This window comes from Diabrotica undecimpunctata, chromosome 10 (assembly GCF_040954645.1).
Source record: "Diabrotica undecimpunctata isolate CICGRU chromosome 10, icDiaUnde3, whole genome shotgun sequence".
In the NCBI taxonomy this organism is placed as follows: Eukaryota; Metazoa; Arthropoda; class Insecta; order Coleoptera; family Chrysomelidae; genus Diabrotica; species Diabrotica undecimpunctata.
Genome location: NC_092812.1, coordinates 25149151 through 25221239, shown reverse-complemented (window position 1 = coordinate 25221239; position 72089 = coordinate 25149151). Strand labels below are relative to the sequence as shown.

Sequence of the window (72089 nt, the reverse complement as noted above, 5' to 3'; positions counted from 1 at the left end):
AAGAGATGCAGGTAAATACAAACGTGTTGTGTTTTTTCTGCAATAGTGACTTTCAATTGTCTGAAAGGAATTTATATGTTCTCGAACGGATTCTTTGACAGATTCGTTGAGTAAGGAGTTTTTGCAGGCCTTTCCTCTTCTGTCTTCGGAAATCGTACCAATGGAACAAGTTTTATTAAGTACAGTTTTAACAACCTGGGCACTTATACAAAGAGTATTTAAAAAGAAAATCTTACACACAGGTACTTTGATGTTGTCCTTTATGAAATAATAATCAAACGTGAATGTTCTTCTACTATGTTGGTTTGGAGAAGGCGATTCTTCATTTTTCTCTGCAGCAATATTTATCTTCTTTCGGCTAATTCTTGTTCTTTCTTTATTTTTTCTTTGCACTAATTTTGAAATGAAATCTCGTTGTCTGTTGATGTCTCCAAGATTCCAGTAACGACCAAATATAGATTGCCTTTCTTCTTCAGGAATCTTTTCGCTACATTTTATTCTACAATGACATGGATCTTTCATTTTCCGGGATGGTTGAAGTTTATTTTTCCAAGAGTTGTATTCCTTTCCGCTATTTCGAGATGTCTTTATTATATTTCTTCTCCAGGAAATCGGGTTTCTTTTTCTTTTGCGTGACTTTCTTATTGATACTTCTTCTTGATCAGGTTCCTGATCCAACAAAACAAATTCTGAATCATTTTCATCGTTATCGGAAGCATAAGGATCAGACTCAGAGGATGACATGTCCAAATAATTTTCCAACACATTCGTGTTAACCAATTTGACAGATCTGCTAGCTTTGGAATGACAAGATTGGTTGAACAGTTTTTTGGCGATGCTTTGTGATGCTCACTGGGTCTGAAACTATTAGCTTCTTCAGTGTGGTTTGGTTCGTTAAAAAATATTTCTCGGAACGGTTTTGTCGGTGTCTGATTAAATGAATTGGAATTAAAGTATGTTGAAGTTTCCCAAAACTGTTGTAGAACAGGCGATGGTTCTAAATTTATAGAATCCATTAACTTAATGGCATATTTTGGAATGGAAACGTCATCGTTGGACTCTGAAGTTAACATTTTATCTGAAACAGCAATAATTTGTTTATTGCCATAATAGTTACTATTATCTAAAACATTTTTATTGAGAAACAATCTTTAGGCCTACTCACTATAGGGTAATTAATAATAATAAATAAAATAGCATTTTTTAAATAATTTCTCACTTTTATCAGTAATATAATTTAATTAGAAAAAAAATGATAATTTTTGTCGTAGTCTCAGGTTCATGCATATAATCTAATCAAAAAATAATTTATTCAAAAAGGCCATTTAAATAAAATATTATAGCCAAATCCAATATGACATTTGTCTAGGGTAGTATATAATAATGAGTGACTTTACCCTAATATTTGGTTGATATTAACAGTGCCACTGAATAAACAGCTACTATTTGACATAATAAAATAAAAATAGGAAATCACATAAACAATCAATTTTTGTCTTACCTGCACACTGGTTCTTCTTCACTTCAAGCAACTGAAGTATTTTTGTACTTCGTGAGTTCAGCTCCAATGATTTTTGATGAAACATAATTTAAATTCTTATTGAGCTATCTTAAATCGCGAATAAGTTTATGTCCTCAATATATAATACGTAAATTTATGCAGAACTAGTCTATGTCCGGCTAAGCGACGGAGATACGATCGGTTTGCTGCGGCGCTCTTACATAGACTGATTCTAGTGATTCTGCATGAAAACTGACAACGGTACGGAACATAGGCTAGTTCAAGTTTTGATCGATATGAGCGTTAGTGGTAAAGATGGACATACAATACTTCTGCATCCAATGTAATGATGCTTTTACTTTCAAATGGACCTAAAATATCAAATTAGGCAAAAATGGACATAGGCTACTTCTGCATCCAAGCGACGGTATATCTTTGTTCGTTATAACATAATCTATTATAGATCTTTGTATATGAGTGCTAATGAATGTTTATTTGTGATGGTCTTTGTGGTCAAATAATGTGTTGTTTATATTAAGTTCGTTATTCGTGCAGAAGTTTATCATCAGTTCTACATTTTGCTTTTATTCTAAATGTCCATGTGTTAATTGCATATTTTATAGTTTAAACAGGAATGAAACAAATATTCCCATTGCACAATTTATCCTGCATAAAATTACACTTACTTACTTACTTACTTAGTCCTAAGCCTTTCTACCGTTAGGTGTAAGGCTGGTGGGGTTAAGATTTGCACTGTTGTCTCCATGCTATCCGGTCTTGTGTTAGATTTCGTGCACTTTCCCATGTCAATCCTTTCTTCTCAACTTCTTTTCTGATTTCGTCTACCCACCTAACTCTTGGTCTTCCTCGTTTGTTTTTCCCTTGCATTCTCGTTTCAAACACTCGTTTTGTTAATCTTTCATTCGACATTCTACACACGTGTCCGAACCATCTTAGTTGCCCCTCTACTATTTTTTCGTTTATTGGTTCTAGTTTTAGGTTTTGTCTGATTGTTTCGTTTCGTATTTTGTCTGTCCTCTTTCTGTTTGCTATTTTCCTCAGGAACCTCATTTCCATAGCATTGACTCGAGATTTTTGTCTCCCAGTCAATGTCCATGACTCGCTATTATACATGATTGTAGGTCTAACTACTGATTTAACGACTGCCGTTTTTACCTTCTCCGGTATTTCTTTTTTTCCCAAAAATGTTGTTTTCATAGTGTTAAATAAGCTTCCTGTTCGTCCCATTCTCTCATTTATTTCCATGTCTTGTTTACCGTTTGATTCAATTATTGCTCCTAGGTATTTAAAATGTTCCACTTGTTCTAGTTGTTTTCCGTTTAATTGTATTGCGTGTGTCTTTCTCTTATTTGAAATTATCATTGTTTTTGTTTTCTCTGTATTTATTTTCATATTTATGTTTGACAGTTCTTCTTCTAGGATTTCAAGGTTGTTCTGAAGGTCTTCTCTGTTTTCTGCTATCAAAACCATGTCGTCTGCGAATAGAAGCTCTGATAGTTGAGTCTGTTTCATTTGCCAGTATCCTAATATTAGTTTTCTCATTCTTCTCTTGGCTTTCTTTATTGCTGTATCCAGTACCACTGAGAACAGCAGTGGGCTCAACACGCATCCCTGTTTGAGGCCTTGACTTGTAGTAAATTCTTCGGATTCCTCGTTGTTGGTTCTCACCGTATTTGTATTATTATTGTACATATCCTTTATTACATCAATTGTTATCCTGTCAACTCCTCTTTCCTTTAATGTCCTCCATACGTCCTTTCTTTGTATTCTGTCAAACGCCTTTTCCAGATCAATAAAGCATATATGTATTTCTCTATTTTTATTGATTACTTTCTCACTTATTTGTCTTATTGTGAATATGTGGTCTTGCGTGCTTCTGTCCTTCCTGAATCCACATTGTGTATCTTCCATAGTTGGTTCTATTTGGGTTTTTATTCTTGTTTCTATTATTCTTGCGAATACCTTCCCAGGAATACTTGATATAGTAATACCTCGGTAATTATTACAGTTTCTCTTGTCGCCCTTTTTGTGTATTGGTAGTATAATGTCTTTCTTCCAGTCCTGTGGTTATACATACATACAATATACATACATACAATAAAATTACACAATAAGTTGATAAGTTGAAACTGCATCGAAAAGTTGTGATATCAAACAATTATAAACCAGTAAGGGAGACCTTTCAAAATATTTACTTAAGTTATACATTATATTTTAAAACGTCTAATAGAAAAGAAGTAATATTTACCTAATTCGCTGTTTCTTTTTTAGGTAGGTGAGCTTTTATTACAACTTTACTGTAAAATAAATATGGTAAGTGTTAAGTTTAATACAATATTTTATAAAAAGCAAAAAATAAACCCTCAATTAAAACTTTTAACTTTGACTTACTTTGTTATATTCAATAACTATTTATAGGTTTTATAGTTATTATTATTTTATATGATAGACTGATTTATTTAACAATTAAATTCCAGCTAATATAGTAGCACAAAGGGTGTTCTCAACCTTTCTGGAAATTTCCGTACAGGCCCAGTAAGTAGTGAGTCACTAGAAGTTTGGCGATTCCTCTCGGTAAAAAATTCCCAGCATCTTTCTTTTGTACAAAAATTTTCTCGATTATGCCATTTTACGAATCCATAGAGGAGTATTGATTCTATCTTTAAAAATTTTGGCATAAGGGCTACTGGTGCCCTAAGGGTGTTAATTATGACCTAAATGGGTAATGTTAATAGATCAATATCCGTGATTTTCTTCTTCATGTCACGTAATTGTTAGTTTTCATGATGAGGAACCTGCAAAAAAGGCATAATGACAGGTCTTAAAAACGAAAAATTTTATCTTGGAAAAGTTGCGAATAATTCGATCTTCAGATAACGCATCTTGGTTAAACTATTTTCTTGTTTTTTGTGCTTATCTTATATGACATTTTTAAAACACAAAATGACTTTTGTAGATCTTGAGAAGGCATATGACACAGTCCCGCTAAATAAACTATGGGAAGTCCTGGGCACATCAAACATACATCAAACATTGGTTAGTGCTCTCAAAGATCTATATTATGGTTCAAACTCCCAAATGAAATTCGGAAACCTCTTAGCTGAAAAATTTGCAGTTACTAAGGGTCTCAGACAAGGATGTTGTATCTCTCCGACTCTATTTAAGATTTATATCTCTGCAGCTCTGAAACAATGGAAAAGGAAAGTCAAAGGAATGGGTATACAATTGAACGATCAGGATTACATATATACTTTACAGTTTGCAGATGATCAGGTGGTGATCTCAAATGACAAAGATGACATGGAATACATGCTTAGAAAACTAATTGAAGAATACCAGAAATGGGGATTAAATATCAATTTAGAAAAGACAAAATACCTCTCAATTGGAGCTGAAGCTCGAACAACTCGATATCGATGACAATCAAAAAATAAATCCATGCAACGAATATAAATACCTGGGCGTCATCTTCGACCGTAGTGGAAAAGACGAACGAGAAATAGAACATCGAATTGTACAAGCACGAAGAGCTATAGCATGTTTGAACGGAATTCTATGGAGTAAAGAAATATCAAAGAAAAGAAAATGGAACATCTATGAGACAATGGTTAAAACTAGCCTACTTTATGGAGCTGAGACATGGAGAATAACCGAAAAATATAAGAAAAAGGTCGAAGCCACGGAAATGGATGCCATCAGAAGATCGATGAGAATATCAAGAGCCGACAGAATACGGAATGAAGTGATAAAACAACAAATGGGTATAGAGGGCACTATAGTTGAGGATATTGAGAGAAAACAGCTCATATGGTATGGGCATGTGAGCCGAATGGGGGACGAAAGATTGCCTAAAAAAACGATGATGTGGCAACCCCCAGAGAAGAGGAAACGAGGAAGACCACCACAGAGCTGGAACCTGGGAGTTAGGAAAGCGATTAGCGCTCGAAATCTGGACGAAAACCTAACTCAAGACAGAATACAGTGGCGTTTGGGAGTCGGACAACGTCGTAAGACGTTATAAAAAAACCGAATATATATATATATATATATATATATATATATATATATATATATATATATATATATTTAATTCTCCATATATCTGTCACATTCTTTCAGACATCTGTCAAGGGTGAATAAATCTTCTTCTTTTTGTTACTAAACAAAAAAGAATGTTTAAACGAAGTTTTACTTTTGGCAATATAATTGTCAAAAGTAAAAATTTTATGTTGGCATTTATGACATTGAGGCTATTTGTAATTGGTTGCTATTTGAACTTATTTATAAATTCAATTATTTTTATATTAAAAAAAATGTTTTCAAAATTATAAAAATTTTCGGAGAAACATTTGTTAGATCAAAACATTTTTATAATTAATATTTTGAACATGTAAGCAGTGATTTTTACTTACCAAACTAATTTTTATTTGGTAAGTTAACAAAAATTGTTTTTTCTTTTTAGTTCAACCTTGTAAGTATTTTGTCTTTTTTAGCTCTTGATAATAATTGTAAACACAATTGAAAGCTCGAGAATAAAAAAATAGTTAACCAATAGCCCTAATCCAACCCATCCAAAACAGTTATATATTTGTTCCAAACGAGTCACAAGTACTTCTTTTTTCTTATTCTTATATATATATATATATATATATATATATATATATATATATATATATATATATATATATATATATATATATTATATAAAAAGACATAAGAGATTAAATCGTGGTTGAATTTCATATTAAAATCCAACGGTCTAATATCAACGTTTATGAAACATTGAAAAACTGATGTATTTTTACAAAATCAGTAAAAACTAATATTTTTTGAGGAGCTTCTAACAATCAACTATAACTAAGACAGTTATGTGACAATTCTGACCTGAACAACATGTTCTTTCTTCTAATTACTTAGAATCTGTGAATCTTTAAAACCAAGTAGATTTTCCATTGCCGAAAGTTTTCTTAGTCGGTGTCACGTTTTTATTGGATTAACGTTTGTAATACTCCGTCATCTGCAAAATTGGATAGGATCGTAAAAAATCTCCGGCGACAAACTCAGTTATTCCTTAATATTTTACTGGTATTTCGCAGAGATACGAATAATTCCTTGAGTAAATGATCGAAAAGAATAGGAGGACGATGAAATATGAGAGTTGATGCTTAGTGAACGAAAAAACTTACATTGATACCTGCTATTGTACAAGTGAGGCTAATATTAAAGAGTTAAATCGTCCAGAAGGAGTGTAGGGCACACACAAACTCTAAGAATTTAGCGAGACTAATCGATAAAGTCGAGTCCGTTTGTCGTTACACCGTAAAAATAATTCGCTCCCCTTATTTTTCAAGATAAAGCTTGTTTTACTTTGGAATAAATTTAAGTTCAGATCTAAAAAATTGTGTTTAATATAATTGATAAATAAAATAAATATATTTAAGCAGAAGTATTAGAAGTAACCGGAACCATCCCAGATATTGATATCATAGAGATAATACTTTTTTAATGAATAGAAGATCCTATTAACATTTTTAAATAAATTTTAAACAATTTAATTTCATAATTGATGTTGTGTTGTTACTAAAACAATATAGTACTGAAAAGTACCGCTAGGATAAATTCAGAGTGAAAAAAAATATTAAGGCATATAGTAACTATATATTTCAATTATTTATCTCATGATATTCTATGAAACAGGTTTTATTTTGATTAATACATAAAAAAACTTTACATAAAGATCAAACTAACATTGGTTTAGATTGTATTTTGTTCATATTACAAACTTCACATCTTCCCCTTCGATCAACAAATTTTGGTCAGTGATTTCCTCTAGTTGACAATCTTATTTCCGAAGAAACGCTAAAATTATTTCGTCGTTTTTTACCTCTTGGAGTCTTGTTTGTTCTGTGGGGGAAAGTAAAACAGAAGTCTATGAAAATCCAACAAAATTTTTGGAGGTGGCTCTAATAGTTTTTTAGTACAACGAAACTGGTTACAAAGTTTATTTCTAGGTATGCCCAAAAAAGTCGATACCACCATTTATTAGATCTTCTGTCCAAACCGTAACATTGCCTTAGTTGGTCGTGATGGTCTACACCGCTCATAGATTCGTTATAATCTTTTATTATTTGGGGTGCTGGGATGTTGATATTTTTGCCATCACGTTGTTTTCGTTTCAATGTGGTTGATTCACGCTCATGAAAGTTGAAAGCAGTGGTGCTAAACGATTATCCTTCCACTTAAAAAAGGAAATCCCTGTATTAGAAATAAGCCTAATTTATCCTTAAGTAGATTCAGCTTTCAGTTTCTCCAGTAGTTTTATAGTGGTATACATTTTTCCCCAGTCTGTTTCTGTCAAAGATAGAACAACTCGTTCACATGAATTATATTTGCAGTATTTCTCTTGAATTTTTTCGTTTTTGCCTTGATATACTTGAATTTTTTTTACAAAGCCATTCACGTCAGAGTAATACCAGAGGTTATACTCTCTTTTCATCGGTTTCATCGAATTATATTGTTTAGTAGATGATCGGCGTTTAAATTTTACAATTGACTGTCGGCACACATTTTCTGTCCACCACAATAATTACTCAATTGAGAATTTAGATAATCCGGCAAAGGTTTAATTTTATATAACCGATCGGTATTATTTTTTGGTATTAGTGAGTTGTCGTTTACATGCAAAAATCTTAAAATGGTCTGAAACCTATTCCTTGGCATAGTTTCTGCAATAAATAAAACAGATAGATCTTATTGATTTGACCAATAATTTCAGACTCCAGAAACTATAAGGACATTAAAGAGTTTATCCCGATAAATGCTAAGAGTTCTTACTTGGACATGTTCAGTTATTTTCCCTTTTGATTAGTTATATCTTCTATTCTTTTATCTAAAAGCTTAACAAAAATTCCTAAAGAGGTCTCACATTCTTCCCTAATACTGGCAGCTTTTGTATATTGAAGAATTTGTGGTTTTTTCTAATTTACTCCATTTTCTTTCTGGACATTCAGGCTTTTGATCTTAAAGTTCATTGGGTTTCTGAGTTTGTCGTTCGTTAGATTGCTCATCAGGAACTAATTTAGGGTCTTCATTATTTGCCTATTTTCGATTTATTTGTAAATCTACTCCAGCAGTAGAAATATCCAGCTCATCATCGACATCTGATTCAACATTAGTATCTTCTTCATTATCTAATGAAGGCAAAAAATCATCAAAATCATCATTTTCTATAAGTTCTTACCTTACAATTCGGCACAGTTAAACCCTTTTTTTCCGCCACTGTGCACAATGTCTGAATTGAAAAAAATATATTACAATTATGCCCAACGGTACTCTCAAGTATACCAATGAAATAAATGACATTTTTAGTGACTAACCATTTAAAACCATTTAACAACATTATGTAGTTAAACAAAAAACTTACTTACCCTGCCATTTTTTATAAACAAAACACTGTAGACGTTATTTCAACAATAAAAAATACACTTTGAAGGAAGCACTTATTAACAGCCCTGACTACCATAATAATGATAAAACCAAATGAAGAATTCTCACTGCATGACAGTAATTACAATCCCATGATATTAATTACAACCAATAAAATCACGTTGGTTAAGGCTAGACTTAGATGTACCGCTGGAAAATAATCGCCCAAAGCTAGTCAGAATAGTTTTAAATGTAAAATAAATGAAGTGGTACTCACGTGTATCGACATTGAAAGGGTTTTTTGGTTCTCTAATGAACCAGTACGATATCCGGAGAATTCACAAGACATTGACAAGAATTAATGAAAATAATTTGTTTTGATGTTAGCTATCACCCTTTTACTAAAACTGAATTAATTATGTGACACCCTGTATAGCATTGAATGTAATAAACTGGCTTATGTCTGAGAAAAATAATCTACGTTGATTTCGTAAAATCCTAGAAAATCTCTCGTTTTCTGACAGCTTTCATTTATCTTATTTCTTTCACATGATTGAGTTAATCAGAAAAATACATCGTATTGTTTGAAAAATGTTTGTACGATTACCATTACTTTTTCTCTTACATTTCTCAAAAATTTCGTGGTGCAGCTCAGTTTAAATTGAAATCAATACACGAGGTCAGCAATATACGCAAGGCATGGACCATTTCTTTTGTGTAATATTTTAATAATATAGGAGTAAAAGACCCGCAAATTTATTGGAACAGAGTTATTTTTTTATGAAATGAAAGGAATATATTTTATTTGATGCATATGTAAATTATGAGTATTATGAGTAAATTAAGGCAGTTATAAAAAAATTACTACCATTTTTGTTTCATTTGGACATTTTAATTAAGTTATTTGGTGTTAGACTTAAATGTATAAACAGTTACGGTAAATCACTTGGTTATTTTAATCGCTTGTATGTATAAAAAAACTGATACAATTGATTCCCTTTATTTTTTACTTAAACTCGAAATCAATTGTACAAAAACAAATCTACATCTTAAACTTCTCATCGCCATCATTGTTCGTGTCTCTGCAGCTGCGCGTCTGCTGTCAGCGCTGTCCATGGACATATAAACACAGATATGTGTTTATACGTCCATATAAACATATAAACACAGATATATGTTTATACGTCTATGGCGCTGTCCGTTAAGCCATTAGAAATGTATATGGACAACTGCACCCACTTCAACCACAACTGCACTCATGTTTTATTTCTTCTCAACACACCTGCCGCCTTAAAACGTGTTAACACTTTCAACCATGTCCTGGGATTCAATCGGTAATACACAAAATTTCGATACGGGTCGTTTAAACATTTTATTGTTCACTACTCAATCAGTTCCTGGATGAACTTCTTCGACTTTGGCCATTGGCCAACTTAGAGTTAAAGTCTGTTCAACCTGGCCTCCCAAATTCCTCCAAAATTTGATGCTTTGGGGGGTATGATATGCCAATCTATGCCTTGCTCGGTAAAGTAATTAATAAACTCTTCCGAAATCGCTTGATATGAAAGTTATTAAGACTTAGTAACCCTTTCTTCGCACCTACATATGTTTTTCCATTATTAGAAAATATTATTACGACTACAAAAATAAGAAGTCAAGCATCATAATGAAGAAACTTTAGCAAAAACTATAGAAACAAGAGATAGAATCAAATATTTTTTTCTGTCCTATGAGATAAACTACTTCCAGGTGTGAACATTGTTCAAAGCCTATTTGAGGTAAACACATAATTAAATTACCTATGTCAAGTATGTCACAGCGGATGCAGTGAAAGTGTATATTTGTATATAATGTTTGTATTTTTTATGTTATTATTATTATTTTATTTTTATGTTATTATTATTAGTAATTATTACTACTTTTAGTGTATGCATTGATACAATCATAAAAGTTACATATATACATATTATTTACCACTAATAATCATTCCTTACTATCGCTGTCATCTTCACTAGAATCGTCATCATCTAATGTTATAACTATTGGTTTAATATGTGAGGTCAATGTTCTGTAATGATCTTCCTTTTCTGTAACATGTGAAACACAATTTTGCCACAGTGTTGGAGAAATCTTTTTCATTTCTTCTACAACATGTGGCACCGATTGGCTACTAAATTAGGGACAGTAGTTATTTCGCCGTAAACTTCCTTTAAGTTGACTCCAGATTAATTCAATAGGGTTGAAAACACAGAATAGGGAGGTAATTGCAATATAATATGACCATTACTTTTGGCTAATTCTTCTATACCAAATTGTTTCTCACACTTTTTTCTGAAGAGTTTTCAAAATTTCTTTGTTTGTATGTGTTTCCTACGTGGACTTCTCGAAAAGATAACACCAACAATATAATCAGAAACCAAATAGATTTTATAAATATTAACAAAAGGTTTCGTAATAGAGTACAAAGTGCAAAAACCTATCCAAGCGCAGATGCAGATACGGACCATAATCTATTACTAGCAAACGTCAACATTAAACTCAGAAAACCGGAGAAAAAAGTTAAAACCATCAAAAACCTAAAAGACATCTGCCAACAGCAACTAAACGCAGAGATAAATAAATTAACTGAAGGAAGGGTGGAATGGGCAGATGTGAAAAAAGCTATACTAAAAGAGGAAAAAGAGGTCCTAGGCGAAGAAGAGAAAACCACTAAAAAAGACTGGATGACACCGGAAATAGTTGAGGTAATAACTGAAAAAAGAAAATACAAAAATAAAGATGAAAATAAATATAAAACCATCAAGAATAAAATCAAATATGAAATCAGAAAGGCTAAAGAGGAATGGATAAACAAGGAATGCCAGGAACTGGAAGAACTCAGCAACAAACATGACACGTCAAACTTACATAAAAAAAGAAAGAACTTACAGGCAACACTAGACAGAGAAGAACACTCATAACAAGAGATAATAATGGAGGAATACTTACTGAACAGAGCAAAATAAAGGAAGTATGGGAACAATATATAATCCATCTGTTCCATGACGAGAGGGAAAATGAACAAGATATAGGTGAAGAAGAACAATACATACAAATTTTACCCTCAAAAGTATGCAAAAAAAACCTACAGAATGCAAAACAAGGAAAAGCACCGGGTCCTGATCAAATACCAGTTGAACTGTTAAAAGCCTTAGATGACGGTAATATAAAGAGACTCACCCGAATTCTCAACCACATATATATAGAGGGCAACATCCCCTACATATATGTAGAGGAGTGGCTTAAATCGATATTTTTACCTCTACCAAAAAACAACAATCTCAAATCATGTAATGACTATAGATTGATAAGCCTAATGTGCCACCCTTTAAAGATTCTCTTGAAAATTGTTCAAAACCGAATTCATAAGAAATATGAGGAGCAGATAGATCAAACGCAGTTTGGCTTCACAGAAGGCATGGGTACAAGAGAGGCATTATTTGCGTTGACGATACTCTTACAAAAATGTCGGGAATATAACAAGAGTGCGTATGCATGCTTCAAATACTTTAGGAAGGGGCCTTTGACTGAGTGCAGCATATGAAGTTAATAGATGAATTAAAAAACATCAATTTAGACAATAAGACATTGAGTTTATTAAGGATATATAGTGGAATCAGAAAGCAGTAGTAAAGGTGAACGATATAGAAACAAATAATATACCGATTGTCTTCGAACAATAATTCTTAACGTAACTACACTAAAATTCAAAGAATCCCTGTTGAAATTAGCTAAAGATCGATCTGATGATGTTTCGAAGGCTGTTCTTGAACGTATTAATTTTGAGTATGATTTAGTCGCTGCTGATGCAAAATACCATGACAGTTGTTACAAATCTTTCTTAAAACCTAATACTGGTCGTAAAATTGGCCGTCCACAAGATAAAACTGTAAACTCTGCGATGGAGAAAATATTTCAATTCATAGAAAAGAGTGATGATTGCCAGTTTTCGTTGGATGAATCAAGAAATGTTTGTCAAGATGTAGTTTTAGATGACAGAACTATAAAAACACGATTGTAATTGAAGTATGGTAGTAGAATTATTATTACAGAAACGTCTGGAAAATTAACATTTAATTTTTTTATTGACAATTACCAAGATATTTTAAGTCAAGTCTGGTCTGATAAAAAAGACTTGGATGAAAAGTCAAGCGGTTAAAAACTTTGAAAGCCACAGCAGCAATTGTTCGTGAAGATATGCAATCTTGTGTTTTCGATAATACTTTGTATCCCCCACCAGGTAGAATGTTGCAGGATATAAATAACGATATTCCCGAATCATTGTCATATGCTTTGGAACAAGTCGTTTTAAAAAACAAGCGTCATAATTTAGATCATCTAAAATTAGTTTGTACGAATATTAGCCACTGCATCATGACAGCTGTTTGGCCTAGAATCTTTAAATCTAAACTACACCTGGGTCTATCAGTTTTTTTGACTCAGACCAGTGACTCAGTCACATTTGAACAATTTTTGAACATCCAGCAAGAGAAAGAGGAAGAAGATGAAATCGAAGACGACTTGACTGTTGAAGTAGACTTTCAAGAATATGAATCTGATTAAAATATCTAAAGAAATCAAAACAATAGTTAACCTAATAATCAATAGCAATATCAATAATAAGGTAATATCTAGAACTTGACCGGTATTGTTTCCTTAACTTATCCTAAAATTGTCAAAACAGTTAGTGGAGTAGGCCTACAGGGGAAACTATGGAAAAAAACGCGCCGAGTACACTACCTCACAGGGGGTGTGGAAACGTGTGCATATTATCATGTATAATGTGACTCTTAGAATCGCGATATATCATCACGAATGGCCACTCTTAGGAAAAAAATAGTAAGGACTATTTTTGTAGAGAATTTTAAGATCTACAATTTCGGTTTAAGGTTTTTTTTTGATAAAACTCACCGTTTTCTAAATAAATCCAAAAAATCTCAAATTTTGACCTTTGACCCCGAATAACTTTTGTTACACACATGGGATCGATGGGGACTTTTAAAAATTTATTTGTTATGGTATACCCTAGATCTCCACCAAAATTTGGCTTTCCGGCAGTTTTTGTTATTTCAAATGTCTATATACACCGGGTTATAATGTCTCGTTAGTTATTAAATGTTCTAAAAAAACTCAAATGAGACGATAACCCTACAATGCGCAATTTTTTATTATCAAATAAAAAAAATATAGGAGGATAGATTAACTGATTATAAGTAAGGGAAAAATAGTAAAAACAAATCAAACATCAAAATTTTGTGTATAATTTCATATTTTATTGGCGATGCATATACAGGGTGGCGCACCGAAAACGAAACAGATGCATTTACTGGCAGATGATTCCTTTTTAAAAAAAACGCTTGGGCCCGTCGATTTTGTTATCGAGGGGGAAACAAATTTGGCATAAAATCACATTAACATTTGCAGCCCCCTAAGCGGGGGTGGCACCATCCCTAAAATCTAAAATGGAAAGGGGGATCGAATGATCCATCATTTAAAAGGTCTTTCAACTCCCTTTACAATGATGTAAAATTCATGTACTTCAATTCAGTAGTCTTGTAGATTTATTGATTTAAAGTTTAAATACATCATCGTAAGAGGAGATCAATACATAGCAGCAAAGTTGTTAAAAAATAAAGAATGAAATGACCTGTCAGCCTAGTAAATGTTGAAAATGACCACCATTACTTTCCATGCAATAATAAAGATTTTGCTGAAAACGTTGCCGGACATTTTGCAATATTTGAGGAGTAATTTGATGGCACTTATTCACAATTCTTTGTCGTAAATCTTCTAAGGATGTTGGCTGAGTAGCATAGATTTTGCTTTTTAAGTAACCCCACAAAAAGAAATCCAAAGGTGATAAATCTGGCGATCTTGGGGGCCATTCAACGGCACCTCTTCTACCAATCCATTGACCTGGAAAGGTCTGATCTAAATAATGCCGAACTCTTAATGCGTAATGTGGTGGGGCACCATCCTGTTGGAACATCAACATATTCTCAACGTATCGACCATCATTCTGATTTTCAATTATATCTGTTAGCGCAGGATCTATGGCATTTTGCAGTAATTCCAAATACATTTCACCAGTCAAATTTCCAGGTAAGAAAAAAGGACCAACCAAATGATCGCCAAAAATGCCAGCCCAAACATTTAATTTTTGTGGCTGCTGTGTGTGTACCTCATGGTAAATTCTGGGATTAGAGTCCGACCAATATCGACAATTATGACGATTTACTTCGCCATTTAAAAAAAAGGAACATTCGTCGGAAAAGCAAATGTTAAATAAAAATTGTTCATCGTTTGTAATTCGTTCACTCATAACTTCACAAAATTCTAATCGCTTATCAAAATCGTCTTCATTAAGTTCTTGTACAAGGTGAATTTTATACGGATGAAAATTATGGGCCTTTAGAATCCGTTGGATAGTACGTCGACTAACACCACACGAAGTTTGCAATTTGCGGGTACTTAATGTAGGATCTACAATAACTTGCCCTAAAACCCCCACTTCTGTTGCTTCGTTCCTTATAGGATTTTCAATATTACGTTTTTTATTGGCGACTGATCCAGTTTCCCGAAATTTAGCTACAAGTTCTAGAACATATTTTCGGTGCACATTATTGTTCTCATGTTGCTCATTAAAAATTTGTGCTGTTCTATTAGCGCACTGATTATTTCCGAAAAATATTTTAATAATTTCAACCCCTTCTGCCGTGGAATATACCATGGTTAATTTATGTATAAATCAATAAATGATATTTTAACAACAAATATTGGTCAAATCAATCGCAAACTAATGTACTATTTCCTATTTAAAATAAGTACGTGGCATTCTCTAATTATCTTTCTTCAAGAAACAACTTTTTTTGTCACAAAGGACACTTCAATTGCTATTTTTATTATTAATAAATCATGGGCGTAGTAAATAAAAGCATTTACTTATCAAGAAAATGCTTTTACTCAAATTTCTTCTGAAAGAAGTACAAACTAATTTGATGTACCTATTAAAGTCTACTTTAAACTTTAAATCAATAAATCTCCAAAACTACTGAATTGAATACATGAATTTTCCATCATTATAAAGGGAGTTGAAAGACCTTTCAAATAATGGATCATTCGACCCCCCTTTTCATTTAAGATTTTAGGGATGATGCCACCCCCGCTTAAGGGGCTGCAAATGTTAAAGTGATTTTATGTCAATTTTGTGTCCCCTTCGAAAACAAAATCGACGGGTCCGAGCGTTTTTTCAAAAAAGGAATCATCTGCCAGTAAATGCCTCTGTTTCGTTTTCGGTGCGCCACACTGTATGCATCATTGCGCACAAAGGAGCACAGCATAAAGTAGTAAGGTGAAAGTAACTAAGATTTATGAATGGTTTTGAAACAGTTGTTTTTTTTTTTGTTTAAACACAAAGCTGTATTACACTTTTCACACACTACAAAAGTTTGATTCTCGCACGGAGGATCCTTACAACGTAGCTGTGTATTGTTCCAAATGGGAGGATGATTTTGTTTGTCCAATCTGACATCCTGATGTGGCAAGGGAGCAAAATTAGCTTTTTTTCTTTTAAAATCGATTTGTTGTTGCAAGTCAGATGGTCGTCCACTTTTCGTCGCATTTTGTGAGCCAATAGTAGATAGTGTACATGCTAAGTCAACTATAAATTGTGCATGATTTCAAAGGTTTGGCTTGCCTTCATTACATCGTCGATAAAGAAGCCAAGCATTTATTACAGTTACGTCAATGAGGTGATAAAATAACCTCATGTCATAGAAAAACCATTAGCAGAAGTCTTGTTGGATTTGATAGCAGCTTCTTCCACTTTATCTCCACTGTCATCTGAGTTATCCACGTTACAGTATCCGTTTGATTGATTATGTTCGACATCAGATACCATAATCTTCATTTCATTGGTGCCTCGCTGATTTATATATTTATCCAACAGATCCGCAGAAATAGATACAGGCATATTTGTAGATTGTTCAGTTTCATCTTCGTCGTCAGTAAAATCATCTAATTCATCTTCACTGCCACTGGGTATGTTTACTAGTAAATCAAGTAAACCGAATTGTTTTATGTCCATCTTTATATAAAAGAGACATCTGCAACAAAAAATGATAATATCAATGAAACTATCACTTTTGCGAACGTATTATAGAATGTTACAACTCTTATATTTTTAGGTGCAATTATGTATCCGAAAGCGCAGTAATTCAAATATGAATCGACTGTTATTTTTCCAATTACAAAATAACTAAATATATTCTTCAATTGTTACATCAACTAACATTATTTTATTAAAGTTACAAATAGCTCAGTAGTTTTTTTGTACTCACTCTGGTAATAATTAACAAGTTATTATCAAAATAAAACACCCCAAAAGCACAAATAATAGTGCAACCACGTGAACGAATCCGTTTACACTCAATAACTAAGATTATTGTGCAGTCCACGATATTCTAGGTTTGTTTGCCAGATGGACGGGTAGTACATAATTGAATCAAATCGTTTTCTAAGCTTAAAATTTATTAGAGGGTACCGTGAAAGCGAAAAACCAGGGTGATGCAAATATGCATCGTTGCGCATTGTAGGGATAACTTTTCAAACGCGACTCATTGCTAGTTAAAAAAAGCATGTAATCAAATGAACGATCTGATCTTACAAGAAAGTTGTCTTAGAAACGTACCTAGACAATTATGTCACAGAATATTTTCTATTTCCAAGTAACGAAAAATTTGTATTTTTAGAACGATCTCCGATATGGAAATCGAAACGTCAAATACGTAAAGTATTGTTACCTACATTTGTGATTTATTCCTATTAAATCCTGTTTTTTACTTTTACTTTTATTATGGAAATAATGTTTTGTTCCGAATAAATCAATACCGCAAATACCTTTTTTACAAAATAGTTGAATATATACTTACTATAAAAGAGATTTCGGTTTAATTTAGATTTATGTCGTAAATAAACCGAGAAACCCAAGATAACTGGTTTTCTAGTTATTTATCTTTGTGGCGGCTACAATTTGGCGGCGCTGGCACTCCTGAAGAATATTTGCGGTGGTGGTCAGCATTTCAGTGAAAGCCGTTTGAGTTATAAAACACCTAGAGCAATAAAGTAGGATTATGCACAGAAATTATGTTATTTTTGTTATCTTTCTTAATATCCTTATAAATGTCATAGTTTGCAAATCTGTTTTAGAAATAAATAAAAAATTTCGAGATAAAAAATTGTACCATATTAATAATTCAGACATATTATATACATTATAATACAATGCCTGACTTTATTTAACCCTGTTAACGAAAATGAAAAACCATTGTAGACAATTGTCTACGTCATTAGTCGATGGTAAAATGAAAATGTCACATAATTAGATCTTTTATTTAAAAATATTCACAACAAAACGCGATGAGTTTGGATAATTGTCCAGTGTGGTGAAAGTCTTCTTTCTTGGTACTGTCTTTTTAGCCAAAATAAAAGGTTCTGCAATATAAATATGGAAGTGTAATTTATCGACTCCATGGATTTAGATAAAAGCACTCCACAGAGCCACAAATACTCAGATTAAGAGTAGATAGCAGCTTGATTCAATGATAACCGTACACAAGAGCAGCCTTCCTGGACGTAAGCAAAGCTTTCGATAGAGTCTGGCATAAAGGGCTAGTTTACAAAATGAGACGCTAAGAATGCAGTGGGGGACTGAACGAGACTAATTTGGCTTCGGCCGAAAAAATACTGACAAACAACCGGCACAAGAAACCAAAAGAATCAAAAATACATAAAAACCCGTGCACGTAGGGCCCAAGCACTTGGGCACCAAGTATCCGAACTAGGCGCAGCCCAGAGCAGAGGCTTAAGGCCCCACGCCTTAATCACGTTAGGGAATCACGTTGGAGTTCTATTTCCCAGGAATCCCACATGATGAGCATTTGACCGATAGTTGTGGCCCTATCGCGCATCAGAGAGTAATATTGGGAGGAAAGGAATAGTCTGGAGTATTGGAACGCGATGGAGTGATTCCTGTTTACACACGAATTAATACACCTCGCTCCAATGAATTGGTACATCCAAACGTAACCTCAAGAGGTGAACAAGTCTCAGGCTGGGATCAATTAAATTGCTTGTTTGCTCGACTCTTCTCATATGTGCGTTGTAGAGCCGAATTACATCAGGTCTTGAAATTTCTATATATTTTTTATTTATTATGTCTCACCTTTTTCACAAATCTTTATTTACAATGCTTGAAAAATTTGAAGCCTTCACAACAGCTTTATTATCATACCATTTGGCTATTATGCCAAATCCTCCATCATTGTTTAACAAGATTTCAAAAGGTAGATTTCGAAAACGATTAATTATTCGAACTGTACCAGCATCTAGCAGTAGATATACTTGTGCCGCAAATACTGTCATAAATTATAGTTGGAAAAATAATTATTATAGAATAATTGACAGTTTATAAGATTTATTCTTTTAGTCAGTTTTATCACGATCAATGCTCATCTAAATGCTCTTTTGGTAGTTCAGTAGAGGATCATTGACATATTATGAAATTATACATACATAATACCACTTCTGTCACATAAACAGAAAAGTTTTATGACTCATGGTGTGGGCCTATTTTCAACAGACTGTTTTATATTCAGGCTTCTCTTGAATGGCTCAAATGGATTCATGTATCTGGCTCTAACTCAGTCGTAGATCGAACGTATTTTCCAAAGTATGTTCTTTTGTTTGGCTTTTGGGTGGCATCAGCTAAATGTACATTATTTCGTAATTTGAAAATTCTATTTACTGGCATATTCTTTGCGACTAACGGTATTTACAATATTTGCTCCCAATAATTTCTTACTCTTGAAAAATAGGTATTTCCCACCATGATAATCGATAGTATTTCTATTGTTGATTCAGATAAACAGAAAATACCAAATTAGAATAGAGAAATCGGAGTAAAAATTAAAGATAAACTTTACTACGTTTTAAATAAAAATCAAGATTTCACTTTATTAATATGCGTTCAATAAATATTATAATCAATATTGGAAACTTTGATACCCCGTCTCTAACAGAAAAGTTTCAGTATGCCCCATTTACGTCTTGGGACGTAGAGAGATATTTTTCTTTCTCTAAACTAATATGAACAGATAGGAGATATAATATTACTTAAAAAAATATGATTATTTGATGTTTTGAATAGATATTTATTGCAGTAACAAAAACGTTTAAAGAAGAGGTACACAAGCTTATGGAAAATATGTAATGTCATTTAAATGCAATAAAATGTACATGAATAGATTCGCCTCGAAATTACAATCATTTTATATTATTGCGACAATCCTAAATTTTTATTAATAACGGCGTAAATTGTAATCAAACTTTATGGAAATCATATTTTTGAAGTCCACAAAACTGTAGTTCATAAATACAGTCGTTATTGAAAACAGCTTACTTAGCGTGAGCTAAGTGGCTTAGAGCAACTATGTACTTTGGTAATAGTACTTTGGACTCACAGATTTTTTTTCTCCCGCAAAATTTCTTCATACCAGGCTAATATTTTTTTTATCCCTTGTTTGGGAAAAGAAATGCGCTCTTCTATATCTTCTAAAATTTTTAATCCCTTTTAATTAAACTGAGGCCTTCAGTTAAGTTTTCAATCGTCATTTGATCCTCAGATTGAACTGGATCCAAACACTCAAGCTCTTCAATGTCTTGTTCTTCCTCGTGCATTTCTATGCGGTCATCTATTATAAGCTCCTGATTGTGGGAATTCAACAGTTCTTCAACGTCATCACTATCAACTTTATTTAATTTTTTTATTTTATAGTGCTCTTGGATTTTCTGAGCGATAAACTAAGAGTGGTTTTAACTTGCAATCATCAGCTGCATTTAACCCCATCATCACTGTCAATCGATCTTTGGCAGCCTTAAAACCTGGAAAGGTTTTCTATTCACGTGCGATGAAAGGTCTCTTATGCATCTTCTTCCAAAACAGGCCAGACTCATCTACATTGAATATGGTTTGTTTGGTGTAGCCACATTCATCTATTATGGCTGATTAGAGACGCAGCCTCTTTATCAGCACTTGCCGCTTCTCCGCTTTCTGCAATGCTATGCCAATTACAGCGACTTTTTAATCGGCTGAACCAACCGTTACTACCTCTAAACTGTTCATCCTTAGCGATTTCTCCAGCGTCCTCTTTCAATCTCAAAAAAATTAGCTTAGCTTGGGAGCACACTGTATTCTGGACAATAGGACAATTGTTCACATTTACCTCATTATCAGACCATAACTTTAACATTATCTCCATTTCGGCGATAATACCATGACGTTTACGTACGATGGTGGAATTTAAAGATTGTGCACTTTTCACAGCTTCGAGAATTTTTTCCTTGCCCGTTATAATTATTGTTCTGACCATTGATTCAGATAAATCAAACTTCTTTGATAGTTCACAGAATTTCATTTTTGATTCAAAATCTGTAATTACAAGTTTACATTCCAAAGATAACGTTTTTCTTTTCTTATTTGCTACAGAAGGATCAGTTTTACCTCGTTTAGATGACACCATTGCTCTTTCAGTAGATCTAAAATAAAAATCCCACTGCGTAAAAGTACCCACTCCGTAGACAAAACTGTAGATAAGAAATAACTGTAGATAAGAATCGATAAAATTTTAATCGATAATCGGACGATTGTTTGGCACTCAGATGACGAATCGAGAAGAAAAATCGTGTAACTCTGGATTCGCGTAGTCAGGGTATTGTAAGTCGAGGTATTACTGTATATCAATGAATTTTAAATTTCAAATTCAAACCACACTGTATATAATCTAAGCTTTAAATCCAATTATTTTTATAGAAATAAGTGCATAGGTATATCTAAATTTTAAAAGCATATTTGTATATTAATTGTGCATATTCAGCTTGTTTTAAAATGCATATTGCATGCATATTTTAGAAATTTTTTAGTGCATATTTTTAAATCTCTATTTATGTCAGTTTTACCCTAAAAACGTTGAAAATATGAGTTTTGGAGGAAACGTTATTTTAAATTAAATGCCTCCAAAAGCCTAGATCTTAAGTAATAGGACCAGAATAAGATCTCATAATAACTTGCAAATATGTCCAGAAAATCTAAATAACATTTCGTGACTTTCCCGAATATTTAATTTGAAAACTGCTCACTTATGAAGCTCATCCACTGTGCTGTCCATGCCCAATTAATAATACTATTACCAAATAAGTTCGTAAGTATTCACCAAACTGATTATAAGATTTATTTAGCATAGAAAGTTATATACTTTTACAAAGTTTTCAAAAGTAAACTTCTATAAGACGATTATAATTAAGTTTCAGTTGGCCGCATTTATGTAGCCGAATAGTTACTTTAAGAATTTTTTTTCCTGTTAAATATACTAATGAGATTCTGAGGTTTATGAATGAATTACTGTAATGTCATTTTTAATTTTCATATATTTTGTAATTGGTAATGTGTTTGGTAAAGTTAGGAAATAGAATCGGACAAGATACTAAATTAGCAAAACTACAATACAATAAAAACATAAATTAAGAAGGCCTTGAATCCGTTATTTCTACAGGTGGATAGTCAGGGCTGTTCCTGCCGGGTATTCAATGAATGCCCCGCACGCAGGCGCTAAATTTTAGGGGCGCCAAATATTTGGTTACCATTACAAAAATATTCTCACTTCTAAAACAAAAAAAGTCAGTGTTCAGTACTTGAATATACATATACATATACATATATATACATACAAAGAATGTACTATTGATAAAGAGCAACAAAAATATTATGAAATTGAAAAACAGCGATGGCGTGGAATCATTAAAAGAATGATTTGTATTATGCAGTATTTACCTGGCCAAAATTTAGCTTTTAGGGGTGACAGTACGAATCTTTATGAGACTAATAATGGCAATTTTTTGAAATTAGTTGAAATGATTGCTAAATTCGATCCAATTATGATGGAACACCTAAGCAATATTCGAAGGTCTAAAGGGTTGTGCCGAAATATGCCTCATTACCTGAGCAATCACTTCCAAAATGAATTAATTCATTTATTTTCAAGAAATATTCAGAAAGAAATTCTGACGGTCATAATTCGCTTCGTTTATTGTTCTCCATATGAAGTCGAAATTAGAGAACACTTTCTGGGTTTTTTCAAAGTTTTAAATACTAGAGGAGAAGGGCTCTTCAATTTTTTAAAAGAAGAAATATTATCAAAATTTGAAATAAACCTTGACGACATGAGAGGTCAGGGTTACGACAATGGGGCAAATATGTCTGGCAAGCATGTGGGCCTTCAAGCTCAAATTCTAAAAATTAATCCCAGGGCAATGTTTTTGCCTTGTTCAGCTCACACTTTTAATTTAAGTGTCAACGATGCAGCTAAAATTTCATATGAGACTAGTTTTTTTTTTCAATTATTCAGGAGTTATTCAATTTTTTTTCTGCTTCACCCTACAGATGGGACATTTTAAAAAGGAATGTACCAAACTCAACTTTAAAATCAGTAAGTGAAACACGATGGGAAAGTAGAGTCAAAGCCATTCGCCCTCTTAGGTTTCAATTCCTGGAAATTTGTAAAAGTTTACATGATTTGGTGGAAGATAATTCAAGAGATATGAACACGAAACATTCAGCAAGGTCACTATTAGACAAAATTAAAACGTTCAAATTTATTTTTTCTATTATAATTTGGCATGCTGTGTTAACAAAAGTTAATATAGTAAGTAAAAAATGGTCCAGAATTCAAATACAACTTTAAATGAATGCCATACAGAAATAAAACATCTTATTATTTATTTCACTGAAAAAAGGTCAGACAAACATTTCGAGATTTTCAGGAATGAGGCTGTAGCAGAAGCAGAAAAAAGTAATGTAGAGCAAACATTTCCATTATTAAGACAGAGAAAGACGAAGCTTCAATTTTCGTAGTAAGGTACAGATGAAACAGTATTCGATCCAAAACAAAAATTTAAGATCAGTTTTTATTTTCAAATTTTGGACACAACAATTCAATCCCTACAAAGATGCTTTGGGGGAATAGATAAGTGCCACGATTTATTTGGATTTTTGGGTAATTTTCAAAATCTAGATTCTGATGTGATTAAAAGATCATGTATGGATTTGGATTTAGCTTTACAAATTCAACATGAAGGAAACGTATGCAAAGATATTAATGGTCTTGATTTGCATAATGAAATTCTGTCATACAAAGTTCTTAACCCAATCCCAGACTCTAGCAAAATTTCGGATTCGCCCATAGATATTTTAAATTATATAACAAAGAAAAATTTACAATCCTTGTTTCCAAATCTATTTATAGCCTTGAGAATATTCCTAACCCTTCCAATTTCGGTGGCATCTGGCGAAAGAAGTTTTTCAAAGCTAAAGTTTATAAAAAATTATTTAAGAATGTCAATGTGCCAAGAAAATCTATCAGATTTGGCAGTCATTTCAATTGAAAATAAAATTTGTGAAGCCATTGATCACAATGAAATGATAAATGAGATCGCATCTGTGAAAGCACGACGTATCATGTTGTAATTCCAATATTTGTTATTTAATTATTTTTCACTTGGTATATATGTATTATTTAATAAAGTTTTTTTGCATTGAGAGTATCTCCTTTCCGTTATTGTTTCATGTTATATTGCAGAATGCCTTATTAATTGAGTGTTTTCTTTCTTACTGTTAACTTACATAATAAAATTGTTTTAAAATGACCTTTTTTCTTTATTTAATTTTGAAAATAAAACCTTTTTTTCAAACATGGTTCGTTTTATTTTGCTTTTTACATTCATGTTATGATATAGGTATCTTAAAAACATAATATGGGGGCGCGCACAAAAAATCCTGCACGCAGGCGCTCACTACACTAGGAACGGGCCTGTGGATAGTAGTATAAATAGCCAGCATGCTAAATGACGTGACAATTATGGATTTGTCAATGTAAAGTTTCATGAAGATCAGTGGTATAGTTAGCACCGACTTTCTATCGTCCGTCGGAAAATTCAAACAAAAATATAACCAGACCATGCAGACCATCTTTTACCACCTTTAGTCCAGACAAATTATTACATGCATTTAATATATTTTTTACCACCAAAAATAGGATGTTTTAACCAAATAATGCTTCAAATATAATGTGCAGAATAATTTTGAATTACGCTCCGCTAATGAACTTGTTTTTTTGTCCTTAAAAGTAGAAAAAAGTTTCAATTATATTGCTTAATATTTCGTCTAAATATAACCGTCTAACAATTTTAACTGTACTAATACCCAAGTATCAATGTTTAAGTTTTAAACTGATTAATTTACGATGAGTAATACGGTTGTAAAAATATCGGCATGTGCCTTATCTAAAGGACTGGACTTGCAAATTTTTAGTTTAGTTGTGTCTTTGCAATAACTTGGCTGCACCGTACTGAAGACGACCAATAGTCAGAAATACGTACATACAGTTGCCTTACATCTTATACACATATTTTATTATTTTTTTTTGTTGCCAGCTATGCCGATATCTTTTATCGTTATTATATATATATATATATATATATATATATATATATATATATATCATCATCATCATCATCATGTGCAGCTTTATCAACCGTTTCCAATTACGGTGCAGCCTCCCTTATTTCAAAGTTATTCTATGTTCTTATTATTATTCGACGATGTCTTAGTTATACGTTGTTGTAATAATTTGCGCTCATTTGCGCCCATATTTTTCTATCTTGTGCTATTCGAGACCACGTTGTTCCTGTTAATTTTCTAATATCATAATCCCATCTGAGATTTGGGCGCCTCTTTGGTCTCTTAGCGTTCCTGGGGTACCACATAGTTGTTCTAGTGGTCCATCTGTTATCTGTTCTTCTTGCCATATGTCCTGCCCATTGCCATTTCAGGGATTTTATTCTTTGGATTACATCAGTCACCTGGGTTTGCCTCCGTATCAATTCAATTCTTTTACGATCCCTCTTTGTTATCCCTAGCATACATCTTTCCATTGCTCTTTGAGTTACTTGGAGTTTCGACGTTATTTCTCTCTTTAATATCCAAGTTTCACATCCATATGTCAAGACGGGTAATATGCATTGATCAAATACTCTCTTCTTGAGGTATAGTGGCATTTTGGACTTGAAGACTATGGAATTTCGTCCGAATGCTGACCACGCTTGTTTTATTCGTCTGTTGATTTCCGGAAGTAGTGATCATGAAATATATATATATATATATATATGAAGTAGCATATATATATATATATATATATATATATATATATATATATATATATATATATATATATATATATATGCATTAATATATTAATACTATTTATTTATTCATTTAAATAAAATCCTTAAAAATGTTCAAAATCTTGATCGGAAAAATGTAATTAACACTGTAAATCACTATTTAGTAATTTTATAGAGGTAAATGGCGCTTCAACAAAAGTGTAAGCCATCAAGAACAAACCTTTAGGATGGTGTATATAATCGGCTAGTGTCACATGTACTGGTGGAACTATGTGTGAAATCAGCATACAAAAACGATTATCCTCCATTATTGTCTACGCCCGTTTTGATTTGTGACTCATTCGCATTGCTGCGAAAACAACATTAAACCTTAGCGGTGTTTACATTCGACTAAGTCAGCATTCTACTATTTTATTACTGCACCACGTGTTCCTTCAATTAGTGATTATTCAATTAAGTGGCACGCTCTGCTGAAATTTCCACAGAGCTCTATTGCATTTATTTTGTTGTTTGGATTGATCCTCGCTAGAATTAACCCATAAAAACTGCCGGAAACATTAATATTTTTTACTGGCCGTTAAGTTTATTTAAATTATTTTTTAAAGGCGTGGAAATTTCAGCAGACATCTAGACACAAAATGAACAACGCACAAAAAAATCGTTATCATAATTAACTTGTTAATAACAATTAAATTGTTAATAACAAATTATCTGACAGGTTTTCAACCTGGTACGCTCTAAAAGTCGAATCTACGCATCAAAAAAACATAAAAAAGTGCATACTCAACCCGCCTTCCTTTTTTATGAAAAAAAGAGGTGGTAAATCTTGTGTTCGATTCAGGGGGAAGGCTCCATTCACACGTAGTCTTCCCAGAGGAATCGTGCTCACAGATACAAACATACCTCCCTGCCTACCAAATAAATTCCACCCTCTCAACCGAACTACTCATGTGGTAAGTGTTATTCAGACCGGTGCATCACGTGAATAGTCCATTTTCTCTTTTTCTCTCTCTCTCTTACCTTTGCTTCAGTTTCCTCTCTAGTATTTCCTTTTTTCTGACGATTTGAGTTACTGTCTCCAGTATTTCCTTGTATTCATTCTTTTCCCCCATTGCTTCCTGCATTATTGTATTTGCGCTTTCCCTTACCTACCTTCCTGTGTAATTCATATTTCTTTCATCATTGAAAATTTTTCACTCTAATACACAGTGCTTGGCCGTATCAGACACTTCATATTCTTCGCAGTATTCATCTGCTACCTTCCTATTCTTTCTAGGTAGGCCCTGAAAAAATCGTGTCCTGTAAGAAACTGTTTGAAAAAGTAGTTATTTTCCCTGTCGCCGCATTTCATCCAGTCTGTAATATTTAGAATTAAGGCCCTTGTCCAGGCCGCCCTATGCTCGTTTGTCTATTCTTCTTGCCACTCCGTTATGCTGCTACTCCTAGCTACTATTTTCTCCTGCTCAACCTTCCCGTAAGTTTGTAAACTGGAGTCTTTTAAAATGAAATAATTTTAAGAGTTTTTTAATAGCAATGAATTATCAAATTTTTTAAAAAGTCAGGTTATTTTAAGCAAAAATTATCATGTTAACTAAAAATACCCCTCAGTTTCGAAAAACAACTTTCTTTGGACAGACTCAGCAGCACGTTTTTCTACGCTGGTCTTCTTTGGGATGTATTCCTCAAATACACTACTACTGATAGAAACAAAATCCTTGAGGTTGTCGAATCCTTTTATCGCGAAATTTATGAGAGCACCGACGAAAGGCAAGATCAGCCCCTGCCCAAAATCACAAACCAGGGATCAGAATTAACTGAAGTGTGTTTGCAATAACTGGATAAAAGCTGCACAGGACAGCCACAGATTTCGGCATATCTCTTGTGTCAATTTTTTTATTACTTTGATCTTGCTTTATTTGTTTTTTGACCATTATGGTTTGCTTTAGGGTCAATTCGCTTTTATTTTTGTTCGAATTTTCTTTTTTCTTGCTCTGCTTTTTCTTATCAATTTTACGCCTCCCTGCGTTTTGACGATCTGCCTAAGTAAACAGGAAGCATCATTTCTGTTTAGTTTTTACCCTTTTATTTCTGGGGTTTTTGGTCAAAAAAAGAATTTGTCAATTGAGGAGTCAATTTATGTAGACAATGAGTTCTCCTCTGTTAATTGTTGTTCTGAAGCCTTTTCAAAGATATCTTGATTAAGTAAAGTACTCCAGTCACTCAGGCTATTTACCTCCCAATTTTTGTCGAACTGAACTGACTGACTTGAAATTTGTTAGCTCAAATAACAAAAGTTATATAACGCCGATGTGTTCTTCCGCCTCAGAGAAGGTTGCCACCCCTTCTCGTGGATGAAAATTGTTTGGCTTTAAGTAATCACGGAAATCGATGGGAAATTAAATTCTTAGCAACTTTTGTTCTATAGAGTTTTTTCAAAGTCACTACTGTTTGAGCTATTCATGGTTGAAAATAGCGAATTTTCATTGAAAAAGGCCCCTTTTTTAAAATATTTTTCATAAATAACTCAAAAAATATGGCTTTGATTAAAAAATATGCAAAACAAAAATAAAGCTTATAAAAAGAATGAGATTTATTTTTTAAAAGATATTCTATGTACCGGGTGGTCCAATAAGCCGATCTCTCGGCTATAGATAAAAAACTATTCATGTTATAACTTTTAGAGAAAAAATTCCTTAGTAAAAGTGGCCAAGAGCAATCGCTGGAAATAACTTTCAAGTTTCTGGGTTAACTGCTAGGGGGCGTAACCTGTGAAGAAAAATTTTAAAACCATTTTTTTGTGAAATATGCCCAATTATACCAAGTGTTAAATAAGTAAACTAGAAACATATTCAAAATATACTTAGAGAAAGCCTTGACTACATGGAAAAGAAAATGCGAAGGCATGGGAGTACCGGTACGGAACGAATACCTATATACATTAAGTTTCGCAGACGATCAAGTAGTGATTGCACAAGACCAAGACGACCTCAGCTACATGATGAAGAAACTACAAGAAGAATATACCAAGGCTGGCCTAGATATTAACCTCGCGAAAACAGAGTACCTATCTACAAGTGAAGAAGACATAGAAGATCTACAGATTGATGACAACGTAACAATCAAAGGAAAGGATAAATTCAAATACCTGGGGTTTATAATCACGAAAAAGGCAACAACAGAGGAAGAAATTACACAAAGATTAGGACAAACAAGAACAGCAATCCGACAACTTAACTCAGTATGGTGGGATAGACACGTAAATATGAAGACAAAAACGCAGATTTATAAAACATTAGTGCGAAGTACTATGGCATATGGGGCTGAAAATTGGATCATAAACAAGAAAAACAGCAGTAAGATAGTAGCAACAGAGATGGAATGCCTGCGAAGATGCTGCAGAGTAACAAGAATGGATAGGAGAAGTAATGACGAAATAAAGCAAAGAACATCAATAGAAACAGACATACTAACATATATAGAACAAAAAAGACTAAAGTGGTATGGACATGTAAGAAGAACTAGCGACAGCAGATGGATAAAGAGAATAACCGAATGGAGCCCCATAGGAAGGAGGAAAAGAGGACGACCCCGAAAATCCTGGAGGAACGAAGTAGACGACGCCATGAGTAAGAGAGGACTAAACGATGGAGAATGGAACAACAGAGAGAGATGGAAACGGTTGAGCGAGGGAAGGCAGTGAATACTGTAGAATCCCTAAATATATATATAGAAACAGGCCTAAATTACTCACAAAGTTGTTCAAGTAATGTTTTTTTATTTTTTCAAATAAAGGGTGGGGGAGAGTGGGAAAGTATTTGTGGATAAATACCTATAACTTTGGTTTGGATCAACCGATTTTAACGAAATTAATGTCATTAGAAAGAGTGTGGATGAATTAATTTACATCTACTATAAAATAATTGCATTTAGTTTTAATTGTCATAGGTAGAGGGTACTTTCGAATAGAAAAAATTAAAATTTGTTTTTCTTCAAAATGTTTAATAGAAACAACTATTTATTGTAAATAATAATGGAACTGGATCAAATTCGTAACAAAATGGCGCAAACCGCATGTTGATAGCTTGTGTCGAACTCGAAATATGAATAAAAACGCGCAAACATAAATAAGTATAGTATTGACTCGCCCTTTATTATAACTTAAAATTAAATATGCGAAAGATCATACAAATATCTCGATCATTAAAACTGAATGTCCAATTAAATGTTCAAATTGTTTTCCATCGTTGTTCACACAAAGATGTAATCTTTCGCGCGTAGACATAACAGCTGCTTCAATCTCAGCTTTTGATATACTATTTAATTGCGTTTATAATGCGCTGTTTCATGTCGTCTCGCGTGGTTGGTCAAATTTGGTACACTAAGTTCTTCAATGTTCCCCACAGATAAAAGTCCAGACATGTTAAGTCTGGATATCTAGCCGGCCATGAAAATATACTTCCCCTTCCAATCCACTTTTTTGGATAACTTGCATACAAATAATCTCGAACTCGTCTGGAAAAGTTCGCAGGACACCCGTCATGTTGTAATATCATATCTCTTCTTGTTTGTAAGGAAATATCTTCCAATAAAACAGACAACTGATTTTCCAGAAAATCCAAATATGCTTGGCCATATAAAGTTCTATCAAAGAAATATGGACCTACGATCTTTCCATCAACTATACCACACCAAACATTAAGACTTCATCTACCTTGAACCTGCACCTCATGTATCCAGTGCGGATTTTCTTCAGCCCAATAATGCATATTATGCAGATTAACACCACCCGCACTATTAAACGTAGCCTCGTCTGTCCACAAAATCTTTGACATGATATGCTGTTGTTCTTCTAGCAGACCTAACATCCAATTGCAGTAATCCAGTCTTGCATCAAAATCTCTCTCATGTAAAGCTTGGTCTCCTCATGACAAGGATGCAGTCTAAAAAACAGAACAACAAATATTGGTCAAAAAGAAACCACTATATTTACTAAACCTCAAAAAATATTAAAAAATCCACAATTGTTTCACAAGAGAAATCGTGCATAAGTATTTTTAAGAAACAGATAAAAGGATAAAAGCGCCGTGTTGGTGTTTTTATCGGAATATTAAAATAACAGTTAAATCTAAAGTTTAAAGGGAATTCCAAGTTTCTCACCTAAACGTTCACTTTATAATATGATAAACTAACCTGTGATGTTTTAAAATTCTTAGAACAGTAGTTTTGGATATGTTTAATTCTATAGAGATTTGCCGACTACTTATATGTGGATTCTGTTGAATTAAATCAAGAACATTAATTGAATTATCTTCGGTCATACCTCTAGTACGTCGTTTAAAACAAGGACGATGAAAACTACCAGTTTTCCTTAATCTTCTTGCCTTTCTTTCAAATACTTCTTTGCCATAATGTCTCAAATAGCGGCATTTTGGTGACAATCGAAATAAACTAAAATCATATCATACAATTCTGCATTTGATATACTCATCACGAATTATTAGTACTGATAATTAATTACTAATATTACCAATATTAATATCTATTGGAAAAAGTGCAATCTTCAATTAGAATTATAATATAACACTTCTTAACAATGTTTTGACTGCTGTCAATAAATATGTCGTAGCCTACTTAGTTTCGAAAAAACTATTTTTAATCATCTGAAATAACAATGGTCAAAATAGGTATCAACATTAAGATTTTTCTGCTATAAATAAATTTGAAAGTACCTACTGACTTATTTTATTAATTTGATTTATAATACAGGGTGAGTCAATACTATACTTACTTATGTTTATGCGTTTTTATTCATATCTCGAGTTCGACAAAAGCTATTACCATGCGGTTTGCTCCATTTTATTACAAATTTAATCCAGTTCCATTATAATTTACAATAAATAGGTATTTCCATTAAACATTTTAAAGAAAAACAAATTTTAATTTTTTCTATTCGAAAGTACTCTCTACCTATGACAATTAAAACTAAATGCAATTATTTTATAGTAGATGTAAATTAATTTATCTACACTCTTTCTAATGACACTAATTTCGTTAAAATCGGTTAATCCAAACCAAAGTTATAGGTATTTATCCACAAATACTGTCCCACTCTCCCCCACTCGTTATTTGAACAAATAAAAAAAATTACTTGAACAACTTTGTACAAAATTTAGGCATCTTTTTATTTTACTTATTTAACACTTGGTATAATTGGGCATATTTCCCAAAAAACTGATTTTTAAAGTTTTCTTCACAGGTTACGCCCCCTAGCGGTTAACCCAGAAACTTGGAAAGTTATTTCCAGCGATTTCTTTTGGCCACTTTTACCAAGGAATTTTTTCTCCAAAAGTTATAACATGAATAGTTTCTGATATATAGCCGAGAGATCGGCTTATTGGACCACCCGGTACAATACAAAGTGGTCAATAAAAAGAATATTTGTATCAATGTACATACTTTTTTTTAGTATTCAACCTTAAATGGTATGATATATAGATTAGCGATATGTAGATTATTTTGAAACTTTTACCACATTTAGTACACCTGCTATTACATTTTAATAAACTTTCTGGTTTCTTCTCATTTTCATCCTGATTGATATCAACGTTTTATCGATCGTTGATGGGTTTATTCCACATTTTTCATATATAAATATATAAACTGCTATATTTTATCAAATACTCAGTGTCACACCTACAATCTGCATCACGTGTCCGCGTTTGGATTTCCAAGTAGTGACTAGAAATACAGGATTTTAAATCAATGCCCTTTAAACAAAAATTATTGACTGAATTATTCGCATTCAAACTGGATTTTAAGGATTAGCGTAACACGGTTTCTGCCTCTGAATTTAATTTCGTGTATGTTGTTTATTTTTAAGTTATAGTGTATACCATTGGACGCAAACGATCTACAGTCATTAGTCCTTCCAACGTAAACATAACAATGTCCTAATTAATATAGATAATATTGAACACTGATCAAATAATTAGTGAATTAAATGAGCGCCAAATGCAATCGAACGATGTAATGATTTTTAATTTATTTGCTCTAACAATGCAGTTGATGATATCCAGGCTGTATAGGACCTTTTAGAAAAGGCTACAAATGAACCAATTTAGATTCATAAAGTAATTATGTTATGTGAGAAAAATAGAAATGGAACGCAGCAGCCATTAAAATTAATTTTGTTAATTTTCCATGACGCAGTGACTATTATGAAAAACAGACAAGATAAGATTTTAATTAGTATGGATTAAACTTCTATGTAGCTAAACCAGCATAAAAAATTATAGCAAGAGATTACGATCAAGGTGTCATAAACTTAAATTTGATTTGTTCACAATATTCTGAAAGTTGTTTCAAAAAACTCGTTCAGATTCCATGATGACACCTATGCGCCATTTGGTATTCCTCGGCAGTGCCAATGACTAATTGTACGAGATGCAAACCAAATACGTCTTTTACCAATAAGAAAATCAAAATATTATCGATTAACACCATTTTGCGTAAATTTTACTAGATATATATGCGGTCTTTTGCACTGAGCTATATAGCTGTAACAACAAACATATTTACGATGCATTTTAGTAAATCCAAATTTGGTGAGCATTAATTATCAGAATTAATTATTTACTTATCAGTGGCATTTATATTGTTCAGCTCGTCATTAGTTACTTCCATGGGTACACGTAAACTCATCACCAATTACCATAAATACCCTCGTACATAGTACAAACTCATCACCGCCATAAAAGTAGGGTTTTCAAAATAGACCCTAAGAGATTGGTAAACTGATCACTGACCTACCTGCAGCCCGGATCAGGTAGAGACCATAAAATCCCAGCAAACTGCTAGTTTTTGGTAATTTCACAGAATAATCCAAATCCAGATGTCTTAAATGCAACTGCAATTTATTGGTTTTTATTTGGGAATTCCACAAAATTCTATTGATAGCTACCTAAAATCATGAGAAAAGAAAAATGTCTCTTCATTTGCCCTTGTTTCTTCAACATTGATAGTGAACTGCTAATTGATTACGTCCTGAGCCAACACAGACAAAAAATAATGGTTATCAATAATTTCAAATTTCAATTGCGAAAGACTCTAAAAAAATCGAATTGCCATTTGTGGACTTGTGCGACGAAAGAGTGTAAGGCTAAATGTCATACAACTGGTGAGTAGAAATTTTATACCGTTTTTGTTTAGTTGTTTCGCACTAGTTTTCGTGAATCATCCTGATCAAACAGAAAAAATCAGCGTAATTAAGTTTTTTAAGTTAACTGTATAAGATGTTTCTTGTAGGCAAGGCATAATATTACCTTGTTGCTGTAGATTACCTGATATTGAATTTTGAGATTTCTAATTAAATTGTTAGTCACATTGTTATATATATATATATATATATATATATATATATATATATATATATATATACAGGGTATCCAATTAAGTCGGCACCATATGTGAAACCTTTTTATTTTTAGTTTTATGAATTTTGTTATATAAAATAATTATGTTACATAAAAAGTTTTGAATGATCTAAAACCTAGAATACAATGATTAGATATTAAATTTTTTTAGTTGTATACTCGGTTTGTCAAAAAAATGAATTATGGATATTCTCAAGTCTTAATAAAATTCATGTTGTTGAACGAACCGCGTAAATGACTGAAGAATACTAATATGTGATTCTGATGATTGAAGTTCTAGATCATTCAGAACTAGAGAATAAATTTGTTTTCATAAAACTAAAAATAAAAAAATTTTCCATATGGTACCGACTTAATTGGACTCCTTATATATATATATATATATATATATATATATATATATATATATATATATATATATATATATATATATATATAGATCTAGCGGTTAATGAGAGCTCCGTACTAAAACGGTATTATACTAACTCCAGGCGAATATACACCGTGTATATTATTATCTGGGTAGCGCTTTATGTGGACTCCGACCAACACGTCGGATTAAGTGGACTCTGTAATAGGTTAAAACACTTTTGGGATCCGTATACATTTCTTTGCGTACCCAACTAAACTCCTCCGATGTTGCCAATAATTTGATTAGTCGTAGATTTTTAAATTTTACAGCAGGTACGTTTTGGAGCTTCAAATTTATTTAAATATCAATCAATTTAGTCATCGAGAAATTTCACAAATACGTACTTGGTTAATGTAGTTAAATATTTTAATAATTATAATTTATATTACTTGCTTTAATTATAGATAAACTGAAATTAGTGTCTATTATAAACTTTGAATAGGCAAGTGTCCATTTTTATGTACTAGAATTTTTTTTAATACATTGGCACTGAAATATTTATTATATTATAAATGTACTTTCCGATGTTTCGATTGCTATAGTGTATGACTTACAATATTTGTTTCATCAAGCAGTAAAATTTAAATTATAATAATTTATAAATCAATCTTAAAATTATAATTTTTTACTGTCTAATTTAAATATTTCGATTTTTTAATGTAGGGAATTCAATATACTACTATACTTTAGATACACATAAACACATAGATATAATATTTCGGTGTCTTATGGTATAATTTTAGCCAACATATCTATTACAATTACATATAATATGTTCGGCCTTATCGTTTTAAATACTTTGTCGCTTGTGCAAGCTATCATTGTTTTCAATGTTAAATCATTGTTTTTTGTATCTTGCGTTGTCAGGCATATAATTTTTAATTTAGAAGTACATGTATGTATAATATTCTTTTTTCTGTCACTTGGTTTAAATATAGTACACTTACATTCTTCTTGCTTATTTATTTTTATTCGTAATACTTATAAAGTATGTAATAACGTACCCGTTGTTGATTTTTGACCCGTTTTTCAGAAAGATATCAGGTATTAGGGGTAGTATTTGTCAATCGAAATGCCGCTTACGACATATTAAATTAGAGAAAATTTCTCCAAAAATTCTATGACGTCCCCTTAGATAAAAACATCACTTGTTTTATTCACAATCTAGATTGAATTGCTCTCTTCTGTTGATTCGCTTGTATTTGTTTTTCATTGTGTTGATTTTAAGTAAAACATTTTTCGTGTTCTCTTCACTTTGTTGAAGATGTCGCAGACGGGAGAGTTTCTTATGAGATCAATATCATTACCATATGCTAGGAGTGCTTGGTACTTTGGGCCATTAATGGATTGCATTTTAAATAGGCGATTTCTATTTTAGTAAGCTGTTCTTTAATTTTTTGAATATTTGAATTGAGAATCTGTATATTATTCGACTGTTTTATAACAGTGTTTCTTGTGTTATAGATCATAGTGCTGTTTATATAGTGCTGTTTAATAATAATAAAGTTTAAGCAACAATTCATATATGCAATAACTTGGTACTGATATCTCTGCTCCCCCATACCAGGTAGCAGTCCCGAAAACATTAAAACTGCTACACTCATGCTTCCTATTATCCAACGATTAGCCAGTCCAGGACTATACCCTTATTATGGTACTAATATTGCTGCTGTTCCTTATAAGTGAATAAAATATGCAAGGAAGGTTTTGGCAATTTAATAGGATTTTGTATGTTAGAATATTATTACTCCGAGAAAGTGAAAAATATCTATTTGTTATACGGATTTAATCTATAGATGAAATATTAGAATGCTATTAGCAGCAAATAATATGGCAGATAATATGCTGGAATTAGCAGTAGCATGTACTAACAGTGGCCATACCTAGTCCACTGTTAGTACATGCTTTTAGAAAAGAGAAAGCCAACTTATCCAATTTAAAAGCAGACAAAATCAATTCCAAATATGGATCGTAAGCCAATCCCTTATGTAAAGACTCTAAAGTAATAATTAGTGAAACTGTAAGCCAACAGCATAAAGTGCTGGTACTAGATATACAAGTAAAATATGAAATAAAACCAAAATATCGAGTCACAAAAACAATTAATTGACGTTAACAAGCGACAAAGTAGTTCAATTTAGAACAGAAATAAAAAAGAATGTGTTGGAATATGGAAAAAGGTCATAATGAAATTTGGAGAAATGTGTCAAAAATTATTAAAGAGGGTGTAACTAAAATACTTGAAAAAATCTCAGAAAATTGACTTAAAAATTGGTAAATATAGATAGTCAGACGATGTTTAAGACAATATAAAAGACAAGAGAAGATTATATAAGGAGGGACAAGAAAAAATATCAGAATAAGATTATCAAAAGTATCAAATAGATAAAGAGGAAGCAAATGTGCGGTAGCACAATCTAAGGTAGCAGCGCATGAAAAGCTGTACAATGAACTGAGTACTAAGAAAAAAACATATACAAAATTGTTAAAAGTGGAGCAAAGAAAACCAAAGATTTTAATCAGATTAAATGTATACGAGATAAATACATTAAACTATTTATGCAAGGAAAGAATCTAAAAAATAGCTACAAGGAGTTCTTTAACGACCAATTAAACTAAGAGTTTGAGAAAGCATCTATAGAGGCAACAGAGACAGTAATAGCAATGGTGCCGAAAATGACGACCGCGGAAGTAATTCAAGAGCTACATAAGATGAAAAAAGAAAAGGCATAGGTCCTGATGGCATCCCTGGATATATATGATCAGCATTAGGAAAATCAGGAAGAAGTTGGCTAACAGGACTATTTAATAGAAATTTGGAAGTAAGGCGAATACCGGATGAATGGAGAAGTAGCATTTTAGTACCTGTATACAAAAACAAAGTAGATGTTAAACTCTGTACAAACTATAGAGCCCTAAAACTACTCTGTCACACCATGAAACTGTGGGAGAGAATAATTGATAGTAGGATAGAGGAAGAAACAGAAATATTAGGAAATCAGTTTAAATTCATGCAAGGCATATCAACAACGGATGCAATTTTTATCATAAGGCAAGTAATGGAAAACTAATGTTAGAACAAGTGAGGGTAAGACTGATAAATTTCATTTGAGAATAGTATTGCATCAGGGGTCAGTGCTAATCCCTTATCTCTTCTAATTAGTGTTGGAAAAATTAACGAAAACATGTTAAGGAGATATCCCTTATTGCCTTATGTATGCTAACGATGTGGTGTTAGTAAGAGATAAGGAGAGATAATTGAATTAATGATTGAGACAATGGAGATGGGCGCTTGAGCAAAAAGGTCTAAAAATAAGGTAAACAAAAACAGAGTATCTAAAGTGTGCATTTAAAAATCAACATTAGATATTGATATTGGATACCCTATACTATTTAATCAACGGAAATACTAAGATCACACCGGGAGAATAATATGGGTTATTTCTGGTTTCGTCAAAATTTACGCTGAAATTACTAACAAGAGAGTGCTCTCACTTCCACATGTTGAAATTGATCCTAGTACCAACAGATGCTAGTCATATACCATCAGCACTAATAAAATGGAAACTATCAAATTAATGTCAATTTCATTTAATCAAACGTACTAACCTTAAAAATGATCATTTAAGATAACACACCTCAAAAATATTGACAATAAATTAAAAATAGCTTAGGCGTTATAAAAGTAACAGAGTAGCAAAGCTCACAGCATGAGAATAGTGCCTCGTACTTTTATAAAGAAATTTGTTGACAGACAAATATTTATTTTTTTATATACTAGGTTCTAAGAAAAGTGTACTCAAAACGAATAAATATTATCTAACAAGTGTTTTATTCCTGTTTCATATGAAAGCACCAGCTCTTAGATATTATAAATTTCGTCATAGGTGCAAATTATAAATGAAAACCAAATGATAGAGCATATAGTGAAATATAAATATCTTAGCCCTCTATTGCCCGACTTTTTTGTAAACTTGTTTGTTTATAAAATGTTTTAATTTGTATATGTGCTCAAATATCCATTTACAACTAGTAATTTTTTTAGATTTTTTAAATTTCGTTTGGGGAGAGTTTTGGGAGTGTTTAGCAAAAACTAACGAATTAAGTTATATACTTATTTATTATGTCATTCAAAAAAACAAATATTTGTAGTTAGTTGTAAAACATAAAGCAACTTTACATTTATCGCACATTACTTTAGAAGTATTACAGCATCCTGGTTTTTTGCATCTTTCCTTTTTTTCAGAAATTACTGGCCAGTGGAAGGTTTGGTCAAGCCTAACTTCCTTTGGTAGTACAATAGCAGTAGATCCTCTCCTCTGTTTTTTTACAATTTCGTTCTCAATTTCACTGAGCCTGGGACGTCCTTTGTTTTTGATCTGATCATTGCTTGCTAACAGTACGCTACATAAGTGGGACTTATGTAGCGTACTGGTTTTTCTTTTTAATTTCAAAGTAATCGCAATCACGACGATGCAACAACTAGCTGTTAACAACAGCTAAATCCAGAAGGTGAAAAAATATTTTTAGATACCACTTTTTAGATCTTATGTCTGTTCGGTAAAGAGCAATTAGTGAATCCATAAGATCGACACCTCCAATAAATTTATTATAAAATTGTACTGAATTTGGACAGCATACAATAATTCTTGATTTTTGTTTCTTATCCCACCTCTTGACTAACGAAGTAGGCTTAGAACCAACAAATGTACTAAGCAAATGAACCAGTTTATTATCGTACCACTTTAACGCTGTTTGTCTTATGCCATCTACTGTAGCGTGCTTTTCTTCTACAGTACCTCTGCCCTGTTTCTTCATATTCTTGTCATCAGAAAAATGGCAATAAGGCAATCTGTTTGGAAGAACAGTTCCCAAACATTGCAGTCCACGTTTTTCCATTTCAATCTGCAACTGAATGCCATTGAACCAGTTGTCAAAATATACTTTATAGTATTTGTTTGGTTTGATTATCTCACACAATCTTATTACTACATTACCGCTGGTGTCTACATTAGGTAAATGAAGGGGATCTTTAACAGTTCCTGTATATAATTCCCAGTTATAAACAATACCATTGCTATCACACAAAACAAATGCCTTGTATCCCCATTTTTTGGGTTTGTTCTTCATATATTGTTTTAAAGAATGTGCCTCTTTGAATGGTATCATTTGTTCATCAATACACAATTTTTCACTCATTGGAATACTTTGAAAATTTTAAAATAGACCGTTGATGAATGGTCTAATTTTGTATAACTTATCATTATTGTTGACCATATTTTCGTTATTATTGAAATGCGTTTTAGTTTTTATTTCTTCCCAGCGATTCCTAGATATAGTATCGACTATTTGAGCAATACGTGTTTCCTTCTGCCAAAATGATCTTGTCCTTGGCAAGCCATATATTGACATCAGTAGAACAGATCCAATAAATTGGTTTAATTCTGCTAGTGTCATATTCAATGGTTTATTTATATTCTTTTGCAGTGCATACAAATTACTTTGTTCTACTATGTTTTCCAGCATATTGGTAGATATCATCTTTTTAAAATAATGTAGAGGGGATTCCGGTTCTAATAATTTGCATGTTGGTAAATTACCTTTCCATTCTGGAATTGGAAATACTGTTCGGGAACCACTCTTCCACTGAATGTTTTTTACGATCATTTTTGACCTTTTGAGCACATTTTGTTCAGTGTGTTTTTCAGTTTTATCGGTATCGCCCTCATCTTCATCTTAGTCTAAATCTAAATTGGTATCCTGGTCTAAATTTGCTTCGTACAAATCGTCTTCATTTTCCATTTTATTTGATTCTGGATCGATTAATATCTGGGTACCTGGAAAATTTATTATTACTTTCTTATTATCACTATCAAAGTCAGAGTCTTTGGATTCCTCGGATATTTACTGCTTTTCCCGTAGAACGTTTTTGTATCCATCTTAAAGAAATAATTTAAAATAATATGGTAAAGTGTGGATTCAAAGCAACATACCTGTTTTTTATCACAGTACTGAAACAACACAATAAAATAAAAAAATGTCAACGGTAATCAATATCTAAATGCTGATATAATGCCTCTGTATGTATTTTTATATAAATTGTACACAATTTATAACAATAAATCACGATCGAAAATACAAACTAATAAGGCAGTCATGTCCATTTGACATACTGTTAAACATTTCCATATAGGTTTCGTCATAGGTTCATAGAGTATATTAAAATGTATAACCAAATATTGCCTGAAATTAACAGAGGGCATACTAGAGTCGGAAATTGTTTTAAAAAAGTTTTCTGCATCAAAAACTCCTGTGTTACCTTGAGTACACACGGGGCTATAGAGGGTTAAAATAGCTGTATCGAGCGAGGATAAGGTTATTGATGAGGAAAAAAAGACCTATCGCTAAGGAAGTGAGAAAGTAATAGGCAAACGCAAAGAGCACTTTAATTACATTAAATGAAATATGCATTACAATCTATCATGACACACATATCTTGATACACATAAAACAAGACAATTAATAAACACGTTAAGAGAATCTTAAGAAATAATAACCAAAATTTAATTTTTAATACACAAAAGAAATAATGATATACAGAAGATACACAAATTAAAAAAACGTTATCCCCTTATTGTACGCAAGAGAGATACCTCTAGGTAAAAACAAAACGATCGAAAGTATATACCAAAACAACACAATAAAAGTAAAAGTAGAAGAAGAACTAACCGACCCTATTGAAGGTGACAATGGAATAAGACAGGAATATTACCTGAGTCCTCTATTATTCAACCTGATTATGGATGAAATAATAAAAAATAAGAACTAAAAAAGGATACCAAATGGAAGAAAAACAAATTAAAATAATCTGCTGTGCAGACGACGCAATACTACTCTTTTAAAGTGAAAATGATTTACAACGTATGCTGTACCAATTTCATATAACCGCCAGAAAATTTAATATGTTAATTTGCCCAAAAGAGACAAAATGCATGGTTACAACAGCAAATTTACTAAGATGTTAATTGGAGCTGGAAGGTCATATAATAGAACAAGTGTTAGAGCTTAAATATCTAGGCATCACATTATCTAGCTACGGAAAGCTCGAAACTAAAGTAAAAGACCCAGTGAATAGAGCAAACAGAGCCACAGGCTGCATAAATGAAACATTATGAAGAAATAAAAATATCGAAACAGAAACGAAAGGCAGAATTTACAAAACAGTCATCAGACCAATAATGACATACGCGGCAGAAACAAGATCTGACACAGAGAGGACAAAAAGGATATGAAACAGCAGAGATGAAAACACTTAGAAAAATTGATGTTAAGACACTATGGGACAGAGCTAGAAGTACAGATATACGACGTAGATGCAAGGTGAAGAACATCAAAAACTGGTTAAGAAATAGAAGAGTAGAATGAAACGATCATATAAGCCGAATGACAACAAATAAAACAATAAAGACGGCAAGAGACGGTTAACCCATAGGAAGACGATCAGTAGGACGACCACGAAAACGATGGAAAGGCAACTTACTGGAGGCACATTGAACAGACAGTTATGTCTATATGAAAAGAAAAAGTAGAAGAAGAAGAAGATACACAGGATAACCATTAAAATAGTTGCAAGAAAGATAAAATAAATCAGTCATATTAATGTAGAATAGCAGAGGACAGAGTATTTGTCATAGCTTTGGACAAGTACCCAATTGAAAAAAGAACACAGGTCGTTCAAAAAAGACGGAACTCTAGAAAGAAAATAGCATAGATTTAAAAAAATAAAAGCATAAACATGTCTTTTTCTACTTTTTTAATATTGAAGATACGTAAATAGTACATTGAATTAAAATGTAACCTTTGATATCTGTGATAAACCCATCACCTGAACAGTGGCGCCGATGTATGTAGTTAAGATTGTTTACACTTATTTTACCTGTTTATTTTTTTATTATCTATATATGAGTTGTGACAGATATCACAAACTTATTTATTTTCCACAAAGAGGTTCTTTAGAACCTAAAATTATTACTATACAAATCTAATTCGACATATCTTCAAAAAGTAATACACGGCATGTAAAATTTAAATTTTTAATAAAAAGTAAAAGATTACGCATTACTTATGGGGTTTAAAAAACGAGCCTTTAGGAAGATTGAAGTACTAATAAGACCACCGCAATTGGGCATACCCCGGGTAATAATTAATTAATTAATCGGCTAATTCTTCAGTCACCCCTTTAATATGATTTTGTCAAATTGGTCCTTTTTAGGACCAACTATTCTAATAACATATGTCTATAACTGTTAAGGGTATATACATTGAGGATCTGAGCACAAAGCTTATTACGAAATCTGGACCAAAAACACTACAATGGCTTATCCAGATGATGAACAACTGTATTCAAATTAGGAGATACCCAAAGTCTAGAGACAAGCCAAAGTTGTTACCTTGCTTAAACCTGGCAAAAACTCCAACGACCACAAAAACTATCAGCCGAAATTTTTAGTTTGTCAGCTATTCAAAGTAATGTACATCACAAATACTAAATCAAAGATGGGTACGAAAAATATCGGGTATCAGTGGTGGTATTTTTCAATCTAAATGCCGCTTACGACACCTTAACTTACAGAATATTTTTTCAAAAACTATATGATATCCCCTTGGATAACAAACTCACTTATATTGTCTGCTTATGCCTACACAACAGAATATTTTTTATATCACTCAATGGTAAGAATAGCAGATGAAGAACGGTCTCGCTTGGGGTAGCATAAAGGCACCTACACTGTATAACATTTACACAAACGAACGATCCATACCGGTAGATACTAGGACTTCTATTATATAGACGATACACCTATTATTGCACAATAAAAATAAACTATAAATCAATTTTCAGCCAAAAGCCCTGAAAAGCTCGTGTGTGCTCCTTCAATTTCCCTAACATAGACGCTTTCACAAAACTGAACATCCAATAATGTCATGATTGTTGAACGTAAACTCCCTATAAATTCCTTGAAAATAGTTTGTATCGCACGGGGTCAGTCACAGATTATTGTTTAAAACTAAAAGGTAAATTGAGGACCAGAAATAATATTGTTCGCAAGCTTGTCAGCTAAAAATGAGGTGCACATCCTTCCACCATTAAAACATAGACGCTTGCACTATATGTATCTGCCGCCGAATATACCTTGTTAGACAAATTAACCATTCTTTGTTTTTGTGCACACTACTACCAATTTTAACACAAAAATATTTATTGTAGCTCTTAACCATATTTATTTTGAGATAACCGTTCATCGAGATATCATATGTAGTACACAAATAAGACCAGAACTAAAATAATAAAAAAGCTTTATAAAAGATATCGCAGAAGATTGGATGAAATAAAATTAGTTTTTATTAATCGGATGCTTACATAAGACGTACAAAGACATACTCACGTAAACAAAATATATTACGAAATTTCTGTAATTAAAAAAAACATCGAGTTCGGCATTGAACTAATAAAATTATATTAAATAAAAAAACAACATTTTTAAAAATGCAGAAAAAATAAAATTTCCTATGCAAGCGAATATTCCATTAAATAATAAGCCCAAATCCTTTTGTATCTATATACCTGTTTTTAAAGAACCAGTTACCTTTTAGTACGTAGTTATACCAGGTAATAAGATATCCTCTGTTACTCAGTGTAATGCGTATTAGATTACACTGTCTACGAACAGTAGATAAAAATAAGGAGCCCATATGAACCGTTCAGGGTATATGCTGAAAATATACGGTATAATCGCACAGTTGCCAAACTCTCAGAGCTTACCTAAACCGATAAACGTATGGTTCAAATATACATTGAAGAAGATCTGTACGACCCCTATAATATATACACGTGAACTAAACGATATACATTTATGATACAGGGGTATTTACGGGCTCCAAAAAATTTTTATAAATTATTAAACTCTACATATTGATGAATCGACAGAACCAATATTATGGAATGGTCAAGTGAGCTCCGTATATCGGTATCCAGTTGACCACGGAGCTCAATTGAACCTGAATTTTAACATGGGCGGAGTCCACTTTATGCCGTAGATATATATATATATATATATATATATATATATATATATATATATATATATATATATATATGTATATATATATATATATATATATGTATATATATATATATATATATACATATATATATATACTGAAAAAGCGATAAACGCTTTTTTGGGTGTGCAGCTGAAGATAGGACAAAGAAGTACTCTTTTTAGTCTATCAAGCTTTCGCAAATCTTTATTTGCATCATCAGGGTGCTACAATAAACAAAATTAGTACAAATTACAGAATAAAAATTATTTTGTATCTTATACTAATTGAGGTTAGTTGTCATGATGTTTATAAAATGAAATGAACAACTCATCTGACTCCTACAAATAATGGCGAAAACTAACCAAAAAATGTAAAAAAATTGCTTTTAAAAGCACTCTAATTGTGGGGTCTTTATACAAGTCATTGAAAGATAAAGTACAGGAAACTGTACTTAAGCATTTTGATGCATTCTGTCACAAAAAATGCATTGCTGATTACTTCAAATTTAAAAATTTCCGCCAGTGATGCCATAAAATGTAAAGCTTTGCACGTGTAAAAAATTAAGTCCTTCGACTTCAATGCACTAATAGCACATTCACGTTTTTAGCTTTTCCTATTTTTTAGACATTTTATATTTACTGCCTGTCCAAAATCGTCTATTATTTTCAAGATAGTCAAATAACACCAAAACAGTAAGACTTAGACCGAATGTATGCTTAAAAAATTATCTCGAGAATTCAATGAGAAATATAAAAATGCAATGAAAATCAAATAACGAAGTTGGGACTACTTCCGATATAAACAAAAATAGCACATGTTGACAAATATTTTCATTTTAAAGTTCACTATCGAAATCCTATGTAACTAAATTTTTAGTTCTCAAAACCATTTAGATTGGCAGATACGTCTAATAGGCCACACCGTGAGACGTATTAATATCTTAGTTAAATTTTAAAGCAACTTGCTTAAAATAATTTCTGAATTTATTAAATTATCACATAAACGAGAAGTATAACAGGTAAGAGGCAATCTTTCGCATTAGAAACCAGGCAAAAATCCCGGTGATGAGTTTACCTATCTTCGGTGATGAGTTTACCAATCTCCAAAGGATGCCGGTGATCAGTTTACTATATCTCCGAGGGTCTAATAATTTTATGGGGGGCTATATAGTGATGAGTTCGTACACGTCCACTTCCATACCCTTCTATCTACCTGATTAATTTAACTGGAATACCTGCATGTCTTCTGTGTTACTTTTAGTAAGGAGCTTTTTAAGTTTGACGTAAATTTACAATTATTGTTATCAAAGTTTATTATCACTATTCCAATTTAGTACTAATATTTTTATTATTTTTTGTCCAAAAACTAAACGAGATCAAAAGATCTCGTTTAGTCCTTGGAAAACTACAAAGTGAAAGGGACATTGACCCACAAAGCATTCGGGCACTCAATAAAGACATATCGAAATCTTTGAGAAGAGATATTAGGAAATTTAAATATGAAAAAATCGTACAGACTATAGAGCAAAACAGGAGCATGACGGTAATGAGACGAAAAATGGCGACAAGAAGAAAAGAAAATTTCTAGCTTAGGAATAAAGAGGGTGAAGTAACAACAGACAGACAGAAAATACTTGAAATATTCGAAGAATTCTACACTATATTATACACAAACCAAATTAACAATAACGTAAATGAAGACGGTAGACAAAAGGTTCAAATTCAGAAATTACTCAAGATGAGATACAATATGCACTTAAAAAAATGAAAAACAACAAGGCGCCAGGAGATGATGGAATAGTTTCAGAAGCTATAAAACTTGGCAGAACTTCTCTTCTGAAAAAAAAACGAGACCTCTTCAATCTCTGCTTGTATAGTCAAAAAATTCCTATAGCTTGGAATAACTCCATTACAATTCTTCTGCATAAAAAGGGTGACAACATGAACCTAGAGAATTACAGGCCAATTTCTCTACACAACCATTTATACAAACTGTACACCAGAATAATAACTAATCGATTGGAAGGAAAATTTGAGCCATATCAGCCAAGAGAACAGGCTGGTTTTTCGCCCCAACTACGGTACAAATGACCACCTATAGTGCATAAAAGTCTTGATCGAAAAATCAATTGAATACCTCTAGTTCTAACATTTATAGACTTCCATAAAGCGTTTAATATTATCGAACTATCCGAACTTCTAAAGGCATTGGAAGAGTGTCGAATTGATCATAGGTACACCAATATTATAGAAAATATATACAGAAGCTACAACAACTATAAATCTGCACGGGCCTACCAATAAGATACATATCAGGAGATGTATTCGATAGGGAGATACTATGTCGCCTAAGTTGTTCATTACTGTACTTGAACATGCTTTGAAGTCACTGGAATGGGAAAGTAAAGGAATAAATATTAATGGTGAGATGCTTAGTCATCTACTGATACATGATATTGTTCTGATTTCAGATGACCTAAAGGCAGCCAGTGATATGGTGAATGAACTCAGCGATGCAGCACGTAAACTAGGTCTAAATATTAACTACCAAAAGTCAAAAATGATGACTAATTTAGTTCCGAGCCATCCTTTAACGGTAGAAATTGAAATTGTTGACAACTACATATATCTTAGACATACGGTAAAAATTAGCAGAGATAATCAAACTGCTGAGCTGCTAAGAAGAATAACACTGCAGGAAGCAAACACCAAAAAGATATGCTTAGTAAAAAATGCGACTTTAGAAGTCCTGAATACTTTACAGGATTTGCAAAAGCAGAACCACGGAATTCCGAAAATATAAAAAAAGGAAAGAGTATAATTGCTACAGATAAATTAGAGAAATCAGATAAATCAGAAAAATTAACAATAAAAGAAAGACACAGAACAAAAGCAAAAAAGGGAAATATACAGACAGTACAAACAATTTAGAAAAAAATATTTGCTGAAAATTCCGAAACCTCCGATGAAGAGACACTACTAGATTTATCATCAGAGAATAAACCAAATATTAAAATTGACCGAGGCGATTTTCAGAATGGTCCTAGTAAAATTCACTGATAAAAAGGATTTGTAGTGTTAGACATTTATTTATTTGGGAAAATCTTTGGGAAATTAAATAAAGAATGTGAAGTTTCATTTTTAAAACATCAAAAAAATGGGTAGAACAAATTTGTATTCCCTGAAATAGCTGAGGCTTCTTGAAAAATAAATCTTCCATTGATCACATATCATCCATCAGACAAACATTAGAAAAAACGACGGAGTACGACATATACTGCCATTACATCTTCGTAGACTTTAAGGCAGCGTACGATACTATTGACAGGTCCCAATTATATTCGGCGATGATCGAATTAGGAATACCAAAAGGATTGGTAGAATTAATTAAAATGACAATGAAAGTCGAATGTAAAGTGCGCGTACAAGGGGATGTTTCAAAACCATTTAAAACCAACAGAGGACTGCGCCAGGGAGATGCGCTATCATGCACGCTGTTCAACGTAGCGTTAGAAAAAGTTATGAGAGATTCGGGAATAAACTTAAAAGGGACGATATATAACCGTAGTATATTAATAATGGCATACGCTGATGATATTGTCATAATTGGAAGAACCCAAAATGAAACAGTGGAGGCTTTCACACGTATCAAAAATGCCGCAGAAAACATCGGACTTCTGATTAACATCCAGAAAACTAAATATATGCCGGCCATATCAAGAATTCAACAAAATAACTTAGAGGTGCGACACGAAACGATAGAAATGGTAGAAGAATTCTGCTACCTAGGATCACTGGTAGACTACAAAAATAACACATCCAACGAGATAAAAAAAAGAATATGCGTGGCTAACCGCTGTTATTTTGGCCTGGGCCCTCAACTAAGAGCGAGAAGTATGTCAATAGCAACAAAGTGCAAAGTTTATAAAACAATAATACGCCCAGTGCTCACATACGGATCGGAAACATGGGCAATGACGACCCGAGATGAACAGTTACTGCGAGTCTTTGAAAGAAAAGTATTGAGGACCATATATGGAGGAGTAAACGAACAGGGTCTGTGGAGAAGGCGATATAACTTTGAACTCTATAGACTTTTTGGTGATGCAGATATTGTGAAGACCATCAAAATAAACCGCCTAAGGTGGGTGGGCCACGTTATGCGGATGGATGAGAGTGATCCCACTAAAATAACTATGCTAAACAGGCCGGTTGGAAGAAGAAGAAGGGGGCGACCTAAACTCAGATATCTAGACGATGTACAGGAAGATCTGAGGGAGATTGGAGTGAGGGGCTGGAGAAGACAGACACTCGATAGGAAAGGATGGAAGAATGTTTTGAAGCAGGCCAAGGCTCACGAAGGGCTGTAGCGCCAACTGATGATGATGATGAAATAGCTGACGAAGCTGTTCGAGAAGGTTTCTTCTCTTACTGTTGGGTAATTGTGTAAAGCATTAAGACAGGAGCAGCTGTTTTAATTAATTACTATAAAATATTCTACTTCAATAAAAACACAAAATTGGTAGCAGAAATATTGAAACAGATCTAAAAAACTAGTCGTTTTTAAAACACAGTAAAAAAGTTATGCCAGTTACAAAAAAAAAGGAGAAGAAGTTCCCTTCAAGAACGTTCCCTTTATTCATTAATAGTTGCAGTAAAACTGATGATCAGCTGTCACCAGTTTACCATACGAGTTTTTTACTATGTTTTCTCAAACATTTAATAATAATCCTTGTATTGGCATGTAAGTAATATTTATTTATTTAATTTCAATTTTACTAGATAGTTTGTTTACTTCTTGTTCTATTTAATCATTTTTAAAGTCATATTTAATAATCACAGGCATATAATATTGGCATAATTGCTGTATGTTCTGTACCAGACAGCATCCTAATACGTGTTATTATATTTTCAGCATTTAGTTTACCATCTACCGTTGACCTGAAGATGCATAGCAAATTATAGTATGCGAAACCGGTCGTTGGTGGTAGAATAAATTGATTGTGAGTAAGTCTTATTCTTATTTGGTGTTACCTATTTGAAATGGACTTACACAGGAAACATATTCAAGATTTCAATAAATAAATCGTTAGTTTGTAAAAAAGACTCACGTATCTCGGAAATAAAGCATTTTAAATAGCAAACTGTCAATATTTTTTTATACAAAATCATCCCTAAATTTTGTCGCACTTATTTACTTACTTATTTACAAAAATACAAAAATTGACCTAAACTATTTAAAACGATGTGGTATATTGTAGGTAATAATGCAGAAAAATTAAGGATTTATGTTATTTAAAACTTGAGAACAAATGAATGCGTTATACAGGAGAACCAATATAATAGATAAGTGACGACCAATATACGTCGTAACCAACATAATTTAAGGGCCCTATTGTCTGCATAATGTTAACTATTGTTTCCGGTTAAACATGATATAGAGCTAAATATGTCACTTAATTCTCGTCGAACAGAACTTACACATAAATCGTCTTTATGCATACTAGATACTAAGTGAAATGAACGTTGAATACAAAACACGAAAACCGAGTCATACTGAAATAAACTTGAACCGTATAAGTAGAATCTGCCCTCGACAAATAATGAAGAAATTCAACATAAAGCTTTACTATATGTTACGAATCAGTAAAAAACATGTATTATATATATATATATATATATATATATATATATACAGTGCCGGCAAAACATCTTTACATTGCCAAATAAATCACTAAATGCAAAGAAAAATTTCATGCGTTCTGTCTGCGCTTGTTTAGCATTTGAGGGAAGAGGGAATAACATATTTGCGACGGCGGCTGTCAGTCAGTGTTAAACTTCTTGTTATTGACTCAGTTAAGTTTGGGATCGTTAAATTCTAAATTGAAGTGAAAAATATGGGTCGAAAGAAACTCACACAACAGGAGAAAAATCATGATTTACCGTTACTTGAGAAAGGGGACTGTAATTACCGTGGTAAGTGATATTGGTGTTTCAAGAGCGGTTATCAATTGAAACTGTTGGCTGCGTTATTGCCTTCAGGAACTGTTATCACACAGGACTCATTATGCCATTCTGTTATCATCTGTTATCATAAACAAACCTTAACCATAACACAAACCCAATCCTATAAGAAACGATCTCAAACAACTAAGAGATGATGACATAAAGCAAGAAGTACGGGAATATCTGAAGAACAACATATCTAAGTCAGAAGTAGTTAATGATGTTGACACGGAAATAAACCACTTAGAAAATATTAGGAAGGAAATATTAGACCAATACCTGCGACCGAAAAAGACAGAAAAGAAAAAACCATGGATGACCGACGGTATATTACAGATGATATACAGATGAAGAGAATCCAAGCAGAAATACTACGTTGCATATCAATTTTTAGACAAAGAGATAAAAACGCTGTCAGAGAAGCTAAAAATAGAAATCTGGAAGAACAGTGTTAAGAAATCCAGATATTGGAACGTAAACCGACGTAAAACGTTCAACCTCCACAAAAAGATCAAAGAAGCAGCAGGCATCTATAAATCAAAAAGGCTCACCATCACACAAAATAAAAATGACGATACCGGACCACCTATTCTCGAAGCAGAAGTAGAAGCTGTTATAAATAACATTAAGGAGGAAAAAGCCGCAGGATCAGACGAGTTCTACTCAGAATTTTTGAAAATTATGGATAAAGACGAAGTAAAAAGACTTACCTTCAACAATATATACCAAAGTGGAAAAATACCCCAACAGTGGCTAAGATCAACTTTTATAACAATCCCTAAAAAACGAAATGCCAAAAAATGTGAAGATTATCGAATAATAAGCCTTATGAGACATCTCCTGAAAAGTTTTTTAAAAAGTATACATAAAAGAATAGGTATATAAAAAGTGTGAACAACACATGACAAACACACAATTCGGCTTCAGGGATGCATTGGGTACTCGAGAGGCACTTTTTGCAATACAAGTTCTCTTTCAAAGATGTAGAGACGTGAATTGTGATGTATATGTGTGTTTTGTTGATTACCAGAAAGCGTTCGATAGAATAAAACATGACGAACTGATGAAATTCAATTGGTCTAGACGGCAGAGATCGCCGTATAATAAACAATATCTATATACAGACGAACAAACTGCCGCTATTAGAGTTAGGGATCAGTTAACAGACGACATAAAGATAAAAAGAGGTGTGCGACAGGGATATATATTGTCCCCATTATTGTTCAATACATATTCAGAGCACATTAAGAACCTAGCGCTAACGGACATAGACGAGGGAATTTATAAACGGAGAACGATTGAACAACATAAGATACGCTTATGATACTGTCATTTTTGCAGACAGTCTTGAAGGTCTGCAGACACTTGTCACCAGGGTGGCAGAAGTAAGTAGCAGGATTGGGCTTGATTTTAACATCTAAAAAAATAAATAAATGGTTATAAGCAAAAATAGGATACCACCTGGTCAATTACTAGTTAACCAAATAACCTATAACACAAATCACCAACTTTTGTTATCTGGGTGCAAACTTAAACGAACAGTGTGACCAATCGACAGAAATTAAGATAAGGATCGAGAAGGCAAGATCAGCTTTCGTCAAAATGAAAAAAAAACTTTAACAGCCACGATATAAAATTGGAAATAAAAGTTCGTTTACTAAAATGCTACGTATTCTTCGGTCTTTTATATGGCGTGGAGTCATGGACCTTAACTGAAGCATCACTGAAGAGACTCGAAGCATTTAAGATGTGGTGCTGTAGACGCATGTTGAGGATTTCCTGGATAGACAGAGTTACCAACGAAGAAGTACTACATAGAATGGGTAAAGAGCGCGAACTAGTCGTAACCATAAAACGTCGCAAACTAGAATACCTGGGCCATATAATGCGCAATGAACAACGATATGACCTACTTTGGATCATACTTCAAGGTAAAGTGCAGGGGAAAAGGGGTCCAGGACGAAGAATAATATCCTGGCTGCATAACCTGCGAAAATGGTTTAACTTAACCACTACCGGACTTTTCAGGGCAGCAGTGAACAAAGTCAGAATATCCATGTTAGTGTCCAACATCCGTAACGGATAGGCACCACAAGAAGAAGAAGCAGAATTTTTCTACAATATTCTACCCACGTTTCCGAGGATATTACATTTTAACTTACTACTACTGTCTGTTCTAGTACCTCTAATTGTAATATCTTATATTCTTTTATTCCACCATTGATTTTTATTATTTATAACAATATGTTATTTAACCAATGTTATATGATATGCAACAGTAAAAGAAAAACGTTAGTGGAGAACAATGAAGTTTTTACAACAATGTTTAATAAATAAACGCTTATGGGCCCGATGAATCCAACCGATAGATGTAGGGCTACAACGTAAAATAGAGTTAGTTTGTTTATTTTAAAATTTAAACGTTTAAAAAACAACGTCAGTAATAATAGAGGTTATTTTTTAATTTGTGCTCTGTCCGCAAAACATAATATTTGAATTCGACAGAGATAATATTTTATTCACTTATTCAACTCATAGCAGCAGTTAATATTAAACATTCCCATATATCATTGAAGGCATTAGAGGAAATATTGATTAAAAAACAGTCGTGCATGCTGAATCATAAATAAATTCCGAATTTTTAATTATCGCAGTCTTTTAGCCATTAGATTTGGGCTCTGGGATCGGATTCGAGAGAAAGGATGTTGGAACGTAGCCAAAATGTATTTCCCAGTAGAAAATCGACGGTACGTTTCTCAGTTTTAGCAAAATGTAATGAATGTCGGTCGGGTGTAGACTAGAACCGTTTTCAATAATCATTATTAGGCGCTGGCTTTGGCCAACTCGAGCCAACATTTGTTTTGACACTACCTTTGCCGATTCATTTTCATTTTCGAAGACCGCCTCCACTGGTTGGTGTTTTTACCGTTTCACGGGGCCATTCCTACATACACTGCTTTAACAGAAATCGATATGTAGATATAAATAGGGAAAGACAAGTAAGCCATTAAATAAGCAAAAAATTGATAACAAATATATGGTAACTCGTAATATTTGATTATGTTTTCTTTAACTGCTTCTTTGAAACGGAATTGTATTAATATTTTCTCGACACGTTTATAATAAAAAGTTTCAAGAAATTAAACTTGTATGACCCCTAAATTGGACGAACCACGTTAATGGGCTTAAAGACAGTACAAAGGAATTAGTATAATTGAATATTTTGATCGAAATAATGTTTATTTTAAACAATCTAAAATAATAATAATAATAGGGTAGTGGGTAGTATCCTTTTACAGTTTCCAGTAAAGAACAGACAACTTCAGGGTTTGGCAACCCTGCCCCTACACCAGTTACTGCTTCTCTCCTAAGCTCCTATCCTAGGAGAAAATAGTCCCAATCGAGTACTCATCTAATTTCCATGTATCCTTCCCTTACCACATCTCGATCAGAAAGTCGATAAATATTACTGACGTAGGGCAGCAGTGAACGGGCGAGGGCAATACCAAGATAAAGCGCATAGAAAATGAGACCCTGAACCGGCTTATCATTGGATTTGCATAAGCGGAGCTGTATTATTAGAATAGTTTGCGATACAATAGTGCAGTGGAATCCATTGCATTACTATTCCCAAGAAAGTTCGTCTGGGTCCGGAGTACATTCCTATATAAATTATCGTACCAACTGCATGATTCCAGGTCTGATGCTAATAATTCCAACTCTGGTTCTTCGTTCTGGTTTTCTTGTGGTTGTCATGACAAAGCATCTGCCACCTTGTTGAGGACTCCCTTTCTATATATTACCTCGAAATCGTACTGTTGTAGTTCTAAACTCCACCTGACGAGTTTTTAAGGTTCTTCAGCCATTTGAGGGATTGATGGTCTGATATGACCTTAAAATTGTATCCTTCTATATATGGCCTCATTTTCTTTATCCTGTACACGATGGATAGACATTCTTTTTCCGTTGTGGAATATTTTGTTTCGGCCGGTGTGAGGGTTCGACTAGCATATGCGATTACTTTATCCTGGCCGTTGTATTTCTGTGTTAGTGCAACCCCAAGTCCGCAGTTCGACGCATCTGTTTGCAGGTAAAATGGTCTCGAAAAATAGGGGCATGCTAATACTGGGGCCGATGTAAGCTTTGATTTAAGCTCTTCAAACGCGTATTCCTGCTTATCGGTCCATTTCCATCTTATCTTCTTCTTCAGAAGCATGTATAGCGGTCCTGCTATTGTCGAATAGTTCTCTATGAATCGGCGGTATTATGATGTTATTCCCAGGAACCGGCGGAGTTGACGCACATTTATCGGTGCTGCAACTTCAGTTATAGCGTTGGTTTTTTCCCAACAATTCTGGTAATGCTCTTAGTAGATCTTGTTTATCGATTTCGTAGGCCAAGCTCAATTCGTCTATCCTCTCTAAGAATTCTATTGCACCCGAATATTTCTTGCCGAAGTGTGTGTTCAACTTTCGTACTTGATTTAGCAATTCTGATTGCCCCATTTGTTTCGGTATTGTTAATTCCTGTAATTGTCTTCGGATAACCGAAATTTCCTGGGTCAGTGTGTCGGATTCTGCTCCCTTGTAAGTTTTTTCTTTTGGGATTGTTCCTGTCGCTCCCTCGCGATCTTTAAAATAGGTTCTGAGTCGTACTCTCAATTCGTCGACGGTTCCCTTGGGATCTAAGCCGTATTTTCCGGCTTCGCTCTGCAATTCCTCTTTACAAAGGCGGTTTATCCACGATGTACCTGTTACTGAGTCTGTATATTTTTCTGTCTCTGTCTGTGTCTTAGCACTAACTCGCTAGACTTGTACTCGCTTCCACTTCAATCCAGCGGAAGCGCCAAACGCACTCGCAATCAAAATATTTGGTTGTGCAGATCCACGCTATACGATAACGTTCAATGCACGATACCCACGGGTTCTGCTTGATTGAGGTCAGAGTATAATCCTCAGTCGGGAAGTCTCTCTGTCCAGGTCATCTCACAGATTCAATACACCAGCGAACCAGGGAGCCTAAAGCGTTAGCCACAAGACTAATCTAATTCCGCCAGTCGCTCGCCTTAAATAGCCGCTCCGGATCCCACCTCGTCGTGTCGTCGTGGAAATGGGTGCGCTATTATCGAAACTCCCACGGTTCGAACTGTTGAAAGTCCAGCACATCGTTACAATGCGTAATGTCCAAGAGAATGCCTCAGATATTGTTATGCAGCCCGGGTGACCACCAGCGGTACCTTGAGTCCAAGTCAAGGAGTGCGAAATTGGGCATAAGTCACACAAATGTTAGTGATCAGGCATTATGTGGAAGTTCATCTACTGGTCCACAAAAATTAAAACTCAGAAAATTAATTGAATGTCGGTACAAGAAACATACAAGGGCTAAACACAATCACAAGCGAGCTGTTAATTATTGAAAGAGAGCTGGCAAGGTATAAGATTGAAATATTTGACGAATTGGCGAGGAGAGGACCCAGAACTATAAAGGTGTTGCCATTATGGTCTCATCAAGATTACATAAATCTGTCGTTGAATTCAAAGCTGTCAGCAATAGGACAGTTCTCCTTGAACTTGAAGGCAAACCATTTAAACTTAATATCATACAAGTTCATGCGCCAACCATCACAGTAGACGACATAAAAGTCGAGGATATAATACAAAAAATTGGAAACATCAATTGCTAACATTTCGAATAAATGCTAACGCTAAAGTCGGTAACACTATACCGAATGACGAATAAAGAGTATACTGGAAAAGCTTGGCATAGGTCAGAGAAATGAAAGAGGAGACCGCTAAAAGAAATAAGAAATATATTGATGAAATTTACATTTGATATTTATGTGTAATCAGAGATACTGAGCCACCAGAAGACAGCCTGAGACAAATTGAATTGTAGGTAAGGTTGTTGAAGTAATATATTAGAATTTAAAATTTATGTTTTTGCTTACCATAATATATATTCTAACATACTAAGGTAAATTAAAATGTATAAAATTCTCTTCCTTTTTTTTGAGCAGTGTACACCGGAACCGACGAACCCCATCGCTTAACAGCCATACACGCAGAATTCGCTGATATTATCCATAAATCTATTTTATTGCACCCTGTTTAGATTAAGAAACGAGGTGAAGGAGATTTGAGTTTGGAATTGTACACACTCCTTTTTCTGCGACATTGAATTCTGCGATATATTATGTATTTTATATTAGTAGATAATTTTCAATCGTTCAATACATGCGAATACAAATAGAATAGAGATTTCTGCGATAATTTTAATTCACGAAATTAAAATTTGAGATGATTCTATTAACTTTGTAGGAATACAAAATTTGTACTTTGTAGATTTGATAACAGGAAACATAGTTAGGAAAATCAAAATACTGAATAGAAGAAATTATTGAAATTTAGATAGATTAAAAGTATGAATGAATTATTGGAAATACAATTTCTATTTCATCTCCAAACTACTTAATAAAGGACCAAAGTAGTACTAAATTTAGGAAGATATCTTGACATATCGAGAAGAAAAAGAAAACTTGTTAAGAGCGATAACAGACAGTACTATCATGGGAATCATCACCACCACTTTTTAATACTTCTAGCTTTTTTACTCATCACAGATTATACAATAGGTTTGAGCGGCTCAAAAACCAATAATAACCTTTTAAAATAGTGTAAGAAATACAAATAAATAATAACGATGGCGAACGAAAAGTTAAATTATGTACTCAAACATCAAAGATGTCATGGTGGCACGACACTTCGCTATTTGTTATTTGTTATGTGGCTTCGCTGTATTCTCCCAAATATTTGTTATTCGTCAGCGAATGTCAAATACGCTACTCCACACTTGTGTAGTTGCTGCAACTTATTTTTACTTAAATGCAGTTTACCACTACTTGTTGTGTAAACATAAAGCGACTGGTAAAAATCCAGAATACATTTTTATTTGTCCACTCCATTTCACAGTAGGTACACCACAAATCAAAGCGTAATAGGTATGATAGTTGTATATAAAAACATACATTTGCCGAATTAATCGTTCAAAAATAACGAGAATTAAAATAAAGTTAGGTTAAGATTAGCAGCGAGACAAAGACAATCACTGCTGCGAGCCAAGTGTGGGCGGTCGACACATACATTCGGCGTACATTAGACTTATTCGTATTCGTGTCCTTTAAAGTGTGTCAAAAAACCGATAAGTGGAAAGATCAAGATTTCTAGATAAGATAGGTTGTCTGGTTACTTTAGACCAATCAGATGCTCGCATTTCAAAAGCAGGAACACGTCACCCATACGACTATTTTAAAATTGTTCATAAGTTTCAATGCTAGGTTCAAAAACTTAGGTTTTTCAGTATACTTTGGAATTTTCTTGGATATATGTATATTAAGTGGTTCTTATATTGGTAATTTTATCAATTTTACCCTTAAAAATCAATGCGTTGAAAAAAAAAATAGAATTGATATAATTATCACCTTTTCTAGCTGATATTTTCTTAGACAGCTTAGAACAGAAATTTGTTAATAACAACAGCGAAATAGTGTTTTGGTTAAGATATGTTGATGATTGTATAGCTCTAATACAGGGAACCCAAGATGATGCTTTACAGATTCTGGATGATCTGTAAAGCATCATCCAGCCCAACATAAAATGGCTGCTTTCAACAGTTACATTCATAGGTTACTCAAATTTCCACTTTCTAATGATAACTTTAATTTAAAACTTAATACTCTTAAGCAAATTGCTTTCAATAATGGCTATGATCCCAACATTATCTATAAGCTTCTAAATAGAGCTAAACTCAAAATTGCAGAAAAGCTTGCATTTTCATCACAATGTTTTCTTCAACCTAATGCTTCAAATAACATCAGATATTTCTCCTTCACTTATATTAGCAACATCTCCAATAAAATATCTAAACTTTTTACTTCTACAATTGAAAACATCAAAATTTCCTTCAAGTCACACAACACTTTAGGTTCCTTTTTAATCAACACCAAAGATAGGATGAACACACTTGACAGAAGTGACATTTACATTAAAATGTGATGATTGTGATTTGTGATGCCTCTTATGTAGGCATCACAAAGATATGATCTTATCTAGAGTTTCAGAACATTTGAAAAGACCAAACTCTTCAAGTTTTGGTCAACACTTATTATCCAGTAAACACAATTTTAACATCAATACTGGTTCCTCTATTTTACATACTATCTTCATTAGTAGAAAGAAAAACTACCTGGAGTTAGATTTATTGGAAGATTTGGAGATTACAAGGGAAACAAATGGAAACTCTCACTGTCTTAATACTCAAATTAATTTAAATTGTACTAAATTTAAACCTATTTTTAAAAACTTTATTACAGCTTCACCTCGTAAGGGATCCAGCTCGGCTGTTTAGACTTCCTGCACTGAGCATATTCATTAAGAATTTATTAATTTCATACTTTGATCAATATTACTATTTTATTCTTCAATAATTTACAAAAGTAGCTAACTCAGGTTCAATTGAACTATAGTTGGCGTTATTTACACTCTCCACACCTCTTTGTAATTTAAATATACCACCTCCACAGTTGAATATTTCAACATCTCCCACTGTTGCTCAGTTGGTCTTGAGTAACGCTTTGATATATTAACTTTATAGTTCTCCCATTGACTGTGGGTTCAACTGAACTATTTGGATTATACCCCATTTATATTTTTCTTCTTTTTTACAATATTGATAGTGCTTGGTAGACCATTTTATTGTAGTCAACTACCCACTGTCTAATATATTGTTTAGTCTATTTCTTGCATTCATACTTTACGTCGACTTCAGTTGCTCTCAAACTAACACCCTAATTATTATAGACAGGTTTGAGTGTGAGATCTGGATTATGCATTCTATATAAAGATATTCTACATAATTTCATATTTCATCAGTTGACTTCCTATAGCAGTGTCAGTTGGACCTTTGGTCAATGCTTAGTTTCATAGAATTTTGAAATTTGCAGATCACATATCCATGATTTTGACTGCCCATCTAAGCTGTCATATGTCACATGTCACTTCAACATTTCCGTCTCCGGTTTCCATACATAATGTAGCTTCGCCTATTTTTTATTTTTTAATTTTAAAGTGTTTGTCCTTGTGTAGTGTAGTGTGATGTTTAATTTTATGTTTATAACATTTTATTCTTGTGGGATAGACCGCAATTGACGAAGTAAGTCTCAAACGTTAATCACATAAAAACTTTTATCAACCATCAACTTCGAGTTTTTATCGAAGTTAATTAATTTCTTCAGTTAAAAAAACGTTTCTTGGCTTATTTCAGATGCCCCTGAAGATGCTCTAGGGAGCGAAAGTACTTGGGCAAGATTAAATTAATAAAACTGTGCTCGATATCTGCCTTTTATTTGATCAAAGTCAAAAACAAAAATAAATAGAATTGATTTGAGGAAGATTTAACACTTATTGTATGTTTTAAATGGAGAACATTTTAATTCGCACAAAAAACTTAAAAAATAGTAGAAAAAACATTAATTTGAGGAATATTTAATCCTTATTACGTGTTTTAAATGAAGAAAATATTTCAATTCGCACAAAAAACCAAAAAATAGTAGAAAAAGGTAAAAAGCAAAAATACTAATATAGAGGTACTTTTTTAAAGAGAAAAGAGAAATAGAGAGAAAGTTGCAATGTTAAGTGTAGTAAAAATAAAAAATCCGTCCCAATATGCACTACAATAAGTGAACCTAAGAGAAGAAGAATTTTCAAAGAGTTCTGGCAAGATACTTGGGCCGAAAAGAAGATGTTCGTAAGAAACCATGTATGTGTAAAAAGTACCTCCAGAAAACGAGGCCTGAATGAAGTTTCGAGAAGAACATATTCAAACGAATTCTTCTAAGGTCCTTATAGACTAAGAATTTGTAAAACAATGTTTTTAAACACCCCTGATGTGAAGGATTGGGTCATTAAGAAATGGGCCAAGATCGGACTAGAAGCAAATGTGACTGTGCAAATTCATCAAAATTCTGGTAATAATAATAATGATGTGAAACAGCTTCAAATATTCTTTGATTCTCTATTGAGAGCTACTTGAATAAATTGTAGAGCTACTTCGTCAAAACTTTACCTAGAACCTATGTGGACTACTAAAAGCCAACTGTACAAGTTCTACAAATCCGATTTTTGCATAAATCAAAATGAGAAAGTAGTATCAATAGCTACTTTTCACAAAGTATTTGAAAAAAATACACTTTCTTTGTATAGATCAAAAAAAGATCTGTGCGATACCTGTGTGTCCTTTCAAACAGGTATTTCAGAAGATCTCTACAATGAGCATGACAAATATAAAAAAGAAACAAGAGTTGAAAAAATAATGATAAAGAGTCCCATAATGAAGTATTTAGGATGAAATGGATCTTTAATCAGTTTTGCTTTCTCCTAAATCAAATGTATCCAGAATCTATTACAAAACCAAACTAATTGTGCATAACTTCACAATTTATGATATAAAAGGCTCACAAGTAATGAGTTTACGAGTATTATTGTTCATTTCCTAAACCAGCAGGTACAGTTGTATACCTTGAAAGAAAAAAGCACTGAGGACACTGAAATCACATTATGGAGTGATGGTTGCGGGTACCAAAACCGTAACTCAACGTTATCAAATGGTTTATTAAACTCTACCTTCGATACTGGGTTAACGGTAACTCAAAAGTATTTACAAAAAGATGTATTCACACCCAGATGGAGGTGAACAGTGTCCACTTCGTCATTGAGAGGCAAATTCGAAATAAAAGAATTAACGTTCCAGCTGATTATGTACCCATCTGTAAAACTGCTTGCCATAAAAGTTCTTATAATGTCGAATATCTAACGCACGATTTCTTCAAGAAATGATCTAACGAACCTCCAGTTCGTTAAATCAATAAGACCAGGCAAAGCTGTTGTCGGTGAACCCACTGTAAACGATATTAAAGCTTTAAAATACTTTAAGGATGGTATTTTTTTAAGCTTCGTCACACCGAAGATTGGCAAGCCTTATCGGTACAACTAAATATAAGTAATGTGCCTATTAGTTCTATCGCTCTTATCCAACTACATACAAATAGACTTAAAATTAAAAACGAATAGTTTCAGCACCTTCAGCAATTAAAATTATCCATGCAACGTGATTATCACGATTTTTATGACAAGCTACACGAAACTTAGAAAAAAAATGTTAATTTTCTACATTTCTTAATTTTCTGCTCACTTTTGTATTAACCCGTAACCACAGACGCGGAGTCAATTTGACTCATTGCAAGTGCGTAGTGACGAGTTTTGAGATTTCCCCCCACTCTATATGGCCAGGCATATATTTTATGTACCTTTCTACCTTTTCAACGATCAGTATTCAACGGTTAGTCAGACGGCTGTGTCGTTTGTATATGTTATTTGGTTTTTATTACGACTTCAGTTTTCGACGGAGTCAAAAAGACTACAGGTCTGTGATAACGTTATATTTCTTGTTTCCATATTTTATAAATCTGCTCGGTTTATTTTAGGTTTTAGTAATGGATTTCGAAAGTAAAGCTGGTCCATCAAAAAGAATCAGATATAGCGATGCAAACTATGAAGAAACTGCTGAAATGGGCGGATGATTGATGAAAACGAGAGCGATGCTGATTCAGATTCGGAATTTATTTATAGCGGTCATGAAAGCGATTCGGAGCAAGAAATAGAGGATAATTGTGAAAGATTTTCTAGTGAAGATGAAGATGTAATTGAAAAAGGTGAGCCATCGCATGAAGTTTCTGTAGAAAACTATTTTTACGGAAAAAACCGTTTCAAATGGTCCAAGATATCCCCTTATTCTAAAAATACACGCACTTTGCAACATAATATTGTAATTAAGTGTCCGGGTATAAAAATTACAAAAACTTATAAAGCCGATCCAGAAGAAATTTGGAATGTTTTTTTTTGATAACCGCATTATTTAGATTATTCTTGAATACTCAAATGTACGCCTGGCAAAATTGAGGGAGAAATATCAAAACAAAAATTCGAGTGATATTCGGGATTTAGATATTGTTGAGCTGAAGGCTTTTATTGGAATGCTTTTGCTTACAGCTATCTTCAAATCTAATCACGAAGATATTCGTTCAATTTTTGCTACTGATGCATCGGGCAGAGATATATTCAGATGTGTGATGAACTCGAATCGTTTTGCTGTCATACTCTTATGCTTACGATTCGATGACCCAGAAACTAGACTCGCACGAAAAAAGGATGATCCTTTAGCTCCAATCTCTGAGATATTTAACGCTTTCGTTAAGAATTCTCAAAGAGCTTACACTCTAGGTACAAACACATGTATTGATGAAATGTTAATTTCATTCCGAGGACGGTCAAGGTTTAAGATGTACATGCCAGCAAAGCCTTGTAAATATGGGTTGACAATGATGGCGTTGACAGATGCTAGAACTGAATATTTATATAATGCATGTATATATTGTGGTAAAGATTCAGATGGCTTCGATTTGCCAGATAATGAAAAAAAATATTCTAAGCCTACGCAAGCCGTTCTCAAACTTGCTAAGCCAATTTTCGGCACACACAGGAACATAACCGCCGATAATTGGTTTAGTTCCATAGAGTTAGTGAATTTATTAAAATCAAAAGGTCTGACATATGTTGGAACATTGAAAAAAAAATAAGCGTAAAATTCCAGTTAGCTTTTTACCAAAAAAAGAAAGATCTGCAGGTTCTAGTTTATACGGTTTTACCAGTGACATTACCCTACTATCTCACGTTCCAAAGAAGCACAAGGCCGTTTTGTTAGTCTCCTCAATGCACCATGATGAAGGAAACGTAGGAGAATCTGGCAAACCGGAAATAATCGACTTCTACAATCTAACAAAAGGGGGAGTGGATAGCTTGAATGAAAAGTGTAGTGTTTATTCAACGGGTCGAAGAACGCGGCGTTGGCCAATGGCAATTTTTTATAGAATGCTGGATATTTCGACTGTTAATTCTTTTTTGGTTCATCAGTCGTGCCGAGACAATGTGAAGCTGAAACGTTTCGAATTCAATAAACAACTTGCAATGCAGCTAATAGAACCAGAAATGAGACGTCGTTTTCAAAATATGCACATCAGTCGGGAAGTCAGAATGTGTATTGGTCGTGTTTTAAAAATAGAATTATAATGCTCTAGTGCTAACCAAGAAGAAAAATTTGAAGTCAGAAAATACTGCAAGCGTTGCCCAGCTACAAGAAGATGAAAAACAGCACACTTCTGCATAATTTGTAAAATTCCAATATGTATGGATTGTACCAAAAGAGTTTGTGTGGAGTGTGCACAATGAAAATATACGTTGGGAAAACTTACTGCACGTTTCCATAATATTATTTTTATGTTAATTTCTAATTAATGTAATTGTTATGTTGTATGTTTTTAACAAATTTTGAATAAAAACTGCTTAGCAAGTTTTTTTTTTAGTTCAAAATATTGCGAAAAATAATGTATCAAAATTTTTCAAGGGATCCGGCCCTGAATGTCAGGCATTAAAGTCGACTTAATTTTAAGCTCCACAACTTTTATAGTTTTTAATAGAAAAAGTATAAATTTAAATAATTAAAAGTGATATATCAAAGAAGTTTACAGTGATTTGTTAAGTGCCGTAAGTACTTCTTTCCAGTTAATCATAGTTTGATTAGAAATATCACTTTTAAGCATCAATAACATATTCTCATCAATAATTGTAGTTACAAATTAACCAAAAAACTAGTTGTACTCTTATCGTTATTCAGCTAATTTGGTAATTACCAGCCGATCAACTAGTTTTAAAATAAACAGAGTCGGACTTTATTTGATTTAATCTATATATAAAATAAAGTCCTGTTAAAATCGCATATAGAGGATTCATCATGTCCGTAACATCAGATGGAAGTTCCAACGTAATTAACTCTGTACCACAACATACCAACACAGTTAAATCCTACTCAAAAGTTCTAAGCCAACATACATATCCCAGTCCTGAACAAGCGATTGTTTTCTCTTCAAAGGATGGATTACGCCTACAGGACTACCTCATACCACTAGGAGCACTTATACAGCCCAAAAACATCTTATTTTCTTCAAGGCTCTCCAATAATCGAGTATGCATGTATCTAGCGAGCAAAGAAATTGTGGATAACTTTATGCAGGTATATGATGGTATAATACTAATAAATGGTGAATCAGTTCAAGCTAGAAAATATATTACTCCAGCGGATAGGTTAGTTCTATCGAATGTATGCCCCTCAATTCCCCATGATATTCTTATTCACGAATTAGAAAACCTAGGTCTCAAGCCAGTGTCATCAATGACCTTTCTTCGTATTAGCTCTACCTTACCGGAATTCAATCATATTTACAGTTTTAGAAGACAAGTTTTTATCAACCCTGTTATAAATCCTTTACCAGAATCTTTTTTGATTAATTACGATAACAAATCCTATCGAATTTTCTTATCGCAAGATAATCAGTTATGCTTTAACTGCAAACAGCAAGGACATAATGCTAATAATTGTAAAAATCCCACAAACTCTCAACAAACACCCACACCTCAAACTATTTCAACATCGTTAAATACTCCTTCACAAATGGACACCATACAAAAACTTCCCAATCAGCAATCTACTTCCTTAACAAACAGTACAAATCCTGAACATGTCGAACCAAAAGCATCCTCAGTTACCAATACCATTACACCTCCAGAAAATAACAGCTCTATATCACTAGATATTACTCAACAGAGAAGCCGTAAGCGTGACGTAGATGAAATTCTATCACCTTCACCAACATATACACCAGCTCTGTCAGAAAAAGATAAACAAACAGAAATAAATTTTAGGAAACCTACACAAAAACCCAACAAAAAATCCAAGAAAAGTTCTGATACTGACCTAAAAACAATAATAAATGAACATTCACCACCATATATCCTTAATCACGACCAATTTATAGATCTGTTAGAAAACGCACCAGGTTCTCCAAATATTATCACCACTATAACTAATTATACACATGATTTTACTGGATTACTAGCAATGATTAGTAACTTATATGCTCACATAACAGATAGATCTCTTAAAATCAAATGCACCAAACTTAGAAAAAAAATCACAAAACACCTAAATGATGAACTTTCTTCTACCGACAACGAAAATGACATTTTACTTGACACAGACCCAGAGTCTTAATAAAATTAAAACTTTTTTATAACTAGAAAGTAAAAACGGCGTCGTTTAATTCAATTATTCAGTGGAATATAAACGGATACTATAATAACTTGCCGATGTTAAAAATTCTACAATCAGAGTATCTACCAGATATTATTTGTCTTCAAGAAACGAATCTTAAGAGCAACCAAGAATCTTGTTTACATAATTATCAAAGTTTTTCAAAAAATAGAGTAAACCAAAGAATAGCAAGCGGTGGAGTGACAGTTCTTGTAAATAACAAATTAACCGCAAGTAGGTTACCCCTACAAACACATTTAGAAGCTGTAGCTATTTCTCTAGAAGGGACCACAAAAATAAATATTTGCACGGTTTACTTACCCCCAGGACAACCAATTGATAAACAGGACCTTTTTAACCTCCTGGGACAAATACCTTCTCCTCGTATTTTAACAGGTGATTTTAATGCTTACAACAGTATTTGGGGCTCTACATATGACGACAAAAGAGGACTTATTATTGAAGAATTAATAGATCAGTATAACTTATCACTGTTGAATGATGGACGCCCTACAAGATTCAATATACAAACAGGCGAATCAACGCCCTTGGACTTAACGATAGCGGATAATAACTTCTCTGCATTAATGACATGGAACAGATTAGACTACACTTATAACAGTGACCATTACCCAATAATAATCACCAATAACTTGTTCAAGCCCAAAAATGGAAAGCACGCCCCTAGGTGGAAAACGAAGGAAGCAAATTGGACATTATTTGAAGATATTATAGAAAAACATGTCACAAACTGTAAAATATCCAACAGTATTGACACAGACATCGAAACCTTCTTCAGCATCATATTAAAAGCAGCCGAGGAAACCATTAAGAAAACTGCACCTATTACAAAACATAAACCAGTCCCTTGGTGGAATGAACAATGTAAGACATCGATCGAAGCTTCCAAAAAAGCCTTTAACAAATACAAAAGACATAAAACACTTAACAATAAAATAGAATTTCAAAAACTTAAAGCTAAAGCTCAGTTAGTAGTAAAAACTTCAAAAAGAAATTCGTGGGCTCAATTTGTGTCCAGTATAAACAGTAGGACCCCTATGTCTGAAATGTGGAAGAATGTCAAAAAAATATCTGGAATACTGGCTTATAACCAAATCACTCAACTAAAGAAAGATAATAAAATAATCACAGATGACCTAGAAATAGCAGAAGAATTTGCTAATACGTATAAAAATAGATCTAATACAAGCAATTATAATATTAATTTTATCAACTTTAAACAGAACGAAGAATGCAATGTAATTATACCGTTTGTAGATGACACAGATGCTTTAAACACCAAATTTAGTATAAATGAATACAAAGATGCATTAAACTCATTTAAAGAGACTAGTGAGGGTCCAGATAACATCCCAATGGTTTTTCTTAAACATTTACCTGAGAATGCACACAATCATCTTCTTAATATATTTAATATTATTTGGACAGAACAGAAATTTCCAACAGCATGGAGAGATTCTATTATAATACCTATATTAAAACCAAAATGCTCCAAAACAGATCCTGAGTCTTATAAACCAATTGCGCTAACATGTACTGCATGCAAACTGTTAGAAAAAATGGTCAACCGTCGTCTCCTCTGGACACTTGAAGATCGAAATATTATTATTCCTGAACAAAGTGGTTTCCGACAAAATAGATCAACTCTAGACAATATTATAGACCTAGAAAGCAGTGTACATGAAGCCTTCTCCCTTAATCAAAAATGTATTGGAATATTCTTCGATATTGAAAGAGCCTTTGATACAGCTTGGCGCCACCGTATCATCAGATTACTGTACGATTTAGAAATCAAAGGACATTGCCTTGCATTTATAAAAAACTTTTTATATAAAAGATATATCCAAGTTAGAGTAAATGGTAATTTGTCGTCAAAAGTGGAATTGGAAAATGGAATTCCTCAGGGATCTGTTATAAGTCCTACGCTATTTTTAATTGCCATAAATGATGTTCTACGAAATTTAAAACTTCCACTTAAAGGCCGCTTATATGCTGACGATCTCGTAATATTTGGTCAAAGCAAAAACTTAAACAACCTCTCACAACTTGCACAGAGTTTCTTGTTAGATATTGACAAATGGTCAAAGGAAACTGGATTTATCTTTTCAACAACTAAAACTAAATATATAGTATTTTCTAAAAAGAAAGTCAGTACACCAATCTCATTATATCTATACAACCAATCACTACAACAAAAAGATTCGCTAAAATTGCTAGGAGTTACTTTTGACAGAAAGTTGAATTGGAAAGAACATAACAATAATCTAGCATGTAAATGTTACAGAAGATTAAATTTACTAAAAATTCTAGCACACAAGAATTGGGGTTCAGACAGGAGTACATTGCTAATTATCTACAGAACTATTATACGATCACAGCTAGACTACGCGGCTATAGCTTACGACTCAGCATCGAAATCAGTACTTAAAAAGCTCGATACTATTCATAACACAGCACTCAGAATATGCCTGGGAGCCTTTTGTACAACACCGATTGAAAGTTTACTTTGCGAAGCAAATGAATTATCGTTAAATGATAGAAGAGCTTACCTTAGTCTAACATATGCAACAAAAATTAAGGATAATGCAAAAAATCCTGTCTATAGAAATACTTTTACTGATAATTACCCAAACCTTAATGCAAATCACCGTTCTAATAAACCTTTCTATAAAAGAATAAAAGACCATTTGCATCTGTTTGATATTGTCATACCTGAATGTCTTCCATACACATATGATCATAATCCACCTTGGATTCAAAACATACCATCATATAACTTTGAACTTACGTCATTTGATAAAAACTCCACTAATCCTGATCTAATTATTTCCCATTTTAGAAAAATCATTAGTCGTTATAAAAATCATACCCAGATATACACTGATGGTTCAAAATCATCCGAAGGTGTGGGAGCGTCTGTAGTAACTCCAGAGAAGGTCCTTAAATTCAAACTATCTAATGTTAGTACTATCTATACAGCTGAACTGTATGCTCTCTATCGCGCCATAGAACTAATCAATCTGACAACAAACTCCAAATATATTATCTTAACAGACTCACTTAGTGCCATACAAAGCATCCGACAACTGTATCCAAAAAACCCGCTTTTAAAAAAAATTAAAACAGTCCTTCTTCAGGCTTATATCAATCATAATGAGATAAATTTCATCTGGATCGCATCCCATATAGGAATAAAAGGCAATGAAACTGCTGACCATAGTGCGAAAGACGCGATAGTGAGTGACGTTTCCGAGATCGTAAACACATCAGTATCAACGGATATAAAAGCTTATATAAAAAAATCAATCTTAAGTGCGTGGAAAAATAAATGGAATGTGTCGAATTCAAAATTAAAACAAGTGAAACCCAGCATAGAGGCATGGAATGTGTTACCCAAGTCAAGAAGCCAAGAAATAATAATAACGCGCCTGCGCCTCAGACTCGGACATACTAGGTTAACGCATGATTACTTAATTAAAAAGTGCGAACCGCCGCGATGTGAAACGTGTAATACGACACTAACAATAATGCACCTACTATGTGAATGTCCCCTCTACAATCAACAACAAAGCAATAACAAGATACCAGGAACACTTATAGAAGCTCTAGGTGCAGACTGTAACTTTAACAATACTCTGAATTTCTTGAAAGACATTAATAAGTACCACAATATTTAATAAACCAAATTGTAATGAAGTAATTGTACCTAATGTAATCCACTAATTTTTCGCTAATGGCCATTTGGTCGACGCGATTTTCTAAATAAAAAAAAAAAAAAAAAAAAAAAATTCAAAAATTGTATGCATTACATTTATTTCTCTTCAACTTGATTGCGTTTTACTAAAATACATCCATAATTATATTAAACATTAATACGTATACCCTACTTAAGCAATATAAGGTAGAGGTAAGCTTAGTTTTCCCCATATATTTTTTTCAGTTATTCAAATATAGGAGTCATGTTGACTCAACGTCTGTGGTAATGTTCAGTTAGTTGGACCGTGTGGTTACGGGTTAAAATAAACCTGTTTCTGTAAGAGTTATTATTAGTTTTATTGTTTTAAAAAAGGACGTATCTCTAAATTATAGACAAGTTTTACTAAGAAAAATACCTACCTAACTCCTTTATTTTGTTTTTAATGACTTAATATAATTAAAATTCAAAGTGCATTCTCCCGCTCTGCATTATTTTTGGTAAAAACTATACCAGATTCATTTATTCTTTAATATTTGTCTTGTAATTAAAAGAAAAGAGTTTTTAGCGTTTCCTGAAAAGTTTTACCGATAGAAATTACGCAGTTTGCGAATTAATTAATTAAGTATTGCTAAAATTCATAATTTATAACTAATAATGAATTCCTTAATATTAAAAATATTCCGACAGACTGGAAGTTACTATTATCTGCCCCAGTCCGCTGACTTTGTTTACATTTATTCTTTCAAACAATTTAAAGTAGGCTTATTAAGGGATATCTCAGTTAAACCAGTTAAGCTGGTTTATGTGTTTGGAATTTTTAAACGTGTTTACAAGTTTACATAATAATTGCTGTGATTGCCACTTTTATATTTCATTTTTATTAATGTTATTCAAGCCATCTCTCCAGTGCTTCAATCAAGATACCGCAGCTTTAGTCATTAACTGCGAAGTTGAACATTTAAAATATTTTTTTATGATTTTTAAATCCTTTTATTAAAATAATAAAAATGCAGCGTACTGCATGTAAAACATAAGTGGAAGTTATTATGAGGCAGTAAAGGGAGTCTCTAGTATGATAACTATCTTATATTTACATACCTATATGTGGGATATATGACAGAAATTTATTACACAAATACTTTTTTAAATGATAATTTTACATAAAAGGAAATTAACAGCAGGGAGAACAGGAATGAATATGCAGATGATTTTGCATTTGCATATTTAAATATTATTATTTTTTATTTATTTATTTACACGATGTCCCCATTTTTACTATAATAAAAATAATAAAAACTTATGGGAAATGGGGGATGCTTTCTGGGTATTCTTAGCACCGATACCCAGAGGGTAGCAGGGATACTTGCCGTGGAACAAAAACTGACACCTGGCAGTATGTATAAAATGCAAACCCATGAAAATGGTGAATAATAAGTTATTTTTAGGGTCGCTGCCTGTTGATCGCCAGGGTACGTCTGGAGCCGGCGCTGGACGTGACAGCATGCGGGACGTCGGTGGCAGGGTGTTGAGGAGGCGGGCTCCTGTCATACAATCAGCTACAGCCCAACAACAAGAAGAACCACAAGCGAGCCAAACAACAGCAGGAGCTCTACTCGCTGAAGGTGCTGCGCTGGAACATCAGCCGGCGCTCACTCAAGCGGGACGACCGAGGCAGCGCATGAAATGGACTGTGTCTATAAATGAAAACATTTTGCGCTTTTATTACAAGGTGACGAACCTCGGTCAAGAAACGATCGGCTATCGACAACATCTGTATGCCGAATTTTGCAGGGAGTACCCAGAGATTCAAGTATCTGAACAGAGAATAGCAGATCAATACCGGGTAATTATAAGAAATAATCTTATCCCAGAGACTAGACGCGAT

At 33.1% G+C, this 72089-nt stretch overlaps 1 protein-coding gene across 1 annotated transcript; it reads left to right on the top strand.

The window, feature by feature from the left end:
* The first annotated feature begins 47566 nt into the window (after positions 1 to 47566).
* Positions 47567 to 62863, top strand: LOC140451653 (uncharacterized). Its single transcript, XM_072545498.1, has 3 exons — positions 47567 to 47648; positions 47697 to 47866; positions 62768 to 62863. The coding sequence occupies exons 1-3, from the start codon at positions 47567 to 47569 to the stop codon at positions 62861 to 62863; spliced, it is 348 nt and encodes a 115-aa protein (XP_072401599.1).
* The last annotated feature ends 9226 nt before the right edge of the window (positions 62864 to 72089 follow it).

Coding starts and splice junctions, on each gene's coding strand:
- LOC140451653 (XM_072545498.1), top strand. CDS start 47,567: ATGTCGCCTAAGTTGTTCATTACTGTACTTGAACATGCTTTGAAGTCA. Junction 47,649..47,696: donor TAAAGGAATAAATATTAATG/GTGAGATGCTTA, acceptor TTCTGATTTCAG/ATGACCTAAAGGCAGCCAGT. Junction 47,867..62,767: donor ACATATATCTTAGACATACG/GTAAAAATTAGC, acceptor GGTTTATTTTAG/GTTTTAGTAATGGATTTCGA.